This window comes from Mytilus californianus, unplaced genomic scaffold (assembly GCF_021869535.1).
Source record: "Mytilus californianus isolate M0D057914Y unplaced genomic scaffold, xbMytCali1.0.p SCAF_7, whole genome shotgun sequence".
Lineage (NCBI taxonomy): Eukaryota > Metazoa > Mollusca > Bivalvia > Mytilida > Mytilidae > Mytilus > Mytilus californianus.
This window is the reverse complement of record NW_026262723.1, coordinates 34,015,751-34,072,361: the sequence shown is the minus strand read 5'-3', so window position 1 is coordinate 34,072,361 and position 56,611 is coordinate 34,015,751. Positions and strand designations below refer to the sequence as shown.

At 32.6% G+C, this 56,611-nt stretch overlaps 1 protein-coding gene across 4 annotated transcripts; it reads left to right on the top strand.

Moving 5' to 3' along the window:
* The first annotated feature begins 28,018 nt into the window (after nt 1-28,018).
* On the top strand, nt 28,019-35,192 carry LOC127708561 (uncharacterized). 4 transcript variants are annotated; one of them, XM_052213466.1, is made up of 5 exons: nt 28,019-28,863; nt 31,637-31,816; nt 32,047-32,226; nt 32,455-32,634; nt 34,190-35,186. In XM_052213466.1, exons 1-5 carry the CDS (start codon nt 28,077-28,079, stop codon nt 34,828-34,830), a joined length of 1,968 nt encoding a protein of 655 aa, XP_052069426.1. In that variant the 5' UTR covers nt 28,019-28,076; the 3' UTR covers nt 34,831-35,186. The 4 variants fall into 4 exon arrangements, with proteins under 4 accessions (XP_052069426.1, XP_052069428.1, XP_052069427.1 ...); XM_052213468.1 differs by lacking the exon at nt 32,455-32,634 and having other exon boundaries at nt 34,190-35,190; XM_052213467.1 differs by lacking the exon at nt 32,047-32,226 and having other exon boundaries at nt 34,190-35,189.
* Nucleotides 35,193-56,611: the final 21,419 nt, after the last annotated feature.

Below are 56,611 nucleotides of genomic sequence, written 5' to 3'. Positions count from 1 at the left end.
CATTGGAGTATATGTTGAGTTCAACCTCAAGTTCTAAATCGTCATGCGTCTAAAATGTTGTGGAAAATTTAAAAGAAACTATTAAGATCTGCTACTAACACAAGATTCGGAAAATAAATATAGTATAGAATTATTCTGACAAAATTTTAAGATTTTGATAGTAATTTTCTAGAGGTTTCAGATATATATTACTATAAAAACTGGTAGAAACGGTCTAGATCTTTAAAAAGAATTTTCAAAAGGTGGTTGGTCATGCAGATTGTTACACTAACATTTCTGTAAAAGTGAGGGATATGAGGGCTTGACTGGTCAAAATTTTAAGTAATAAGACAATCATGTAATAAACGAACGGTCTGTAAAAACCTGTCAAAGAATATCACTGATATGTTTCTTACATGAGAAGGGAATAAACTATTTTATATTTACTATTGCAGTTTTCATGATTATCTGCGTATACGAATAAGAAAGGAAAGAAAAGAAACCAAGTTATCAAATCAATACATACAAAATAAAGACTGAGCAACACGAAACCTATAAAGAATTGCAGGTCTGAGGAGATTAGTGTAACAAACGAAATGTCTGTAAAAACCTTTCAAAGTATATCACTGATATGTTTCTTACATGGCCTGAATGCGTTGTAACTTTCATTTTCGATTTCCACATTTCCACAATTTTTACATTTGTCTAATACATTAATGTAATGCATAAAATAATCATAGGCATTTACAAAATTTAGGTCAGTATACTTGACCACACGAACCAAATACAACCGACTCATCCGTTACAAAAACAATGAACAACACATGGTCACGATAACCTGAATAGTTACAGTCGCGAAATATTGGTATATATTAACAGTTTTCCACACACACACACACACACACACACACACACACACACACCAATTATTTTGCCTTTTTAAAACCATGTTTCGTTTAAGATAAAGTAGACTATAGAAACATTTACGGTACATTGATAAATTGATCCCTCGAAAATTGCACGGCGTTTCGTTTGCAAATCTTTAAAAAGTCAACAGGAAAAATGGTTTCCGATTCAGAGTTGTATGTTTTTTTTTTCTAATTTATAGTAAACATATCAGCACACTTTGCTTTTACCTGTGAGGATTTGTTTTGATTTATTTCCGCAGTTTTGGTAGTGTTGGATTCGATTTTATAAAAATATGTATTTTGCAATGGGGTATCTAAATTGACTAATCATAGATACCAGAATCAAAATCGTGTACAGCAATCTTAATAAAATACAGATCATGTATCCAAGTTACGCTTACAAGGATCTGACAACACTCTGTTTTATTTTCTGTTCTGGTAATTATAACATCAGCCAATAAGAATTCAGCCTTCAAATTTTTGTAGGTGTGTATGAATCCGATAAAACTAGAGAATCCCGAAAGGTCTTTAAAACAGAGAGTAGAACGGAGCGTTTTCAGATCATTGCAAGCATAGATTGGTCACAGGATCTTTATTTTAATCAGATTGCGTGTACAGACGCGTGTTTCGTCTACAAAAGACTCACCAGTGACGCTCGTATCAAAACAGTTTAAAAGGCCAAATAAAGTACGAAGTTGAAGAGCATTGAGGACTCAAAATTCCGAAAGGTTTTGCCAAATAAAGCTGAATCAGAAGTAATATAATCCTGGGGATAGAAAATAATGAATAAGGTCATAACTGATTCAAAATTCAAACTTTGAACTTCATCACTACTTTTACCTAAAGACAATTGGTTGCATTAGTTTGAACCCATATTTAACTCTTCCAAAAAAAGGTGTAATTTTATTATGATGTTATGGCGCAATGTTTTATCCTATAATCATGATAATATAAAAAACAAATAGGCAAACTTTGCTATCGTATTTCGACAATGATAAGATACGCTAATGCCAATAAATATTAAAATTTGAGAGCATAAAATTCGGCAAATACAGAAGCCACTTGCTGAACGTTTACCCTAGATAACTGACATTCCATCAGCAGTGTTTTCAATCCATATGACTGGGGGGAAATATGATAGCATGCTTTTGTGCTCACAACAAGCATTTCTTGAATGGCCTTTTTCGAGTACTCTTGTGTCGTTTTAAATTGATTTATATTTAAGGAACACTGGAAACATAAATATAAACCATCTGACCAATTAATATATGTTATATGGTTCGCTACTGACCTCCTACGGATCCATAGAGGGTTAGTAAAATCCATAGGGTGTGAGGCCGAAGGCCGAATCTCCTATGTATTTTACTCACCCTCTATGGTCCGTAGGGGGTCAGTAATGAACCGTATAACGAATTTATTGCACGCGGGACTTTTCCTGCCGAGTTTTGTAGAAAAATAAACAATGAAATACAACAACATCAATAGATGACGTCACCATTAACAGTAGACGTGACGTCATGAATCCCCTATGAAATTTACTACCCCCTACGGATTCATAGGGGGTCACCACGTGACGGCGTTAAACCAATCACAACGTCATAATTTACCCGTGGTGCGATAATTTTTCTTGGAGGTATGTATATAATATATTTTCATCTAGTGATCAAACAATGTGCGGCTATCGTTTTAAAGTTTCTTTTACTTAAATAGAAATATAGAAATTAAAATCGCATGGTAAGGTTTTAAAAGAGGGACGAAAGATACCAGAGGGACAGTCAAACTCATAGATCGAAAACAAACTGACAACGCCATGGCAAAAAATAAAAAGACAAACAGACAAATAATAGTACAGATGACACAACATAGAAAACTAAAGACTAAGCAACACGAACCCCACCAAAAACTGGGGGTGATCTCAGGTGCTCCGGAAGGGTAAGCAGATCCTGCTCCACATGTTTTAAGTCCTTTAATAACTGACCTGGCTCTATTCATCCACGTGTGAAGATCCTGCACTGCTGATCATATTTGTTCTAAATTGGTTCCCTCTATTTAGTAAAGTTTATGCATGAAGCACAAATATGGGTAAACGTATTCATTTTAGAAATCGACTGACAAATTAAACCATGTAAACTTTGTTGCAGGTAACGTTTTGCTGAATATATTTTCTTTAACTGTTTTGTCTTTCTTCTACTATAGTTTCTTCAAAGTTAGGTAAAACTTGTCATTCATAAGCCTTTTAAGTTTACTACTTGAAGGAGCTGTCGGAGTTCGACTTTTGGTTTAAAAAAACGGAAGGTAGATATTGCCATTTGAAAAGGTTATATTCCTTCAGATTTTATCTATTTAAAAAGGTTTACAAGATTTCTAAAAACAACGCTAGTATCAACCTTCCTTGTGTTCTATTTTAGTTTTATTACAATGTTGGTTGACAGGCGGGATCATTGGACATGTTTTCAACGGTTAAGTGTTGTCTATCAACAAGCCTTGTTTCATCTACAACTTCAGAAATATTAAAAGTTACTGTAGTAAAACTTACACGCGTGCTGTTATCCTTAAGTCTAAAGAAAGTGTTGTAAGCAAATGCATATTTCATAATATATTTCTTAATTCATAGCCAGTTGCATATACTTTATTACACAATGATAACCCATAAACAAGTGTGGTTAACCCTTTCTTGATTTCTGTTGCATTGACACATTTATTCATTTCCCTTTTCTGTATATAAATGAACATTCCAACAATAGAAATGTTGCTATTTTATTAATTAATTAACATTATATGTGCGCAATAACAAGTTGGTAATGTTCAATTTTCAAAGTTTAACGTGATGGAAGTTCAAATACAATATTGTACCACGGATCGATAATAGTAACCTAGGGAGCAACCATTCAACTTCAAGGGGGGGGGGGGGGGGGGGGTATGGTTTTTTGTCTGAGTCAGAACATTTTTTTTTTTTTCGACTCTATCAATCAAATTATTTTTTTTTCATAATTTAACACTATAAAGTATGGGGAAATTCTGGATTCATATTATTTTGTTTTGTCATCTGCTTGACCACAATATTTTTTTGTTAAAATGGGGATCAGAATATTTTTTTAGGCATAACACCCCCACCCCCTTGAAGTTAAATGGTCGTTCCCTTACGGTTTGCTATACATCTATGAAATAAACTTCACGGATATCTTAATAATGGTCATCGAACATAAAAGGGGGGCATCCGCTATACCATCTATTATAACAATTAACAAACAGCAACATCTATGAAATGAACTTCACGGATATCTTAATAATGGTCATCGATCATAAAAAAGGGGGGGGGGCATCCGCTCGATTACCGTGGGCAGTTTTGTGGACTGATTATGCATTTCCGTCTTTTGATACTTCGGCTTACTCGCATGGAGATTTTTGCCAATATCTACCAGGCGAAAAAAATATATTTCAAATCCCACCGATTTCAATTCTACTGGATAGTATAATTTAAAGCAGTATTTTTTTTAACTCCGCTTATCAATGAAAGCGTACAACTTTCAAATGTGATGTCAATGTTATGTAAATGTGATGTAAATTAAATTAGTTTAAAGCGACACAACTCAAAGTGTCTCATCTGTTATAAATAAGACCGACACACGAAAGAATATGTTGTATTCAATATAAACATGATAAAGGAAGTTTACTATCGAAATCCCTGGAAATCTAAAACAACATAGGCCCATGTACATAAAAAAGATACATTAAAAAATCATGAACTAATTACATTACTACTTTTGGTCAAAATCATTTATAACAAAAGCACAGTCAAGTTATATGGAGTACCGTCTCAAGTTCTCTTTTATAAAAATTGCACATAACTTTAATAAGCTGTAAAACTGTATTTAGTTAATGATTTTTTTACATATTTTTTCTGATAAATCAAATAAATGCGTACAGGGTATGAAAAAGATGTGCAGAAAACACGTCAAAATTAGTCTTTTAGACACAGTTGTCTGAATTTGAAAGTCATATGGCGTTTTGATTTTCATATTGATCAAACTTTTTTTTTTTTTACTTACTAATAAAATGTAGGTGTATTTAACAGTTTAAGCAGACCTTAACTTTCAATAAAAAATCAATGGTTTCGTTTACTTTTATCTTTATTTATAATTTTTCATGCAAAAATTAACTGGGATTTCCCGCATTATACTAGTCATACATGTAACAGGTTCTTCTAATGATGGCATCTTTGTCACAGTAATTGCTTCCTTTTGGTTCATTATCTGTTAACCCAAAACCATATACATTTAATTGAAGATAGGTCATTTTGTAAATTAGAGAAATAATAGACCACTTTATAGTTCGTTGCATTTCCGGCAAAAACTTTGGTTTAAATGAACATCATTCGTGCGTTTAGGGGCATCGTCACTTCCTTCCCATGTTGAGCGAGCGGTTGAAAAAAATATAATGCTTTATTGCACGAATTATTCTGCAGATTAAATTCTTATAATTGATAATCAGCACTGCTGTCATTAGGGCATTGTGATTAAATACCTACAGAACAAACTTTATTTCTAGTTTATCCTGCATAATGACGATCATGCACGAAGACGTTTGATGAACATTAATAGTGCAGGGATACAGACGGTCCCCTCTATTGGTAAATGACATTGTACGGGCGCGCATAATTGACGAACTTTTCCAGTGAAGGACATAACTCGAAAGTCGTCTAATATATCGAAGAGTTATTTGTTAAACCGTTCTGCATTAAAAAAAAAACATGTGTTCTACATGTAGCAAGACGATTACATAGGTGCATGTAGTGTAAATTGTCCTTACATCTACCTGTTTACAGTCTTACGTGCAATACAATATTATTAAATCTTAAGAAAAGTGATCTTAACTGAATTTTGGTAACATTTATGTACTGAGAATTTGAACAAGAGTGCACACGCTGAAATATTTGACCTGATTTACTGATCATGATTGATTTATGTTAAAAGTCTTAACGAAAAAGGTTTTACAAGTATATCATAAAATTAATATTACCAATAATTCCATGTAAATATGTAAATGAGGTAAAATTCAGATAAATTACTTCAGATAGACATGTGCATGTGCGCCTTAAAATCCTTTCATACACCAAATACAGTTAACCAATTTATTTATAGTATCAGAGAAACAGTCATAACAAAGAAATCTAAACTTTGACCAATGAACCACCTAAATGAAATCAAGACCAAAAAAGTAAAAAAGCTATACGAACATGTCAGACAGCTGAAATGTACAACATACAATCATTTCAAACGCTAAATATAGTTGACCTAATGTTTATAGTATTTGAGTCGCATACTTAATCATGCAAAAAAACATTGATCAATGAAAAATGAAAATGAGGTCAAAGTCATATGAACTCTGCCTGACACCTTGCAATCATTCCTTACCGTGATTAAATAAAGTGCATTCATTGCATATGGTATTTGAGAAATATATCAAAAACGGATTTAACCTTAAAAACTCAACTTTGACCAATGAACAGCAATTATATAGTCGCCCTACTGCTTATAGTTTTTGAAATACAGAAAACCTTAATCACTTATCCATTAAATGAAGTCTGTCTGACGGACTCATAATGAGTGAGAAATTGACATGACAAAAAAAAAACCTCAACATTTATTTAGCAATCGCTGAACAATGGAAATGAGGTCAAGAGCAATGGACATATGGCGGAGAGAAACTTCGTAACATAATGCATCTGTTTAAAAGGTATGAATTAAGCCTCTATTGTGTACCAAAAGATAAACATAAAACCATTAGATGAACTTACTTAATTCGTCCATTTGATATATGAAAGCGCTAGAAGAGAGGTACAAAGCTGTACCTTTAAAATCATTTCATTAATCAATAATTACATTCATTTAATTAGATTCATACGATTTCGTAATTTTGATTGGTCGAAGCATTCTTAATGTCATAGTTTATTTTCGTATAAAATTTAATATCATTGACGGTACGTGATATCCGTGACAATAGTAAAACAATGCAACGAAAAGCAAACGAAAGACTTGATTTAATTCGTAATTTCATGGTTGTAACATAAAATTGTAATTATAAGAATTGCATGCTTCTTTTTATAATTGTTTGGAGTTGAACGTGCGCACATGTTTAATACGAAGCACTTCCTCGCGCCATACATAATGCGCTTCGATCAACGCTTTTACACTTATAAAAAATTCAAAACGAAGCATTCAATTCTTAATTGTAGCCACGCCACGTCACTGTTTCCAAAGGTAAGTTAAATTTTCAAAACCGAGAAGAAAGATTTCAGAATAAAACAAATCATTATTCATGAAAAACAATAGAAAAGAAAGCATACCAAAGCCAGTAAAGACCAATAGTTTATGAACTGCACATCCTGGCTGTTGTAAAAATCAAATACATTATTTGTTTATTTGTTTGTTTGTCAATGATCTGTTTCAGAAAGCTCGATCTCAGTTTACTAATGAAATTGATTTTGCCAACTTGTTTTTCATAAATACAACCCACAGGTTGAAACGAAGTCTCATTTCGCAATATTGATTGTTCTTACTAAAAAAAATAACGCCTGAATCTTGTAGGTGATCGAATCAACTAAAACGGAAATAATGTTTCATCAATTTTTACTGATCATTTAAAAAAAGTACAACACATAAGACGTCGATCTTCCTCGGAACCAAAATATTGTATTATCACCATTAGATACGATGTAGTACCATAACATATTTCATTTACTTTATACTAAATGTTTATCAACAAAATCATAATGAAATTATGTAATAGTGTTAAAGGGGCATTAGCTGTCAAAATCATGTTCACCGATTTGACTCAAATTCTCATATTCGACTTATAACATACTGAAACGTATATTCAAGTTATAAAAAAGTCTAAAATAAACAATTTACGATGCATATTTCGTATGTGTTTGAGTCTAGACGCCATCTAATTAACCACCGACGTGACCTCCGAAGACTGCCGACGGTCATATAACCGATATAAACATAAACATAGATATAAATAGATAGAGAACTCGTGCAATTGGATTTTTCTAGGTCTGTTAATTTGATTTCATATTAAAGGTTATACAAATATATAAATCATGCCGTTTTTACCTGTATAAGAATGAGTTTTTGTGGATCGAATAAGTCAACCAAATGGTTTACCCTTGTTTCACTTCCAATGTTGACATTCTTTTCCTTTTGATAGCTGAACACACCTAGTTCATGCGTTACCCATCTCTTGCTAAGGGGTTAAATTGAAGGTCACATGAATACGGATTCAATGAGGTCGAATTATTCACTTGCAAGTGAATAATTCATCAGAGATGTTTCATCGCTTATTTTGACAACATTGAACCAAACTGGCTGCTAAAAGCGAATTACTATTTCACATTTTACTTTCATTAATGATTGAGCAAAAAAATCATATTTTTATATTTTTTATATCTCGTAGCTAATGCCCCTTTAAGATCATTGATATTTATTATTTTATTTTGAAAAGGGGGGGGGGGGGTACCTGGGTGGATGACATTGGCGAATGCCATATCTGTTCATTTGTTCGTATATAATAAATGTATAGGAAAGCACTGAAAGATAATGGTAATTGGAATGGTCAGGATGAACAGCATTTTGTCGTCATGACATATTAACTTATGAGAAATGTCACCTGTCCATAGGTTTTCGCTAGCGTGAGTGTGTTGCCATAAACATATGTATGGCGCGGAATTAGGGTCATAATTATCGCTTTTAGCATATGCTAAATCCATTTAAGCTTATGCTGAAATGATTTTAGCATAAGCTAAATTCATTTTAGCATAAGCGAAAATCAATTTAGCATATGCTGTAATGTTCAGCTTATACAGAAATGTTGGCGCGGAATCAAGGTCATAAATATTAAACTTCGCATATATGATCAATGAATTTAGCTTATGCTAAAATGAATTTAGCTTATGCTAAAATGATTTTAGCTTATGCTAAAATGATTTTAGCTTATGCTAAAATGATTATTTTATCTTATGCTTAAATGAATTTAGCTTATGCTAAAATGATTTTAGCTTATGCTAAAATGAATTCAGCTTATGCTTAATTAATTGTGTTATCCAATGAAAATCTCGCTTTCTTAACTACTTTTATGCTTTACTCTGGCATAAATAAATAACCACTTTTCTCAAATCAATAAAGTTCTATTTTTCACAACACATGTACATCTATGGTAACAATAAATCAAGAGAACAAATCAAACTAATATACAATTCAATTACGGACTGCAATCCGCATATACACATAACCCAATAATTGGTAAAGGAGAGATAACTCTCTTAAAAGTATGCCAACTTGACCAAACGTCTTGACCATACCAAACTGACATATAAAATTCCCCTGAACAAATAAACACACCCCGCTTGTTTTCAATGGTCAAGGCGTTTAGGTCATTTAAAATAAATCAAAAATTCAATAATGTCATAAACAAATATGCCTTTTTACGTCTTCAATCTATTATTCAATCAATATCAAATCTTTGTATACTATACTAAAAAATCACTATCTACTGCATATTCCACTATAAAATTGGTTATACAGAGGAAACTTTAATAAATGATGACACCAGCAGAGACCTTGGCACTTATTAAATGGAATTATATTGAAGCAACACACTAGCCATATACGCTGCCTCAACAAATACAACCATTAAAATAGGTTATTTCTGGTATTCTACACACAGTCCGTCATTACAAATGACAACACTTTAAATGCAGTATTTTTTCTCTTAATTGCCTAAATGCAATATTTGCTATTTATCAAACTTTAAAAAATGAAAGCAATCTCTAATGTTAATATATGATTTCATATTCAACAAAATGAATTACTAAAATTTAAAACTTTTACTACTAAATTAACTTCTCTTCACTCAAATCGTAAGCCTGAAAAAAATATACATTGAAGAATAAAACTTCAATAAAAATTCAAGAACAGTAAATTTGAAATAAAAATCTTTTGAAAACTGCTATCATAGCAATACTGAAGCAAATATTCTCTCGATATTTTAATAATAAAACAAATCTATTCAAAACACCTTTCCATTAACTGACACCCATTACATTGTCAATTACTTCCTTTTTCTCACAAAATTATCACTTTCTATTTATACACATATTATTACTTTTAGACAAATTTTATAAAACCAGACACATTGTTCTTATAAAGAATTCAGTACTTCAAATATGTCTTGTCACAAAATAACATCTGCGTATTACGATAAACAAATCAACATTGTCATAAAACGTCACAAAACATAATTCAATAATGTTCATAATAAAATACACTACTAGTCTGCACAGGGCGGTTGTTTTGTTTGTACTATCTTTTGTGTGTGTGAATTAATCTGTTCGAATGGTATCCATAATGCATTCTGTGTCGGTTCGCCTTTAAATTGCACACGGTATTCTGTTTTTCCATTTCTTTTCCGTTGAGATAAAATTCGCTTCACTTTATAATAAGTGTCTGATTGGGTCGTAAACTCATCGGAAGAATTTGTATTGTATCCAAAGATAAAATTTGAAAATGAACAGGATGTTTGCGAGATCGTGTTGAACGACGCACAACCACCATGACTGCCTTATGTTGATCATCATTATATGCTGTGGTCACAACATTATTATGCAGTGGTCACAACATTACATGCAGTAATCACAACATTATATGCAGTCGTGCCAACATTATATGCAGTTGTCGGAACAGTATATGCAGTGGTCACAACATTTAGTATATGCAGTCGTGATAGCATTATATGCAGTTGTCGGAACATTATATGCAGTGGTCACAACATTATATGCAGTTGTCACAACATTATACGTGTTTTGTTGATGAAGGTGATGGTCAGTGATGGTGATGATGATAATTGATGTATGTGATGGTAAACTTCGGACAAATTTTATCGGAAATTACCGAATCCTGTCACAATAAATAATGCCCCGCAAACAAATTGAAAAATTATTGAAATCATGTTATCATTTAGGCAATTCGATTGAAACTTTATCAGAAAAAAATAACGCCTGCTATTGTCTGCAAATTGGACAGACATCATTTTATAAATATAGGGGAGGTTCATTCTGACTGAGGAAATGATAAAACTAAGAGTTGAATGGATTAACCATAGTTTCTGTTCGTCCTAAGAAATACGCATGGCTTAATTGATGTAAAATAATAATGAAATATCGTTATTAAGTATCTTAACGGAGAACTATTGTTTTACTATGAACTCTTCTCGTTGTTGTTATTTGTGTTCTAATTCTTTTCACAAACAAGCGTGTCTATAGTCTGGATATTTCTGTTATTTTTTATAACAAAATGTTTTCCATATCCCATGTTAGGATCATGTCAGAGGTTGAAAATTTCATATCTGAATATTTTTCGTTATCTGGAAATTTACTTTTTATGGTGGTTCTGTGTTCTTGTTTCTGTGGGGCTTCTTTCTCTTAGATGAGAAAATTATCTAAATACCATGAATTTGCATCTGTAGTACTTTGACCACCCACTTTACTACATGTTAACCAGTTAATAGGTCGAACGATGGTCCAAGTAACCTGGTAGGCAAACATTTAAGGAAATTTAGCAAAGACTTTAAACAAAACAAAGTGGCTGCTCGTGTCTAGTTCCATCCATTGATTTGTTTGGTATCAAAGATAGGGAAGGCTATCAACATTTTTTTCGTTTTTCTGGTTTTACGGGAATTGATAATCATTACAAAAATGTAAATATTTCAGGGCCTTTTATAGCTGAATATTCGGTATGGGCTTTGCTCATTGTTGAAGGCCGTACGATGACCTATAGTTGTTAATTTCTGTGTCATTTGGTCTCTTGTGGAGAGTTGTCTTATTGGCAATCATGCCACATCTCTTTTTTATATATATATAGAATGAACATTAAAATTTAATAAATTACATGAAATTCTATACAACATATATACATATCTTAATATTATTAAACTAGAGGATCATGTGATCTTAAGCATTTATCGTTCACTTGATCTAAATATGATCATTGTTGGTTTTAAGGAGCACATAATTGAAGCTTTTTCTATTGAAGCGTATTTTATACTTTGGACCTATAGTGCTTGGTCCCCAAGGGCATGAATTTCTTCAAACTAAAATCTTCACGGCCACCCTACTGAAGCTTCTTGGGAAAATCTAACATCTTACATAGATTACATTACCAACCAGGTCATGTACTTAACTTGACTTTCAACCGTACAGTAGTGGCTTCGATACACTACAAACTGCTCAGAGTCTAAAAAGACCAGTTTTTGTGCTCGACCAGTAAAGTCGAGCACAGATTTTACTCGACTAGACTCGACATTGTCTCGACAGTACTTAACTGTACTTAACTGTACTCGACTTTGGTCTCGACTTTACTTAATAAGTCTGATTCAGTAATTTATGATCTTGGTGTAGTCTGAAATGGTCTCGACCAAGGCTCGACCAGTCTTGACCAGTCTCGACCTGTCTCGACAGGTCTGAATCAGCCCATATAATTAGATTAAATTATGTACAAAATTCCAGGTTATTTGGTAGTTGGTTCGTTGCTGGGAAATTAAAGAAGTAAATTAATAGGTAAAAAAAAGCAAGAATTTTCAGTTTTGATTAAATTCAGATAGTCATCTTTAATTATTTCTGTAACTTTTTCAAATCAACTTGGATTTTTAGAAAACTATTATACAGCTATGTCAATTATACATTGATCTTACTGAATCCCAGGTCGTTATGTAGTTTGGTGCATTGCTGTCAAATTTAAGGATTTAATTAATAGGTAAAAAAAGCTAGAATTTTCAGTGGGACTGAATTCAGCTAGTCAACTTTAAATTTGTTTATTATTTTTTCAAATTAACTTGGATTTTCATAAAAACTATACAGCTTTCTCAGTTGTATATTGATCTTACTGAATCCCAGGTTGTTATGTTGTTTGGCATATTGCTGTCATATTTAAAGATTTAATTAATCAAGGTAAAAAAAACTAGAATTTTCAGTTTGGACTAAATTCAGATAGTCATCTTTAAATTTTTTTTATAACTGGTTCAAAGCAACTTGGATTTTCATCTAAATCTACAGCTATCTCCATTATATATTTGTCTTACAAAATACCAGGTTATCTGTTAATTTGGTTTATTGCTGTCAAATTAAAATATTTCAGCCTTTTCACCCTTTACCTAAGTCATTAAATTTGACAGCAACACACCAACATACAAAACAATCTGGCATTTTGTAAGATAAATATATAATTTAGATTTGAAAAAAGTTTTAAAATTTTAAAAATGCCACCTTTGTTTTGTTAAAACAAGAATTTAATATAATCATGATACTAGAACTTTCACAGGAATCCTTGATAACCTTTTAAAATAATTTTTGTCAAAATAAAAGACATGGCATACAAGAAGCACTTTAATAAGGTTTAATTACATCAGTATATGTGTGTTTTACAGGTAAAAAGAAAGCCCTATTTTTCTTAAACTCGTGTATTACTTATCTAGTGAATGCAAAAGGCCTTGCGATTTAAGTTAAACAGGATGTTGCAATTTTGAATGAATGTTATTTAGAATTTAATACTCTCTGACCAGGTTGTGATCTTTTTAATGAGTTTGTCCCAAACAGGAGGTATTACTTTATACTTCACCACTAATCAGAAGAACAATTTTATTAATTTCTTTAATTTTTTATCCGCTTTTGATATATGTTATATATACTATATCCCCAAATTATAATAATAGATATATTTCTAATATAAGGTTACGGGTGCAGGATTTTCTCGCTGTGTTGAAGACCCTTTGGTGGCCTTCATTTGTTGTTTGCTCTTTGGTCAGGTTGCTGTTTCTTTGATACATATTCCCCATTTCCATTCTCAACTTTATTAAACAATCTCATTGATTTTGTTGGCTGTTGTTACCTCATTAAAAAGATAATTAATTATATAACTATTGTGTATAATCATGAAACCTATGTAGTTTAATTTATTTGACAGTAATAAACCAAATTAACAAATAACCTGGTATTTTTTAAGATAATTAAATAATGGAGATAGCTGTAGATTTTGATGAAAACCCAATTTGCTTTGAAATAGTTATAAAAAAATTTAAAGATGACTATCTGAATTTAATCAAAACTGAAAATTCTTGCTTTTTTTTTACCTATTACTAGTAATTAAATCCTTATATTTGACAGCAATACACCAAACTACATAACGACCTGGGATTCAGTAAGATCAATGTATTAATAGTTGAGATAGCTGTATAGTTTTATGAAAATCCAAGTTGATTTGAAAAAGTGATAGAAATAATTAAAGATGACTATCTGAATTTAATCAAAACTGAAAGCTCTTGCTTTGTTTACCTATTATTAATTTCTTTAATTTCACAGCAATGAACCAACTACCAAATAACCTGGAATTTTGTAAGATCAATATTTAATTTAGTTAGATAGGCTGATTCAAACCAGTCAAGACTAAATTTGAAGGTCAAGAATAGTTGAGACAGGTCGAGACTGGTCGAGACTGAGTCAAGACTGGTCGAGACATGTCGAGACAGGGTAAGACTGGTCGAGACTGGTCGAGCCTTGGTCGAGACCATTTCAGACTACACCAAGATCACAAGTACTGAATCAGACTCATTAAGTAAAGTCGAGACCAAAGTCGAGTACAGTTAAGTACTGTCGAGACAATGTCGAGTCTAGTCGAGTAAAATCTGTGCTCGACTTTACTGGTCGAGCACAAAAACTGGTCTTTTGGTTGTAGACACCAAGGAAAAATATCACTCCCCTACGGCACAACAGTTCAGAATGCATTTAAATATAGCTAGAGGATTATGTTCTCAAATTGGTGATAGCGTATATCTTTTTGTAAAATAAGTTTGGAAAACTCTTTTAAAGCACAGAATCCAATGTAAACGAGCGATTTCCATGAAAACCTCGACATCATTACCGAAAACCTAGCACAAAGTCATTGTCACAACAATGTTTAAAAAAATTGTTCTATAAAGAACTAATCAATATTGAGTAAAACTGTGCAAAACATTTCATCTAGTCAGAAAATGTAACATGCGTCCTAATCGATAACATTTGAACGACATTCATTCGGACTTCAATCTCATTTATAGCATCAAACAAAATCAAAGTACTGAAGTACTGAACATCGGATGACCGCAAGTCCTTGTGGATGGTCCGACAAGCACTTGTCTCAGAAAAAAAAATCACATCTCTTTACCTGAAAGTGAGGTTAATGTACAGATATAATAAAAAGTAAAAACACAAAAATACTGAATTCCGAGGAAAATTCAATCGGAAAGTCCCTTATCACATGGAAAAATCAAATGACAAAACAAATCAAACGAATGGACAACAACTGTCATATTCCTGACTTGGTATAGGCATTTTCAAATGTAGAAAATGGTGGATTGAACCTGGTTTTATAGCGCTAAACCTCTCATTTGTACGACAGTCTCATCAAATTCCGTTATATTTACAACGATGCGTGAACAAAACAGACATAATAAATAAAATAGTCAAAATATGGGTACAGCAGTCATCACTGTGTTACAATATCAAAACAAACAATCATTTACAAAAAAGCACAAAAGCATCTATCAAATTAAAAACCACATTCATTGCTTCGCGTGTCTGACGTCAGAAAATGTAAACGTCACATAAGAAGAAATTTTGTCGTTCAATGTTCAATAATTTTCTGGGACAAGTTCGTGCATGAATGATAAATTAATGACAAGGAATTCAACCTCGCCGTAATTACTATTATATTGTAGTGATACAAATCAATATACCCTGGTTTATTGTTATATATTATATTAGTACTTGTATATTACAGTTACATGTTTATATAATTTTCATGCATTTGTATATCATTCTATTCTACTATATTAATAATAGTGCAGTGCAAGTGCATGGTGGACACTCTTCTGTAATAACTCGATTTTTCTAATAATATGGATTTGAGTAGGCATTCATATTTTCCCGCAAAAAATGTTTAATCATCCATGCAGAGTTATTGTTCCTTGAGATTGCAAACGTTCTTGAGATATTCTTCCGCATGCGTGTGCATAGACATTAATGATTTGTATATATATACAACAAAACATTTTAATATTATTAGTTTATCTTCTTTAAAAAGTATTTGATGAGTATTCATTGAAGAAATGAATTTGTAACAAGCGATAAGGAATGTTAGTTTGAACTTGATAATGTCTACGTTTTCATCATGTTTACAGATCGGCTAAAACCCAGAACGAATAATACGTAATGGAAATCTAGGCGATAGCAATACACTGGAATGCCCTCACGATCATCCGCTGTAAAATACGAAGTATATGAATCTCCAAAGGTCTTCCGTCACAAAACTTTATACCAACGTTTTACGTTAGTAATTCCGGAGTTGGTAATAGAAAACATTGAAAAATAATATGATTTGCATTTTTGAACGGAGAAATTAAGCCAGTATGATAAATTCCAAATATAAAAGAAAATATTCTATGCTTTTAATTTTAATCGATTAGTATCGAATATCGAAGCATTAAAAGGGTGTCTACCAAAATGTCACAATGTTAGCGTCCTCTTTTTTTCTTTGAATTATTAGGTACAAGTTGTTACAAATCATCAAAATGACTGAAAACAACATCAGTTGTTCGAAAAAAAAACACTTTTATATCAAAATTCCTTTGCAAGACGAACATTTCGATATATATATGATAAAGAGTAATGTACAAATCATCAAAATAAAGTGGTCACATGGTGGTCTACCAAAACGTCACACCATCGCTAATTTGATGTTTTTGACGTTCAATGTGTAGGTAACGTATGTTTGCGTTTTTGTGTTTTTGAACCGTACCTGTTTCGTTAAAGGAATACCAAAATATTAATTTACAATAATTGTTTTATTTGACCTCGTTGAAATGCATTCCTCTTTTCAATATAACATTATTTGTAAAAAATCCTGATTTGAGTACATTTCAATCAAACAGCAACTCAACAATAACAAAAAATACATATTTACACAAATCGTCTGAAGACCAAAGTGGAAGTTCAAATATTGCTTGCATCATACATGTATAATAATTGTTTATTTCAATTAGAATGTTGATCATTATTGACTAATGATAAATTAACCCAAACTTGGCCACCTCTGCAAGAAATCAAATTGGGAGAATTGCAATTAGTTACAGTTAAATTACAACAACAAAAAAATCGTTATAAATGATATACTCCATACGTTGCCATATTCTTTATTGAACGTTATACTTTCTTGATTGATATTAGTATAAATATAGACTTACAGTACATACACAGTAAACATCGGTAAAATGCGTTTGAAAATACTTCTGCTCATTATATAATTTTAAATCAAGACGCAATGTTTTATGAGTTAAACGAATAACAGAATTATGTGAGACAACACCAAACCTTGCCCCTAACTTGTCAGATGATTGTCTGACATATCGACCTAAAAATCTACAAAGTTGACTTAAATATTTGAAAAGAAAATATCTGACAAGTTTTCTTAAAAAGAGACAAATTGAATTTACATGAAGAAGAAAATGATACTATTTTAGAATGTGCGAGTGTATGTGTTATACTGTTTAAACACTGTTCCCGGGTAGGGAGAGGGTTTGGCGCCATCAAACATGTTTAACCTCGCCACATTCTGTATGTGCCTGTCCAAAGTCAGGAGCTTATAATGAAGCGGTTGTCTTTTCTTGCTGTGTATTCTGTTTATTGTTTCATACATAAATCAGGCCGTGATGTTCTCGTTTGAATTGTTTTTACATTTTTCATTTCGGTGCCTTTTATAGCTTACTGTGCGGTATGTGTTTTTCTCATTGCTGAGGGCCGTACGATGACCTATAATTTTTAACTTTTATGTCATTTGGTCTCAATCATACCATATCTTTTTATTTTTTTTTTATTATTTAAAGAAATGCCTAGGCCTTTTTGCCGAGTGATCTAAGAGTTTATCTGCATGCAGTAATTACTATATTATGTCAAGGTTGTGAATTAGACCCCGCTCGTAGCAAGGGCGTTCAACTACGATCCCTATTTTCTAGGATTGCCATAATCAGTTATCTACATGGCGATGATCGTTGCTTTCTCTATGTACTCCGTCTTATAGTAGGGTGCCCAATCAACAAATTTGATCGATTTGGGTTAACGGAATAACACACGGCTATATTTTATATCATTGGAAATAGGAGAACAAGCCTCATCGAAATATTGATGTCGTCGTTGTCTGCAGTGGTCACGTTTTTTTTTTATCAGGGTCAAAGGTCAAAGCAAAAATTCCAGGAAAATGCAGAGTCACATTTAGAAAGCTTGTTTCTCCTACACATATGTGTTTGGAGCAAAATAACTATATCTAATTTAAAGAAAAATATCTTTCGTTTTTACATTTAGAACTTATTTTAAATTTTTGTCGCCAAAAATGACTTTAAATTGAAATTTTCAAACATCTGTTAAATAACAGTGACCTTGACCCTTTTTAATTTCAAAATTTGGAATTTTTATATTCAATTCGTTACAAGTAAGATCTAAAAATGTTTGTTAGATCTTAACTTTAATAATTTGTCGAAAACGAAATGTGTTTTTCACGTCTTTTGATAGTAAGGAGTTCGTCAATTTCTAGATAAACATCAAATTTCTGTTGTTGAGTGTGAAAGCGTATATATTATTGGTTTATTTCGAAATTTGTGTAACATAAACGTCGAATTGGTTGAATATAAAGATCTTTGTATAGTTTTGCTTTACAGAAGTAAATATTACTGCAGACGGAGGGGGTAAAGTTATGAAAACAAAACGTCTGTTAGAAACAGGTAAAACAATCCCATTCTATATATACAGATGACTATGATGAGAATGTAAGGGTAGTTTTGCTATATAGAGAAAACATCCAAACGTATGTTTTGAGTGATGCTCTTATTACATGTTGTTTAAAGGTAGATTCACAAGGAGGAATTTTGACAAAGGAGAAATTTTTAATTATAGCCAATTTTACCCTCAATTTGTTTAGGTCACTATGATCTGTTATGAGTTCTGACTTGAGATCATACAACCTAACAACAAGATTTCGAGCTGCATCTATAGATTCATCGATGTCACAATTCGAAAGGTGAAATCTTCTTGGTTGTCCTGCAAGACTTTAAAAACAGAGCGCTTACCGATCCCAAACAGGGATGACGTTGTATAGCATCCTGTTACAGCATGTGCGGCTGGTAGAATGTTACAGATGACAGACCCGAGACTTTTACATATTTCGTGGACAGGTATATAGCGGCGCAAACCTTGTGTGCAAGTTGTAGTGCCAGTTTAAAACCATAGCTTATGCGTATGCTGTATGGAGGGGAAGTAATGAACGTATAAGATCAGTAAATTTGTATTTTGTGAATTTATTATTATCCTACCCTTGATTCCTTTCATACCGAACACTTTGTTTACATGAATAGCATGTAAAATCATGCGAGTATCTGATACCCTAAGAAACCACAAGATTTTGAAAAACGTGACCACGGAAGCTTACGACGACATTCATGATTGGAAAATATAATGCCGGATTTTCCAATAGTTTGCATATAGATATAGCCGTGTGTTATCCGTTAACTTAAACTCGTTAACTAGACGACTTTTTCGGTACTGGGCACCCTACTAATAATAATAATAATTCATAATCGGTGTTTTTGCTTATTTTGAAAAAATTAAACCATGATACTTGCTGCTAATACCGAATTATTATTATTTCACTATCTCACTTTCATTAATGATTGAACAAAAAAAATTCATAAGGGTTCCGCGGAACCCAGTGTCTCGCCTACTTTTGCTGTTAGTCGCAGGCTCAACAATAATGGGGAAAAAGTATTAAAAAATTTTCCTCTAGATACTATCTTTTGACTGTAAGGAGTTCTGTTCAAGTTTGGTAAAAATCCCAGAAGGTTTATGAATCTAATAAATGTTTTAAAAACTTTAACTGCAGACTGTACGGAATGTTAACTGGAATATAACTAAGTCCATCTATAAGTAATATACGGAAAAACAGGTAATAAATGTTTACCAAATTTCCTTCGAGAAACTAGCTTTTGATCATAAAGAAGCTTCTGTCCAAGTGTGGTACAAATCCAGGATAGTTCAAGAAAGTAATTAAATTTGAAAGCTTTAACCACAGAGTGAATGTAATGTTAACTGGCAGAAAAAATAAGACCATTTATAAGTGAAATACGGATAAACAGGATTTTTTTAAACATAATTTACTTTTGAATACTATCTTATGATCACAAACAGTATTCTGTCCAAGTGTGGTACAAATCTAGGATAGTTTAAGAAAGTTATTAAAATTTGAAAAACTTTAACCACAGAGTGAATGTAATGTTAACTGGCAGAAAAACTAAGTCCATTTATGAGTAAAATACGGAAAAACAGGATTTTTTTTTACAAAATTTTCTTCTGGATACTATCTTATGACCATTAACAAGCTTCTGTGCAAGTTTGATTGAAATGCAGGATAGTTTAAGTCTCGCTTTTGCGACAAAAGTCGCAGGCTCGACAAAAATCATAATCTAAATTTTTGTATTTATCTCGTAGCTAGTGCTCCTCTAAGCAATTATATTTTTATTACATTAGTTTGGTGCATGGAATAAAATGATACGGCCATGAAAAGATTTATCTCACCTTGACATTATGTTTATTGATCATTGAATTGTTAATTTAATGTAATGCTTGTAGTAGAAATAAATTCAATATTATAAACACAGAAACAGGGAAGACGTTTCAGTGTGTCCAGACAGTCTTGGTATAATAATTATATATACAATGTAGATATAAAAAAGATTGCCAATGAGACAGCTCTCCACAAGAGACCAAATGACACAGAAATTAACAACCATAAATCATCGTACGGCCTTCAACAATGAGCAAAGTCCATACCGCATAGTCAGCTATAAAAGGCCCCGAAATGACAAATGTAAAACAATTCAAACGAGAAAACTTACGGCCTAAATTATGTACAAAAAAGAACGAAAAACAAATATGTAACATATCAACAAACGACCACCACTGAATAACAGGCTCCTGACTTGGGACAGGCACATTCTGTACATACAGAATGTGGCGGGGTTAAACATGATTATTGTGTTAAAATACGTTAATCCGATAGCAATAATCAATACACAACTATTGGATGGAGACTGGTCTCATTGGCACGCAGACCACATCTTCTTATTTACACAAGTGCATTGGGTCATGATGATGTATCCTGTCCTCCTCCTTTTTTAGAGGCAGTATTTTGTGAAAGTTCTGATTGCAAGTCATTTTTATATAATTACATGTAACGTTTATCTTTCTATTTCCTGGCCATCTATACACATTTTTACTTATTTGTGCCGTATTACTATCTAGCTATGTTCTCTACTTTTATATCGGTAAACTATATATTAAAAGTTAAAAAAAATAGCTGGAGGGAAGGGCAGGATACATTATTATGACCAAATTGCCTTGTGCTAATGTTTAGTAACAATTTAATTAAATCTAGCAAAATCGATTCTTATGTCGAATTTATTGTACGTGCTCATGTTTTTAATCATCAACATAAAAATTTAGAAAAAAAACACTTAGTCTATTAATAACATGTCCCGATACTTTTACTTTATACATTAGTTACGTCAAAAAGTGATTATAAATATAATTATACATTTCTAGATTTAGAAAAAAAAACAGAACATGAAGAATGCAGTAATTATGTATTAAGGAACTAATTTACTATATAGATATAAGATGATGTGGTATGCACGGGTGTCATTCGGTTTATCGAGAGAAATGATCGAGAAAGAATATCAAACGGTGGTCAAGCATTGCGATTGGATCGTGAAAGATCTGGTACCGGATCGTGAATGTAATTAAATGTAAATTCTTCTTCAAAACCGTGAAAAAAATCGCTGTGTTTTCAAAACGCTGAACAAAAAATATGTCTGTCAAAATAATTCAACTTTCTAAACAATACTGTGCATTAAGATAAAGAAAATATGCAGTACTTCATGAGAAAACACAAAAGTCGCAATACATGTCTATGGGATTCATTAAAAATCCACGTTTTTTGTACCTATACATGTACTGGTCACATTCCAATATATCATGATATATTTGAAACTTAATCTTTGGTGTGTCCGATAGTACAGTAAAATAAAAGTATGCTCTTCCCATGAAATCCGTCATTTGCTTATGAAAACCTTGAATTTTGTTGATTTTTCATCAAACTTGATTGTGAAAGATCAGGCAACGCATTATTTTGATCGTGAAAGGTAAAGCGTGACAAGACTTAATAATCAGAAAAAAATTCTTTTACCAATTGGTATACTTGCAACTGACGGAAGCGTGTAACTATTTTGATAGGAACGAACATTAAAGCTTTCATTTTTACAGTTCAAGAATTATGTACCTTTATTTTCTTAAACATCAAATACTGCAAGCGTGGGTATATGCCTTCATTATATCATCTATTTCAAATACTCAATCACGCAAATGCTCATTATAATTTCGTAATCGTTCTATCGACCAATCTTCCTTATTTCTTTTCCATGTAGGTCCATATACCTTGATTTTTTTTCTTACTGCGTCTTCTTAAATCTGTATTGCTGAGATACTATATCGAGAGGTATTGAAGAAATTCGCCAAGATATAACACAGTATAGGTTGTGCTATCAGTTAAAGGTGATGAAATTCTGCTACTTTAGTTCTAATACATTAACCAAGCTTGCATCACCTGTTCTCACGAAGGCCAATATCCTGTTCTTAATATTGAAAGAACATTAAAAAGTTTATTAAGATTTCTTATTTAAAAAAATACATTTTTTGATATATTTCGATTGCAGGCTTATTACATGTCGAACTATTGGATGTCGGACTATTGGGTGTCGGACTAATGGCGTGTCGGACTGCTGGGGTGTCGGACGAATGGGGTGTCGGACTAATGGGGTTTCGAAATATCGGGGCTGCCCATCATGATTTACTTTTACAAACTGTGACTTGGATGAAAGATTTGTCTCATTAGCACTCATACCACATCTATTATATCTATTTCAACGCTATTTTTTCGGTTTGTCGGTTTATGCCTTAAAAATAATGCCGATGATTTTCACGTTTTTTGATGGTCTATGAGGTGAAGATTTCTGCTCCGCGTTGAGTGTCGTATGGTGTCATGCAGTCTCTATCACTAAAGACATTTGGTCTCTTGTAGAGAGTAGCTTCATTGGCAATCTTACCAATTATTCTTAGTTCCATATTTTTTTAATCGACCGTCACTGATGAATCCTTTGTAGGAAAACGCGAGTTTGGAGAATACAGTTATACATCTGCATGGTATCTTTCATGAATGTTTTAATTTATTATCCGATATTCAGACCTTTAATCACCAATACTTAAAATTGGCCAATAAACTATGAAACTGAGGTCAAGGTCAGATTGCCACTTCTTGTCGGATATGTAAATCATACATAAATTACATCTAGATTATGTCGAGAACTCGGACCTTTGATGAAGACAAATCATGAGTTGTTCCAACCGGGCCTTTTGGCCCATCGGACTTTTGACTATTACCTATCAAATTCACCTAGTAGGTAAAAAAGTATCGCCGTAGGGAATTTTTGACACTCTTTCAAAAATTCGGTGTAGGCATGTTAGACCCTTTAGACCCAAGTTCGGACCTATTGAAGACAAACCATGAGTTGTCCCACCTGGGACTTTTGGCCCATTGGACCTTAGACCATTACCCATAAATTGCACCTTGTGGGTAAAAAAGTATTGTCGTAGGGAAAATTTGACACATTTTCAAAAATTGGGGCTAGGCATTTTTAAAAATATCTATCTTTGGACCTATGGTTAGACAAACCATGAATTGTCCCACCTGGGTCTTTAGGCCCATTGAACCTTAGACAATTACCTATCATTTGTACCTAGTGGGTAACAATGATTTACCGTTAGGATTTTTTGTCAGACTTTTAAAAAAATAGAGGTAGGCATGTTAGACCCTGTAGACACAAGTTCGTACCTATGGTGAAGACAAACCATGAGTTGTACCACCTGGGCCTTTTGGCCCATTGGAACTGTGCTCTGTTTTTGGCATTTGATGTAATTATACAATAAGTGTTAAAACAAAGTCAATTGGTTGGAAGAAATCGCTGTGTTTGTGACTTTTTTTCTAACTGCTTTCCTAACTAAATTTTGCTTAACCAATCTGACTTAAAGCCTAGACCATTTGATTTTCAGGAATGATCTTAAACTATTCAATAATTTGTCGACTTTTGCCTTGTATATGATATGTAGATGATGGTGGCCCTTAAAGAAAATCTGCTAGTCCTAACTTTTATTTCTATTGCAAAATTTCGATGGTCAAAAACTTTCGGATCACAACTTTTCGAAAATCTGAATTGTAGAATACAAGGTCATGGCGTTTCTCAGACTGTTTATGACTTAATCTGTTGGTTGTGTAGTGATTGATACTTGAGTCTGAGAGAACAAGATTTATTTCAGTCTTAGTATAATACGCTTTGGACAAACTTTCAGTAATTGTACATACTCTTATTTCGATACTTTGTGTCTTTAGCTATTGTCTAAATGTTAGTGTGTGTGGTTTTTTTTGTGGGTCTTGTACCGATCTTTTAATCTATTTTCAACTGATTTTACAGTTTGTTCTTATGTTGTACTGTTACACCACTGACAAAGTTCAGGAATGGGTTGAACGCTCACAAACATGTTTAACTCTATTTGCATGCATATTTTGTATGTGCCTGTCCCAAATTAGGAGCCTATAGTTCAGTGGTTGTCGTTGGTTCATGTCTGTCGACTTATTTTTTATTTTTTGTAAAAAAAATATCGCCAACTATACGGTATGGGTTTTTGTCATTGTTGAAAGCCGTATGGTTGCCTATAATTCCTAACATCCTAATAGTCTAGATGAAAGCCATATAACGCCGGAAAGCTCATCAAATGGTTTGAAGTCCCTCGATGTGTGGCACTGACCCCTCCTGTAACATGTAAAAAGGGGTGGCAAAAGTTAAAAACGATCAAAAACAGAACTACTCGAAAACTTAATTTTAAAAACATCATTTGTTCCAATCTCAACTTGTCATCTATATTTTAATGTATAATTTTGTATACATTGTATTCGACCCTTTTAAACCCACACAGTAGTGACATTTTCATTCACGCGATCGGCCACAAATGTACACATTGTATATCGAAAGCACCGTTAAGGGTTAAAAGATCGAATACAATGTATACACAATTACACATAGAATTTTATTTAAACAACAAACACGTGTCAATAAATTTTCCGACATGCGAGACCTGGCTAAAATTTAATGTTTATACAAAATCGACTTATTAATAATTGGTAGCAGAGGCGTATTTAGCGGGATGACAGAGGGCCCTAGTCCCCCTTTTATATATGTATTTACATTAAGAAACAACATTAAATGTTTAGATGATAAAACGCTCTACAGTGATCGTCTTAAGGTTATTAAAGGTCTGCAGTGAAATTCAACATTTATATATATAGGGAGCTACCATTTGATTTTTATAGGAGGGGGGTCTATGATGAAATTGAAAAAAGGCAGGACCTGAATATTGGACAAAACAAAATGGTAGGTTTCAAAAGATGAGATAATAAAAAAAGCACGATATTATCTTAGAAAAACCTTCCAGAGATAGAGCGAAAACAAAGCAGAATACATATTTCGGATATAAAAATTCTTCCTGCCACCCCCTAGAAATCAAAGTGTTGCCCCTTATGAAACGGATGCACTCATTGGATGATATTTTCTTTAAATTCAGCAATTCAGTATATGCTTTATTGAATTAAGGATATGCTTAAATGAATTAAGCATATGCTGAAATGAATTTAGCATATGCTGAAATGAATTAAGCATATGCTGAAATGAATTTAGCATATGCTGAAATGCGTTAAACTTATGCTGAAATAGATTTGTAGAATAATTATGACCTTGATTCCGCGCCTACATTTCTGTATAAGCTTAATAATTCAGCATATGCTGAATTGAATTTAGCATATGCTTAAATGAATTAAGCATACCCTAAATGATTTAAGCATATGCTAAAATCATTTTAGCATATGCTAAATTATAATATAGCATATGCTTAATTATAATATAGCATATGCTAAAATGATTTAAGCATATGCTAAATTCGATATTTATGATCCTAATTCCGCGTCATACATATGATCAAAAATTATAATTTCAATTCATTTTAAACAATTCCATTTGCTCAATTCGACATTGAGAAAGACTTTGAAGGTGCCTAGAAATATATCACATGATACGTCTACAAGTTGTCAAAATTCCCGTTCGACGGAAACTATTTCGATACTCCAGTATAAATGTATCAAAAGGGACATTGTGGTTATTTAAAAAAAATACATGTATGTTAGTACAAATTAAACGATACACATTGTTTAACAGCTTTACAAGGGTGTGTGCAGTAGTTTTGATAAATGGATTGATTAATTGAGGACTATTAAATGTCCTTCGTCATCATTGCGTGCATATTAACGTTATATAATTTAAATGTATATGCATACACCATGATTTGTACCTATCCATACATCATGTTTTTGTCTGTCCTTCATGTTAAAAAAACGTTTTTATTCCAAATGTTCATACTTACTCGACAGTTTTCATTAAAAACTAAAACATCAACGAGTCTCTCTCTCTCTCAAATCTCATGTATATATTTTTAACTATTGTTAATAGCTACAGTCCCGCCAGGTTAAGTAATGTTTCCCCAGAAAAGCTTCACATACACAAGTACACCGAAATATGAAAAGCACAAGAAACATCATACACACTGGTCTTTGGAGGACATAAAAAGGTTCGTAGATGACTGCGCCTTTCATGGTCCATTCCATAATTCACAGATATTTGCATATCACGGAACACTACATGCAATAATCATGTTTTTTTCAATATTAGCTATAAAAAATAAGAAGATATGGCATGATTGCAAATGAGACAACTATTCGCCAGATATCGAATGACGTTGATGTAAGCAACAATAGGTCACCATACGACCTTCAACAATGAACAAAAACCATACCGTAGAGTAAGCAATAAAAGATCACGAAATGACTTATGTACAAAACAAAAGACGAAAAACAAATATGATAGACATCGACTATATATATATCGACAACCACTGAATAACAGGCTCCCGACTTTGGAAAGGCACATTAACAATGTATTAGGGTTAAGCATGTTAGCGAGCGTTAAACCATCCCCTTAACTTAAGACAGCGGTGTAACAGTACAGCGTAAGAACAAATTATCATATCGGTTGAAAAAGACTTGACTCATTAGATCGACACAACTACAAAAAACAACTCACAAAAATATTTAAGACCCAAAGTATCGACCGGAGTGTACTCGCAGTTACTGAAAGCTAGTTCAAAGCTTATTACAAATAATAAAATAAATCATATTTTCCAGACTTATTTTGTTTCCAATTTTAAATTATTATTGCACGGGAAAACAACTTTTAGTTGGGTCAAATAAGGCCTCTGTCTATACAAACAAATGGACCAAGCAAGGTAAAAGCAATTTTTACTTTGTTAATACATCATCTCTATAGGGTAAAAAGGGTTTGAAAACTAACTGAAAGAAAAAGTTATAAACAGCCTATGAATATTAAGATATGTGTTATCCACAAGGTAAACATTGACAGGCAATACACTCTGTCCTACCTAGGAGATGTTTTTTTTTTCTCCCTCAGAAAGATTCTAAAGCTTGAAACGAAGTCGATTTATTTTTCAATAAATGGAATATTGTCATCTAGAGTACACCACAAAGTTCACAACACTTCATTTATTGATCAGATAAGTTATATCCTTGTTAAAAACGTCAAACTAATTGACCAATGAAATTAACCCAGTTTTAAATATGTACGAGAAAAGAAACAATCGTTATTTCTTTTTAAGTAAAGATGTATCCGTAAACAACTATACACGATACAGAAATGAATTTCTTTTGTGGTTGAATAACCTAAGTATATATACATGTAGTAGATGTGCATTTAATAGACGTCCTGCGCATGTATATTTGATACAAACGGTAAAATTTAACTGAAAACAAAAACGATCAGTAGTATAAAATGGCTGTTTTAGGCTCGCCTATAAATGCATCAAATTCTATTCAGATGTATGAGAGATTGGAAGAGGAAAGTAAATCGGACTATGGCCGCAATTATGATACTTTAAAAAATGCACAGATCGTAGAAAATTCTAGGGAAAAGAGCGCACACAGCAAGATAAAGAAACATAATAAAAGGGAAACTGAAGAAAGCGTTCCTTATGAAAGACTTAATAGTAAACATAGTCAATGCCAAAACGTATATGATACATTACAAAATAAACAGAAAGGAGAGTATTTCGCACAACAAAATTCCATGAGCAAAGCTTGTGGTAAAATAGCACAAACCGACAAGAAATTTGAAGAGACTCCAGGTTATGAAACGTTAAATAGCGCACGTGATCAAAACAAGTCATATGATATCTTAAAAAAATCACAGAGTGGAGACTATTCCCGAACACAAAGCGTTGAACGGAAAGAAAGAAGACAAGCAGAACTTATTTTAGAAATAAACAGTACTTTCCATGCGTCACAAAAGTCTGAGCATTCATATTGTAGCCCTTTACATGACATGGACAACATTGATCTTGAACAAGAACGAAGTTATGCGTATGCTTCATTTCCAAGTAATTCTCAAAATAAAAAAGACAAGAATGGTAAAACTGTAAAACATCAAACAAGAAAGCATATCGCATCTTTTCTGATCGGCTTTATATTTGGTGGTGTTGTATTTGGAATAATAGTCTTCGCTGTACTCAAAATCCAAAATCAAGATGCTGATAATGGGAACTGTATATTTCCAGGCAATGGTAAAGTATATAAATATCAATGTGTATGCATCTATATATATTTATATATATTCGTCGCTAATAAATCTTTCTGATTTTAACACCAGGCCTCTTAAAAACTGAATAACAAATTATGAAGTCATATTAAGTCTTTCAGTAAAAATTCAGACTTATACACTGTGGTAAATTCAGTATTGTTCCGGAAATTCTCTAACTGACAATTGAGAAATGTATTCATTCTTTTCAGTAGTTGTAAACAGCATTTGAATTGTGGGAAAAGCTATATTGCACAATACTTCATTGACCAGTGGCAAAATGTCTGAACATTACTGAATTTACAATGTACAAGAAAATATCTGAAAAATTACTTTTTTCGGTTCTGGCTTTTCTGATGATACTATAATATGATCATTTTGACCGTTTTTAGACATAAATCAATTTACTTAGATGACCATGTTGTTATATATGTGGTACAAATATATCGGGTTAGTAGGAAATTCAAATTAAAATATATATAGACTTTGGGTTCTTTGAGTAGTCCTTCAGAAATAATAGTGAAACATTTGGAAATTCTTGTGCACGAATACCTTAAAACGGTATGTAGTAAGAATGCTATAAGTTGGGTTTGTTCCCTGTTTTTTTTTTTAATTTTAATTTTTATTTTAATGAAACAGAATAAGTATTTGCTTATAAATATACCTATTACAATGTTTGATTGGCCGACAGCGGTTGAAACATGGGTTGCTGTTATTAATTTTAAACCAAAATATATTTCAAATCATATTACTGTTGTCAAGTTACGCATATTAGATTACGTTACAAGTTACATGTTAAACCAGGTTTAACCCACCATTTCTTCAGAAAATGCATGTACCAAGTCAGGAATATGGCTGTTATTTTTTTTACCTTTTTCCTTTGATTGATAGCGTTTGATTTTGTCAGTTTTTATGGACTTAGCGTTTTTGAATCTGCCTTGGAGTTTGGTTTTTGTGTTACACTTGTTTACGTACTTTTTTTAACTTTTATTATAATAAAACAGGACAAAGTACAAATAATAAAACAAAGTATGTTTTACGACATATAATCCTAATGTTTATAAATATACAATGACTGTAAACAAATTTAATTTCGAGCATACTTTTTCGCGTTTATCCCGTTTCAATCGATTTTCCAACGATTTATTCTCGCAATTTTCTTCGTTTGGTTGTGTATACAATAACTGTTTACAAAGTACTTCGATTTAGTAAGAAATTAAACCACACCAATTAAATGGAGCCATGTATTTCGTTTGTTTGTTTGTTTGTTTGCTTGTTTATTTTTCTCTTTTTCTGATTTACTATTAGTAGTATAAATTGAATGATAACTATATCTCCAAGTATATAACACAATATTTTAGAGTACTTAACATGTAGTAAAACGATTTATAATTGGCTAAAGAATACATCTATATAATATATGTAGATGTTCTGCATTTTACTTTCTACTTTGTACAATGTTTGCAAATGTAAATCTACACCTTATTAAAACTTTTTAAAGACAGTTATAACTCTATCAAATTAGTCTGTGAACTAGAAAGATATCGGACTTCCTTAAACAATACCGGAAAGTAAGTAGAGTATTTAACCTACGGTACAACAGGAATACAACACTTGTATAAACATGATAAAAGACACGTTGTACTAATTTGTAAACAAAGTGATCAATGTGTACTGTGTATTCTGTAAATAGACAAAATGCCAAGTAAGAACTTGCATGTGGACGATGCAACTTTTCCCCAAAATTGCACCTGCAGTTATTAAATGTATCATTCGAACTTAAAAGGTAATTTTTTTGTTAAAACATATTTTTTTGGCAAACTTGGCATAACTGCAGAAAGCGGCATAACTCTTACGTTCGTTGAAAATAAAAAAAAATACATCAGTTATTTCTCCTATTGACTTGGGTGGACAGAAGGCACTTCAGTTTCAGTTTGAAAGTGGCAGGAAACTTTGGAAACTAGCTAGCCACATACATATATAAGCACATGGAAAGGGAATTTTGAATTTTTGAATAAGGGAAGATATCTAATTTATAATCTCTGTAAATCTTATTTAAGTACTGCTTCTCTAGAATCATGTCGGTTAAGATCTTGACATTTTGACACCTTTGCTTAATTCAAGGCAATATGTTGGCCTTGTCTGTATTATATTTTTCTATTTTTGGGTTGCTGCTTCATTTATAAAACATATATACCCAGATCCTTTTTTATTCATGAGCAATGAACTATAAATATTACATAATAAGATTTAGACATTATTTTCTGCATCAAAAGAGCTATATTTGTAAACAAAAAGAAAAGGTAAAAAAAAAATAGGACCCTTCTTCTTCTTCTTGGTATTATGCGTAGGCAAAAGGTAACATTGAATTAATAAATTGAATTCGATACTGTCACGATGTCATAGAAAAAGGAGAAAAAATCCCGCTAACAGGAAACAAATACTAATGCAAATTAACAGATACATATGCAACATTTTTGGTCAAAATTCAGACGAAGCATATGTTATCCTGTGGCGACAATACGTATATATGTATAAGGCGATGTTATGATTATTTAGTAAAGGAGAGGCGAAAAATATCAAAGCGATATTCAAACTCATAGTAAATTATGAAAACTATGTGATATGTTCGCGTGTTCGCTTATTATAATATAGAAAAGTGTATTCAAAATGTTTGTATTCATTGTATATAAACTTGTTTTAACGTTATTCATTTAACTACATTCCTCCTCCATACTTTATGTTTATATATATTGTAGGGACGAGTAATGAGTCATCATGTGTATGGACAGTATGGACACAATGGTCGGATTGTAGTGTTTTATGCGGAAATGGCACACAACATAGGAACAGGCAACATAATGGTGGCACAGAAGGATGTTTACCCAGAACTGAAAATCAAACTAAAAGTTGCAATCTTGGTGGCATTGGATGTCAAGGTATAATAAATGTACTCAACGTTACAATTTAAAAGTAAAAAAAAAAAAAATTTTTTTGGAAAACTAAGGGAGCACTGAAATACCAATAACTGTTATATGTTCGCGTGTTCGCTTATTATAATATGGAAAAGTGTATTCAAAATGTTTTTATTCATTGTATATAAACTTGTTTTAACGTGATTCATTTAAATACATTCCTCCTCCATACTTTATGTTTACATATATTGTAGGGACGGTTAATAAGTCATCATGTGTATTGACAGCATGGACACAATGGTCGGATTGTAGTGTTTTATGCGGAAATGGCACACAACATAGGAACAGGCAACATAATGGTGGCACAGAAGGATGTTTACCCAGAACTGAAAATCAAACTAAAAGTTGCAATCTTGGTGGCATTGAATGTCAAGGTATAATAAATGTACTCAACGTTACAATTTAAAAGTAAAACAAAAATTTTTTTTTGGAAAACTAAGGGAGCACTGAAATACCAATAACTGTTATATGTTCGAGTGTTCGCTTATTATAATATGGAAAAGTGTATTCAAAATGTTTTTATTCATTGTATATAAACTTGTTTTAACGTGATTCATTTAAATACATTCCTCCTCCATACTTTATGTTTACATATATTGTAGGGACGGGTAATAAGTCATCATGTGTATTGACAGCATGGACACAGTGGTCGGAATGTAGTGTTTCATGCGGAAATGGCACACAACATAGGAACAGGCAACATAATGGTGGCACAGAAGGATGTTTACCCAGAACTGAAAATCAAACTAAAAGTTGCAATCTTGGTGGCATTGGATGTCAAGGTATAATAAATGTACTCAACGTTACAATTTAAAAGTGAAGAAAAAAAATATTAGGAAAATTAAGGGAGCACTGACATACCAATAAGCAAAGGAGTAAGTTCGGTAAGAGGCATATTTGGTCTCGACTATTTAAGTTCAATGTTCTAAGAAAAAACGAAATAAGAACATGTGAGAAAGTTAACTAGAACCATTTTGTCAAAATCTTATTCTAAAGTGTTGATTTTTTCATCCCAAATACTAGAGTAGGTCAAAAATAGAGATGTTTGCGAAATTTGACAAAATCGTCCTCATTTCAATCTAATTAAGCCATAGGAAACACAGAGCGCAGGAGTTGACAAACTAAATATTTAAGTTAAATAATTATGTAAAATGTCATAGCAAACATTATTTTAAGAAATTTTTTGTCGACGCATGCGCTCTATGTTACCTGTCCCAAAAGTCAATGTAAACTGACCCGTTTTCATTGAATTTTCGTCCAAAATCAAAATGAGTGCTATTTGTGACGTCATAAATAGAACCCAAGTACGTATAATTTCAACAAAAATACCTATTTCCTATCTATTCATTGTATTAGCTATGATTTATTGTGATATTGGTCAATAAATCCTAATTTAAAAGGACAAGGTACGAAAAGCCCCCGTTTTGTCCCCCCCCCCCCCCCCACCCCCCCCCCCCCCCCCCCCCCCCTGTTTTCCTATTTATCTTATTTTGTTTTAGAAAGCTACTTATCATTTTAAAATATTCCCTGAGGTTTGAAGTTTGTTTAGATGAACTTCAAAATCATTAATTTCAGCAACTGGGTGAGGTGAGGGGGGTAAACTTTCCGTTATTATTCAGATATTGTAATTATTATTCACTTTGGAGGTGTTCCGTACAACGATTTTTAGTTTTTAAGTGCCTGCGCCAACGTGACCCAGGAATTTTTTTATTACAATGTCATTATCACTGTTTTTGCTGTCTAGATCGCCATAATTTTCTCCGGGTCACGTAGGCGCACGCTATCAAATTTTAAGAAACACAAGCCAAAAATCGTAATTTTTCCTACTTTTGGCGTTTTTGATGCCCTTTCATCCCCTCACCTCACCTAGTTGCTGAAATTAATGGTTTTGAAGTTCATCCAAACAATTTTCAAACCTAAGGGAATATTTCAACATAATAAGTAGCTTTCCAAAACAAAATTTGAAAATTGAGAAAATAGGGGTGCCAAAACGGGGGCTTATCGTACCTTGTCCTTTTAGCTAGAAATAAGGGGCCATTTAGGGCCTTATATCGAACCTACTCCTTTTGTGTATTTGTTAATTTCCAAACTGCATGAGTGCAGAACAAGTTTGGAAGACGTTTACTGTTCATTTTCATGTCGGTCGTAGATCTGTAATAAGTAATATTCGAAGGACATCGTGTATATACAAATATGCACATAACGTATACTTTTTAATATGATTAAAATTGAGGATGTGTATATTGCTTTAATATTCATTTTTCAGTAAACTGTATTTCACAATGAACAAAAAAAAGATAGAGCTGATACACCTGATTCATAATTTATATATTTCAGCACCAGCTATTGACATGCATTTTGACCCAGCTACTCTTAATTCTGAATGTTTTTTGTCAATCGATAACAGAATCTTGAGCAATAGACATCATTCATCACAAACACCAAAACGGTCTTCTGAAGGAGATAAGTCTTTGAAAAAGTACAGTGGTGTAATCGCAAATCGCTGCTTTGGAGTAAAGAAGAAAGTTTGGTTCAAAGTTGCCTACACATATACCATTGAAAGACTTTTATCATTCACCAATTTGATATTAGAGGTTGGACTTGCAGATCGGAATGAAATAGACAATCATTATTTCGTTGGAAATGTGCAGACAAAAGGTTGGTCTTTTGCTCTTGCCAGATGCGGAGAGGATAATGATGACGTGTGCTTACGTTCAAAACACAGGGAAAACTTGCTCGACAATATCTTTTTTAGTCGTAATATTATCGGGCTGCACAAAAATGGTACTTTTGACTTGGTTTTAGACAGACAAAATAATACGTTCCAGTTACAAGATTTGAGTGCTACGCATTCAAATATTTCTTTCGAAAATGTTGTCTCTGTAAATGAACTATGTCCTGTATTTGGAGTTTATGGTAGTAATATGCTCGACGTTCAAATCCAAATTTTAGACAGTAAAGATCTCACAAACTCATAAGTTCAGCCATGGATATATATATATGCACCTTATGGCTATTTATAAATTGAAGAAAATAAAATAAAAGAAATGTTATATAAATCAAAACAGGAAATAAGTCTAAGATATGAAAAACTATAATTTGCCTTTTTATTATTGCTAAGAACAAATTCTTTTCTAATATGACATAGTCGAATATTAACCAGCTTTTTGTAGAATAATTATAATAACAACCTATTGTAAAAGCTCCAAACTCGAACATGTTTTTGCAAGCAATTGAAAGAAAAATTGTAAATAAAGACAATGTCATACAACATGTTTATTTAGAGGCAAACCAGTAACAGTGTGGACGACACCAATACTTATGTTCTTAATAATAGCGAATCATTTCGGTGCATTATATTTGCGCGCATTACCATTACATTTGCGCACAAAAAAAAAACATTACGTTTGCGCGCAGCTTTTAATTACATTTGCGGGCATTTACAGGTAAACTCAGGTAAATACATGTAGATTATACTTATTTATTAGGTCTTTCCACTTTTCTGTGGAAAGACCTATTGTATTTGTTCTGATTATTATTATTATTAGGTCTTTCCACTTTTCTGTGGAAAGACCTATTGTATTTGTTCTGATTATTATTATTAAGGTCTTTCCTTTTCCAAAAGGGAAAGACCTTACTGTATTTCTTCTGATTATTATTCTTATTATAATTATTCTTTTTGTTCCGCCAAACTTTGATAAAATTTCCCTCCGTAACCGTAAGCCATGTCGCTTTCAGGTTCACACTTTGTATCGGTGTCACAAATACCTATCCGGAACTCACCCTGTGAGTCGTAAAATTTTGTCGGTCCGGAGTTATCCCTCCGAAACCTAAAAACCTTGTTATCATTCAAACACCGTAACCGTAATAGGTAGAAAAAAGGCAAAGGGTGAAATTTGTTCAGGACCAGACCCCGGTTCTTCGTTACATTTGGATCGAAAAGATTCAACGACTCATTGGTAGGGTTATGCCCCTTTGAAAATTAACCGGTGTCGGTTGGCCATCAAAACTCAGAAACCGTAAGTCGTACACATCTAGGATCTTCACCAATGATCATCAATTCATGTGACTTTTAAAATGCCTCAAGGTCAAATTTGTATGTTGACCTTGACCTTTGACCTTACACCTTGTTATGGGATAATCTCAGAAACCATTATACTTACAGAAGTTTTGAATAGTGGAAAATGTTTGGGTCATTAAGGCGCAACTTTGTTACATTTTGACCGAAGAGATTTGACCTTTCTGTAAGGGGCATAACCCCTGTTTTAGGTTTCTGAAAAGACAAAATCAGCTTTTACTATATGACCAAAGGTCCTAGACCCATGGGGTCTTCAGCAATGACATTGGTGACAAATTACCTTGACAAAGGTCACAAGGTCAAAGGTCAAGGTCATGTCCCAGATAGCGAATTATGTGTTTTTGACCTTATTTAAAGGATTTAAAGTGTGTTTTAAAGGTTTTTAAGGTTGACCTTGACCTTTGACCTTACAACTTTTTATTCGATATCTCAAAAACGATTATACTTACAGAAATAGTAAATAGTGAAAACTGTTTGGGACATTAAGGCGCAACTTTTTTACGTAATGACCGAAGAGATTTGACCTATCCGTAAGGGGCATAACCCCCGTTAACTATTTCTGAAAAGACAAAATCAGCTTTAACTATTGAACCAAAGGTCCTAGACCCCTAGGTCTTCAGCAATGACATGAGACCAATGACCTTGACAAAGGTCACAAGGTCAAAGGTCAAGGTCATGTCTCAGATAGCGAATTAAGTGTTTTTGACCTTATCTAAAGAATTTTTAGTGTGTTTTAAAGCTTTTTGAGGTTGACATTGACCTTTGACCTTAAAACTTATTTATTGGATATCTCAAAAACGATAATACTTACAAAAACAGTAAATAGTGAAAAATAATTGGGACATAAGGGCGCAACTTTTTTACATTTTGGCCGAAGAGATTTGACCTATCTGTAAGGGGCATAACCCCTGTTAACTGTTTTAGAAAAGACAAAATAAGCTTTAACTCATGAACCAAAGGTCCTAGACCCATGGGGTCTTTTGTTATGACATCGTGGACCAATGACCTTGACAAAGGTCATAAGGTCAAAAGTCAAGGTCATGTCCCAAATTTCGAATTATGTGTTTTTGACCATATTTTAAGGGTTTTGTGTGTGTTTTAGAGCTTTTCAATGCATTCTACGCCTATTGAAACATATATTTTATATTATGAAAAGGAAAGACCTCTCAATTGTTCAAGAACAATTGACATTTTAATTATTATTATTATTATTATTATTATTATTTTTTTCTTCTTCCGCCTAATTTTGTTCTCACGTAAAATTTTTGTTTCGCAAGATGTCGCTTAGATATTTCTTATATAATATCATACAGTTTATGCGCTTTTTATTTTCACCCATTCTAAGCCGAACAATTTTCTTTGTAGGAGTTATCTCCCCGAACACTGTTTTCTTTGTTACTGCATCTCCTCCGTAACCGTAAAAGAAAGCGACAAATTTATTTTACCAAATTGCTCGTTATATCCTCAGGATCTTTCGTCCAATTTTGACAGAGGCGATACGTAAACTCCATATGAGAGTTATTTCCCCTTCTGTATTTGACATAAGGGATATATAAATGTATAGCATGAATGGTAAGTGATAGAGACCTAAGGTATATTGATTTGAGTTCCTTGGTTCATTTAAATGAAATTGAGGCCAAGGTCAAAGGTCAAGGTCATATTCTAAATTTTGACTTTTCCTTGTTATTTGATCTCCTCTGTCACTTTTAAAGATACAAATTAAAGAACAAGTGCAAAATGTTTGCCTAATTGTGATTAAGATATGATACATTTGGTGTGAAACAATCCAATGACATCTTATAGGAGTTATTGTCCCTGAAATGATTCAATTTAAGGTTAATTGATTATTACTCCAACTTGTTAAATGATAAAGCCATAGGGTCTTTTGCAAACTGTTGGTTGACATATGACCTTGAAAAATGTCAACCGGAAGTGACCTTGAGTGAACCGGAAGTAGTATTTTTGCACTTATTTCATGGAAAAGTACCTAGAAACCATATATTTTTTGAATGACCATAGGTTAATTTATCTTTTGAGACCGGAAGTAACATTTTATAAACCGGAAGTAGCATATTATCTTCCTTATTACAGGCATAAGTATATACAAACTATATATTTTTGGAATCAGTGTGAATAAAGCTATCATACGAGACCGGAAGTGACATTTTCTAAACCGGAAGTAGCTAATTATCTCCCTTTTTACATGCAAAAGTATATATAAACCATATATTTTTGGAATCAGTATAAATAAAGCTATCATATGAGACCGGAAGTGACATTTTCTAAACCGGAAGTTGGCAATTATCTCCCTTATTTCAGGCAAAAGTATATAGAAACCATATATTAATTGAATCAGTATGAAGAAACCAAAGCTTGGACGCCAATAGTAATTTTGAGTAAACTGGATGTAGCTTCTCATCAATAATTTAGAACATTGATGTGGAAAGACCTTCAATTGTTCTCTGAACAATTGGTTTTTAATTATTATTAGGTCTTTCCACTTTTCTGTGGAAAGACCTATTGTATTTGTTCTGATTATTAGGTCTTTCCACTTTTCTGTGGAAAGACCTATTGTATTTGTTCTGATTATTAGGTCTTTCCACTTTTCTGTGGAAAGACCTATTGTTTTTGTTCTGATTATTATTATTATTTTCTTCCGCCAAATTTTATTCTCGCGTAACATTTTTGTTTCGCAATATGTCGCTAAGATATTTCTTATATAGTATCATACAGTTTATGCGCTTTTTATTTTCACCCATTCTAAGCCAAACAATTTTCTTTGTAAGAGTTATCTCCCCAAACACTGTTTTCCTTGTGACTACATCTACTCTGTAACGGCAAAAGAAAGCGACAAATTTATTATATAAAATTGCTCGTTATATCCTTCGCATGATTTGTCCTATTTTGACCGAAGCGATAAGAACACTCCATATGAGAGTTATTTCCCCTTATGCATGTGATATAAGTAATATGCATTTCTAACTGGTAAACCATAAGTGATAGAGACCCAGGGTCTTTTGATTTGAGGTCCTTGGTCCAAAAAAATAAAAATTAGGTCAAGGTAAAAGGTCAAGGTCACATTCTAAATTTTGATTTGGGCCTATTTTCACTTACTTCCAAAAACCGTACAAGATATCGACAAAATATTTTTACTAAATTGTAATTTGCGACATGTCGTAACACATGAATTTTGGTTGAAAGGGTAAGTTGACCGTAAAAGAGAGTTTTCTCCCTTTTTATATATAAAATTACATGTATGGTGGTATAACTCATTTACCAAGTATAATAAAGACCTAGGGTAATATGATTAAAGGTCCTTGGTGTATGACCTTGAAATTGAGCTCAAGGTCAAAGTTAAATTTGATGTTCTAGATTTTTACCTTTGCTTTAACTTCATATTTAAACACGATAAAGCCATGGGACTTTTTTTATTAGGTTGCAATTTACATGACCTTGAAAAGCCAACCGGAAGTGACCTTGTGTAAACCGGAAATATGTTTGTTTTGTACTTATTTGATGTAAAGTGTATTGAACAATATATTTTTGGAATCAGTATCAAGTAAACTATCAAATAAAAGGGGAAGTGACATATTTCAAACCGGAAGTAACAATTTATCTCCTTTATTTAGAGAAAAATGTATAGAAACCATATATTTTTGGAATCAGTTTACAATAAGCTATCATTTGACGCTGGATATGATATTTCAAACTGAATTTTCATAGTTCTATATCAAAATTGATCTGCATGGGTGGAAAGACCTTCAATTGTTCTCTGAACAATTGGTTTTTAATTATTATTATTATTATTATTATTTTCTTCCGCCTAATTTTGTTCTCACGTAAAATTTTTGTTTCGCAAGATGTCACTTAGATATTTCTTATATAATATCTTACAGTTTATGCGCTTTTTATTTTCACCCATTCTAAGCCGAACAATTTTCTTTGTAGGAGTTATCTCCCCGAACACTGTTTTCCTTGTGACTGCATCTCCTCTGTAACCGTAAAAGAAAGCGACAAATTTATTTTACCAAATTGCTCGTTATATCCTCAGGATGTTTTGTCCAATTTTGACCGAAGCGATACGTAAACTCCATATGAGAGTTATTTCCCCTTCTGTATTTGACATAAGGGATATATAAATGTATAGCATGAATGGTAAGTGATAGAGACCTAAGGTATATTGATTTGAGTTCCTTGGTTCATTTAAATGAAATTGAGGCCAAGGTCAAAGGTCAAGGTCATATTCTAAATTTTGACTTTTCCTTGTTATTTGATCTCCTCTGTCACTTTTAAAGATACAAATTAAAGAACAAGTGCAAAATGTTTGCCTTATTGTGATTAAGATATGATACATTTGGTGTGAAACAATCCAATGACATCTTATAGGAGTTATTGTCCCTGAAATGATTCAATTTAAGGTTAATTGATTATTACTCCAACTTGTTAAATGATAAAGCCATAGGGTCTTTTGCAAACTGTTGGTTGACATATGACCTTGAAAAATGTCAACCGGAAGTGACCTTGAGTGAACCGGAAGTAGTATTTTTGCACTTATTTCATGGAAAAGTACCTAGAAACCATATATTTTTTGAATGACCATAGGTTAATTTATCTTTTGAGACCGGAAGTAACATTTTATAAACCGGAAGTAGCATATTATCTTCCTTATTACAGGCATAAGTATATACAAACTATATATTTTTGGAATCAGTGTGAATAAAGCTATCATACGAGACCGGAAGTGACATTTTCTAAACCGGAAGTAGCTAATTATCTCCCTTTTTACATGCAAAAGTATATATAAACCATATATTTTTGGAATCAGTATAAATAAAGCTATCATATGAGACCGGAAGTGACATTTTCTAAACCGGAAGTTGGCAATTATCTCCCTTATTTCAGGCAAAAGTATATAGAAACCATATATTAATTGAATCAGTATGTAGAAACCAAAGCTTGGACGCCAATAGTAATTTTGAGTAAACTGGATGTAGCTTCTCATCAATAATTTAGAACATTGATGTGGAAAGACCTTCAATTGTTCTCTGAACAATTGGTTTTTAATTATTATTAGGTCTTTCCACTTTTCTGTGGAAAGACCTATTGTATTTGTTCTGATTATTAGGTCTTTCCACTTTTCTGTGGAAAGACCTATTGTATTTGTTCTGATTATTAGGTCTTTCCACTTTTCTGTGGAAAGACCTATTGTTTTTGTTCTGATTATTATTATTATTTTCTTCCGCCAAATTTTATTCTCGCGTAACATTTTTGTTTCGCAATATGTCGCTAAGATATTTCTTATATAGTATCATACAGTTTATGCGCTTTTTATTTTCACCCATTCTAAGCCGAACAATTTTCTTTGTAAGAGTTATCTCCCCAAACACTGTTTTCCTTGTGACTACATCTACTCTGTAACGGCAAAAGAAAGCGACAAATTTATTATATAAAATTGCTCGTTATATCCTTCGCATGATTTGTCCTATTTTGACCGAAGCGATAAGAACACTCCATATGAGAGTTATTTCCCCTTATGCATGTGATATAAGTAATATGCATTTCTAACTGGTAAACCATAAGTGATAGAGACCCAGGGTCTTTTGATTTGAGGTCCTTGGTCCAAAAAAATAAAAATTAGGTCAAGGTCAAAGGTCAAGGTCACATTCTAAATTTTGATTTGGGCCTATTTTCACTTACTTCCAAAAACCGTACAAGATATCGACAAAATATTTTTACTAAATTGTAATTTGCGACATGTCGTAACACATGAATTTTGGTTGAAAGGGTAAGTTGACCGTAAAAGAGAGTTTTCTCCCTTTTTATATATAAAATTACATGTATGGTGGTATAACTCATTTACCAAGTATAATAAAGACCTAGGGTAATATGATTAAAGGTCCTTGGTGTATGACCTTGAAATTGAGCTCAAGGTCAAAGTTAAATTTGATGTTCTAGATTTTTACCTTTGCTTTAACTTCATATTTAAACACGATAAAGCCATGGGACTTTTTTTATTAGGTTGCAATTTACATGACCTTGAAAAGCCAACCGGAAGTGACCTTGTGTAAACCGGAAATATGTTTGTTTTGTACTTATTTGATGTAAAGTGTATTGAACAATATATTTTTGGAATCAGTATCAAGTAAACTATCAAATAAAAGGGGAAGTGACATATTTCAAACCGGAAGTAACAATTTATCTCCTTTATTTAGAGAAAAATGTATAGAAACCATATATTTTTGGAATCAGTTTACAATAAGCTATCATTTGACGCTGGATATGATATTTCAAACTGAATTTTCATAGTTCTATATCAAAATTGATCTGCATGGGTGGAAAGACCTTCAATTGTTCTCTGAACAATTGGTTTTTAATTATTATTATTATTATTATTATTTTCTTCCGCCTAATTTTGTTCTCACGTAAAATTTTTGTTTCGCAAGATGTCGCTTAGATATTTCTTATATAATATCTTACAGTTTATGCGCTTTTTATTTTCACCCATTCTAAGCCGAACAATTTTCTTTGTAGGAGTTATCTCCCCGAACACTGTTTTCCTTGTGACTGCATCTCCTCTGTAACCGTAAAAGAAAGCGACAAATTTATTTTACCAAATTGCTCGTTATATCCTCAGGATGTTTTGTCCAATTTTGACCGAAGCGATACGTAAACTCCATATGAGAGTTATTTCCCCTTCTGTATTTGACATAAGGGATATATAAATGTATAGCATGAATGGTAAGTGATAGAGACCTAAGGTATATTGATTTGAGTTCCTTGGTTCATTTAAATGAAATTGAGGCCAAGGTCAAAGGTCAAGGTCATATTCTAAATTTTGACTTTTCCTTGTTATTTGATCTCCTCTGTCACTTTTAAAGATACAAATTAAAGAACAAGTGCAAAATGTTTGCCTAATTGTGATTAAGATATGATACATTTGGTGTGAAACAATCCAATGACATCTTATAGGAGTTATTGTCCCTGAAATGATTCAATTTAAGGTTAATTGATTATTACTCCAACTTGGTACATGATAAAGCCATAGGGTCTTTTGCAAACTGTGGGTTGACATATGACGTTGAAAAATGTCAACCGGAAGTGACCTTGAGTGAACTGGAAGTAGTATTTTTTGCACTTATTTCATGGAAAAGTACCTAGAAACCATATATTTTTTGAATGATCATAGGTTAACCTATTTTTTGAGACCGGAAGTGACATTTTATAAACCGGAAGTAGCATATTATCTTCCTTAATACAGGCATAAGTATATACAAACTATATATTTTTGGAATCAGTGTGAATAAAACTATCATATGAGACCGGAAGTGGCATTTTCTAAACCAGAAGTTGGCAATTATCTCCCTTATTTCAGGCAAAAGTATATAGAAACCATTTATTTATTGAATTAGTATGATGAAATCTATTCTTTGACGCTATTAATAACTTTGAGTAAACCAGAAGTAGCTTCCTATCAATTATTTAGAAAATTGATGTGGAAAGACCTTCAATTGTTCTTTGAACAATTGGTTTTTAATTATTATTATTTTCTTCCGCCAAATTTTGTTCTCGCGTAAAATTTTTGTTTCGCAAGATGTCGCTTAGATATTTCTTATATAGTATCATACAGTTTATGCGCTTTTTATTTTCACCCATTCTAAGCTGAACAATTTTCTTTGTAGGAGTTATCTCCCCGAACACTGTTTTTCTTGTGACTGCATCTCCTCCGTAACCGTAAAAGAAAGCGACAAATTTATTTTATAAAATTGCTCGTTATATCCTTCGCATGATTTGTCCTATTTTGACCGAAGCGATATGAACACTCCATATGAGAGTTATTTCCCCTTATGCGTTTGTTATTAGTGATATGCATTTCTATCTTGTAAACCATAAGTGATAGAGACCTAGGATCTTTTGATTTGAGGTCCTTGGTCCAAAAAAAAAGAAAATAAGGTCAAGGTCAGAGGTCAAGGTCTTATTTTAAATTTTGATTTTGGCTTATTTTCACTTCTTTTCAAAAACCGTATAAGATATCGACAAGATATTTTTACTAAATTGTAAGTTGCGACATGTCGTAACACATACATTTTGGTTGAAATGGTACGCTAACATTAAATTGGAGTTTTCTCCCCTCTTATGTTAAAAATTAGGCGTAAAGTGATATAACTCATTAACTATATATAATTAAGACCTATGGTCTTTTGATTTGAAGCCCTTATTTTATGACCTTGAAATTGAGCTAAAGGTCATAGGTAAATTTGACGTTCTAGATTTTGACCTTTGCTTTTTCCTCGTTAGTATTCGTGATAAAGCCATAAGACTTTTTGCATTACGTTGCAAGCCACTTGACCATGGAAAAACCAACCGGAAGTGACCTTGTGTAAACCGGAAGTAGCTATTTTTTGTACTTATTTAATGTAAAAGTATATTAAACCATATATTTTTGGAATCAGTATCAGGTAAACTATCAAATAAAACCGGAAGTGACATCTTTCAAACCGGAAGTAACAATTTATCTCCCTTATTTTGAAAAAAATGTATAGAAACCATGTATTTTTAGAATCAGTGTACAATAAACTATCATTAGACGCTGAATATGATATTTTAAACCAAATTTTAATAGTTCTATTTCAAAATAGATTTTTATGAGTGGAAAGACCTTCAATTGTTCTCTGAACAATTGGTTTTTAATTATTATTATTATTATTTTTTTTTTCTTCCGCCTAATTTTGTTCTCACGTAAAATTTTTGTTTCGCAAGATGTCGCTTAGATATTTCTTATATAATATCATACAGTTTATACGCTTTTTATTTTCACCCATTCTAAGCCGAACAATTTTCTTTGTAGGAGTTGTCTCCCCGAACACTGTTTTCCTTGTTACTGCATCTCCTCTGTAACCGTAAAAGAAAGCGACAAATTTATTTTACCAAATTGCTCGTTTTATCCTCAGGATGTTTTGTCCAATTTTGACCGAGGCGGTACGTAAACTCCATATGAGAGTTATTTCCCCTTCTGTATTTGACATAAGGGATATATAAATGTATAGCATGAATGGTAAGTGATAGAGACCTAAGGTATATTGATTTGAGTTCCTTGGTTCATTTAAATGAAATTGAGGCCAAGGTCAAAGGTCAAGGTCATATTCTAAATTTTGACTTTTCCTTGTTATTTGATCTCCTCTGTCACTTTTAAAGATACAAATTAAAGAACAAGTGCAAAATGTTTGCCTAATTGTGATTAAGATATGATACATTTGGTCTGAAACAATCCAATGACATCTTATAGGAGTTATTGTCCCTGAAATGATTCAATTTAAGGTTAATTGATTATTACTCCAACTTGTTACATGATAAAGCCATAGGGTCTTTTGCAAACTGTTGGTTGACCTATGACCTTGAAAAATGTCAACCGGAAGTGACCTTGAGTGAACCGGAAGTAGTATTTTTTGCACTTATTTCATGGAAATGTACCTAGAAACCATATATTTTTTGAATGACCATAGGTTAACCTATCTTTTGAGACCGGAAGTAACATTTTATAAACCGGAAGTAGCATATTATCTTCCTTATTACAGGCATAAGTATATACAAACTATATATTTTTGGAATCAGTGTGAATAAAGCTATCATATGAGACCGGAAGTGACATTTTCTAAACCGGAAGTAGCTAATTATCTCCCTTTTTACATGCAAAAGTATACATAAACCATATATTTTTGGAATCAGTATAAATAAAGCTATCATATGAGACCGGAAGTGACATTTTCTAAACCGGAAGTTGGCAATTATCTCCCTTATTTCAGGCAAAAGTATATAGAAACCATATATTAATTGAATCAGTATGAAGAAACCAAAGCTTGGACGCCAATAGTAATTTTGAGTAAACTGGATGTAGCTTCTCATCAATAATTTAGAACATTGATGTGGAAAGACCTTCAATTGTTCTCTGAACAATTGGTTTTTAATTTATTCAACTATTATTTTCGAGCAGTGTATACCTGTTTTATTGGCACAAGCGCTTAGTCCTGGAAATTTATACAGATAAAATGTAGAAACAAACGACATCTAAAAATCAAAAGTACTAATTTTACATTTCGTAACGTGCACAAAAATACATGGATGTGCTAAATAAAATTGCTCATTGTAGTGAGCATGAATGATTCCGGACCGTTTGTAGTAATAATTCCGGGCCGTTTGTAGTACGCCTGGATTCTTCTGACGGTAGTGATGACCAAAGACCTGGAGGAAATAGGGAATCTGGTGAAATACCTTTGCAATTATTAACTGTTCTGTCGATACGGAAAGTAAATCCTTTAAAAATCATTACCATTACATTTTGTTTGCGCGAGAAAAAAAAAATTACGTTTGCGCGCAGCTTTTGATTACATTTGCGCGCATTCTTTTACAGGTGAACTCATGTAAATAGAGGTAGATTATACTTATTTATTTATTCAACTATTATTTTCGAGCAGTGTAAACAAATAGAATGTGTTCAAAATTCATATTAACTTTAGTCATACTAGAACACACCCGCGAAATCGCGGGCATTTAGTGCGTGATGAAGTATATAAATTGTTGTAGAATAAATTTTCCAAAAAGATTTTATGACTGGAGGAAATTTAGGCAAGGTATCAAAAGCCTTAGCCTGCGGGTACCGTGGTGACAGGTCAATTTTTAGCCCTTCCCCTTTTTTCCAAAGTCCGTTATTTTTTGTTTTCTCTGTTTTTCTGTATACTATGAACATACATATACTAAAAATAAAGTGTATTTGATGTTTACTACCAATTCCAAGTTTACCTACTATCCACAGCAGTCACTGATATATTATATAGAGACACTCTATATAATATATCATTGACCGCTGTGGATAAAATTGGAATTGATTGTAAATCGCAAATACACTTTGTTCATAGTATAAGTATGACCAAAGGATACAGAAAATCGTGAAAATAATTGTCCTGTCCCCAAGTACTAAGAAAATTTTAAAACAGCCATAAACGGAAGTCTTGTCTATGACTTAAAAGTCCATCCGATGACGGAAAAAATATCCGGACGTCATTATTTTCGTTTTCCTCCCAAAATAACCCAAACTGAATAATCATAAGCAAGGATGACAAATGCGACTATGCATGGTACCTATAGGACACAGAGTCATAATGATCAATTTATTGTGGAAGTAAGAGAAGCGACACACAACATTGATGTCTTCTAATTTAATAGTATAGATTTATTATGAATTATCGTTATTTTACCTGTGTTACCTGTAAAAAGAATGCGCGCAAATGTAATCAAAAACTGCGCGGAAACGTTTTTATATTTATATGGTTTGTTCTTTATTTTATTGATTTTGACAATATATATATATATGTTGTATTTTCGTTTGTTTGATTACTCTTTCTTATTTTATTTGCATACGTCGTAGAAGTTTTAAAACTGTCTTAAATCTGTTATCCATATCTTTGTTGTTTATTTTCTTCTTTTGTTCTTTTGTTCCTGTTTTGTTTTTGTTTTTGTTTTTGTTTTTGTTTTATTTTTTTTTGGGGGGGGGGGGTATGACCCGGGGAAGGGGCAATTTCCACCCCCTTCCAATTTTCAATATTGTGGATGGAGGAGGCAAAACATATGTCTTTGTTTGGCTTTGTTTGTTTGTACGTATGTATGTTTTTTTTCTTGATGTGGAGAGGTATATAAATGCAGAGGCGTAGGAACCGGAAAATGGGACCATGACCGCATTACACACTTGCAAAGGTGAGGGGTAAAACTATAATCCCCCTTCTTTGGCAATTTATTTTGTTATTAAAATATAAAGTGGCTACGAAAGAGGACATTAACTTATTTCTAGACTATTAGACTATTATGAAAGAAAATATAGATTAAAAGTCTTTTTTTTTTGCTTGTCACTTTAAGAAGTCCCCCCCTCTTTCAATCTACTCCTACTTCACTGATATGTATCAAAGGAAAAAGCAATAATTTTACTCGCACTCAGCTGATCGACTTCCTCTCGGACTTGACCTGACTACTCGTGCAGAAAAACTATACGGCAACGGTTGTTACCAGCCTGGTTTAATTTATCTGTTATCTTTGTTCTGTAACTAATACGTATTAAGCGGGCGTCACAGACAAACGGTGACCTGATCTGACTCAGTCAATTGGAGAACTGAGCGCGCCAACGAATGGTCTCGTCAACACTGTTATGAATTTGATAATATGTATAAAATACAATAATTCAATGTTCCATACAATAAAATCTAGCATATAATATAAAAATAAGAAGATGCGGCCAATGAGATAACTATGTTTGTACAAATAATGTTGATGTAAGTAAATATTGGTCACCGTATGGCCTTCAACAATGAGAAAAACCCAAACCGTATAGTCAGCTATAAAAGGCCCCGCCATGAAAAAGGTTAAACTATTGAAACGGTCTAAATAATAACAATTCAATAAACGAATAACAAATATGACAAATATGAACATACAACAACCACTGAATTATAGGCACACGAAGAATGTGGCGGGGGTTTAACATCGTTGTGAGCGCTAAACCCTCCACATAACCTTACACAGAGGTGGAACAGTACAACATAAGAATAAACTATAAAAGAATCAGTTGCAAATGACTAAACGTATCAAATCGATACCAAGCACACACTAAAAAATAACTAACATAAAAACACTACACAGAACACCGATATAAGAGTACACCCTGCAACTGAAAGCTAGTTCAAAGCCAATTCTAACTAATACATAAATCTTGTTCTCCCAGACTAAAGTATCATCCAGTATACACCTAATAGATTTAATGTAAAAACGTCATAAACAGTCTGAGAAACGATGACTTTGTACAATACCAGATCATAAGTACACAGATACATATATTATAGTATACATTAAGTTATTCTTTAGTTTTTCAAAAGCAAAATCGATGCTGGTACCAATAGAAAAAAAAACAATATCAAAAGATTTCACTTTGTTCTATTGATAACATGTAAGAATAAATTAATTCAACGATCAATAAGTTTACATGGATCGTATCTAAATTTACAGGCTCCATAAACAGCATCACTGTAAAAATAAGGGTGAATTTCCCGTTATATTAAACATTCTACAGGTACAGTCACGCTCCCGAATCAAACCTGTGTATCTGTGAATGAATTTATTTAAAGTTTTCAATAATTTGTGGTAACGAAATCACTGAGTCAATAATTTACCAGTTATACATAAATTAGCAGGCTCTACTTACCCTTCCGAAGCACCTGAGATCATCCCCGGTTTTTGATGGGGTTCGTGTTGCTAAGTCATAGGTTTTTTTTTTAATTGTGTTTTGTGTACTGTTGTTTATCTTTCATTCGTTTTTTCGTTTTTTGCCATGGTATTGAGAGTTAATTTTTTGACTTATGAGTTTGAATATCCCTTTAGTATCCTTCGCCTGTCTTTATCGTTCGTTGAAATCTAAAACGTCACTACCGAAACGGATATAGCGAATTGTGAAATATATACACCATAAGAAGCAACAAAAGGAACATTACCGTCCAAAAAGTCAAAATAACATTAAGGAAGGAAAATTTTTGGCTTTTGTCGTATTACCCACTACGTTTTTGTATATAGGTTCCAGTGTGAAACTGTAATATCCAAATCTAGTAAAGGAAATGTATTGCTGTTTGTATTAATTTATTTAGAGTAAGCTCCCTTATGTAAATTTCCGCATTAGAATAAGAAAACTTTAGATCCTTTGTTATATATTGCGAGGCATAATTTCTTTTTAAACCAACATACTATCTTTTGTTCAGTCCAAATTTATATAAAAGACATTTAATATGAACATCAAAATTATTTATTTTGTAAAAATATTTCCTTTCTCTATTTGAACTGTACACGTATACCTAACAGCAAAATTATTTTCATTTACCTGTGTGTAAAGTAATTGCAAATGGCTGATATTTTTGTTCGAGCATATTGTTTTTCTAAAATTGTAAATGGCTGGTATTTTTGTTCGAGCATATTGTTTTTCTTAAGGTGGTACCCAACACCTTGACTAATATTAATTTGGCTCGTTTAATTTTCATAAAATTTTGACAAAATGCTTACTTTGACCCTTTGACAAAAATATAAAAATTTCAAAAAATTTGAACCAACCACTTTATCAGAAAAAAATTCATTGGTTATATAGCAGTTTGACAAACACTAATTTTGATCATTGAGAAGCTTAATATTTCCTTAACAATACAACGTGATTAAAACGTTTAGCTGATTTTTACAGAGTTATCTCCCTGTAGTGTTAGGTACCACCTTAAATTGTTTAACATTTCACAGCGGTATATAACATGTTTACAGTTACTTTTATTATTCTTCCCTTAGCTTATTTATTTTGTATTTACATTGTATCATAGATCAAACTTATTTGTTCAGTGTACTATGTTCACTGGTGTTAATATGTCCTTTGATTGAGTTAAGCCATTTCAGTTGATATTTTATAGTGTGTCTTTCTTTGTTGTGATGTTACACTATTGTTTCAGATAAGGGTAAAGGTTTGGTACCATTAAAACGTTTAAACCCGCTGCAATTGTTTGCACCTGTCCTAAGTCAAGAATCTGATGTTCAGTAGTTGTCGTTTGTTGATGTGGTTCATAAGTGTTTCTCGTTTCTCGTTTTTTTATATAGATTAGACCGTTGGTTTTCCCGTTTGAATGGTTTTACACTAGTAATTTTTGGGGCCCTTTATAGCTTGCTGTTCGGTGTGAGCCAAGGCTCCGTGTTGAAGGCCGTACTTTGACCTATAATGGTTTACCTCTATCAATTTTGACTTGGATGGAGAGTTGTCTCATTGGTACTCATACCACATCTTCTTATATCTATTTAATTAAATGTTGTATATATAATAAAACCTTGAATAGGTCGTAGGTGACCAACTGGAAGGCTCAATATATCCTCCTACATAACGTACTACCATTACTACATTCTACACTATTATCATTATCATTCTAGGTCAAACATTGAGATTTGGGCGAAATTTAATTTGACAAAATCTTCTATCTGTATTTCAATGATATTTCACGCTAAGAAATATATACTATCAAAAAAGTATTACAAAAAAGTAAAATCACAAAAATACTGAACTCCGAGGAAAATTCAAAAAGGAAAGTCCCCAATCAAATGGCAAAATCGAAAAAACAAACACATCAAACGAATGGATAACAACTGTCATATTCCTGACTTGGTACAAGCATTTTCTTATGTAGAAAATGGTGGATTGAACCTGGTTTTATAGCTAGCTAAACCTCTCACTTGTATGACAGTCGCATTAAATTCCATTATATTGACAACAATGTGTAAGCAACACCGAATGTATAAAAAAGACCAGATACTTTTGATTACAGTTATTTATCCATGCGTGAACAAAACAAACAGACACAATAAGTAAAAATGTCAAAAATAGGGGTACAGCAGTCAACATTGTGTTATCATCTTAATCACTATAAAAGCAAACAAAAATACCAAACTCCAAGGTAAGTTCAAAAACGGGGATCTCCCTAAAACTTGACAAAATAAAACGCTCAACTATATCAACCAACGCAACGAATGGAAAACAACTGTCATATTCCTGACTTAGCAGACATTTTCTGATGAAACTAGTGGGTAAAACCTGGTTTTATAGCTAGTTAAACCTCCAATTTGTATGGCAGTAAACTGGTTTTATAGCTAGTTAAACCTCCAATTTGTATGGCAGTTATTTATACATTTAGTTTTGTTATATTGACATACATTTAATTGGCAGACGAAAGACGCGGTAAGGGCCCTTTTTGTTCTTTATAAGTAAACCCATTAATTCCAGAATGATAAAAATGTTTAAAGTTGATACATATACAAGTGGAGTAAAGTTTAGCGATTTATGTTGACCTTTTCTTATAAAACTTTGACAGTTACATTCTATACTATCATTATTATCATTCTAGGTCAAACATTGAGATTTGGGCGAAATTTTATTTGACAAAATCTTTAATCTATATTTCAACGATATTTCACCTTAAGAAAAATATAGCGCAGGTTTAGACACATTAATCATTTGAAGCAAAAATTGCATTTGTTATGACAAACAAATCTTAAAAATGACACAAAGTCATTGAATCAAAAAAAAATATCAAATTCAAACTTACATGTAGGTCATAAGAGAAATACTTTAATACCGTAAACTATCTAATAAAAAGCCTTTTTTCCTATCATCTTTTTTGAAACTATGACATATTGCGAAAGTGGCTATTTAATCAAATATAATTTGATCGAACATATTCCTGTCCTAACCCGGAAGAACCTATCCTATTGCTATTTTGTCGTATTTGTTCTCGTTCTAAATATGCAAGGATTTTTTCAAAAATTGGACGTTAATCGAATATAAATTAAACAATAAATCCAGATCATCATAACACTTTCCCATCCTGTTCCAAGAATGTTCAAGTTTATTTGTTCGTTATTCGGCGTTTCAAAAGTTAAACTTTTCGATTATCATGGATAATATCGTTGTGTGTACAAACTAACTCAAAATAACGTCACGGCATTGGTTGAATACTGATTGATTGGGACCATGGTAACCAATCATAATGTTTTGGTGTTAGCGTTTTGAAATTTTACCCAGAATTCTTTAAATGGTGCAATGGTCGATTTAAAGGCAGACATCACACCTGCTAAATAAATATGATTAAATGTTTATAGCAATTCTCTGTAACCAACACCCAGTTGCGGCACGCATAGTCTCAGATTTTCTTGAAATTTTGTTAGTTGGTAACTATCGGTAAACATACAAGAAATATGTCGACAAAAAATGATTTATGTCCCCGTAATAGGTCACTTTGGATTTTGCCTCAAAAATGCATATTTGGACGTAGAAAAAAATCCCAAATTCAAGCAGTTATCATGCACACATATCAATATTGATGAATATTTTGACATTTGTTCATTAAACTATAAGACCTAATGAGTAAGATGAAAGATAAAAATTAATTCTAATAAAAAGGGGAGAAAAGGCAACACTGATTGAAATAAGGGGGTTTTCATTGTATTTAAGAAGGCAAATTATAGTCATTTTGGATGACATTATTACACATTTTTGCATCCACGCCCGTTTATATTGAGGTTATTGATGTAAACTATCACTGTTGCCTGCGAATAATTTATAACTACTGGTTTGGGATTCAGGTTGCTAGGGTGGTTGCTAGTGGAACCTAAAAGTGTCATTTTTGTTATTTTGTGAACGAATTTTGACCTTTTTGGTTTGTTATTAAAATAGTTCATAAACAGTGACATATAAAGAATGAAAATCACTTGAAAAAATGTTGCGCATTCAATGACCTTAAGTTTAACCCAAAGGTCAAAAGTTATTGATGACCTTGACCTTTGACCTTGAGTCTTTTTATTAGATTATGTCAAAAATTGTAACAAAAAGACCCATACAATAAATAGAAAAAATGTTAAGAATGAATATTGCTTTTATTTGATAATAAAGCAAAATGCCAGAGGTCAAGGTCATGTCAAAAGCTCTTAGCAACGACCCTTACTTGATATAAAAGAACCAAGCAACCATACAAATTTGAGTTCAGGTTAATATGAACTGTGGCACAGATCCTAATTGAAAGATAAGGGGTCAATATTGTCACCATAGACTTTAACATCCATTCTCATATAGTTTGAAAATGCCTAGCAACCATCAATGTTTTGGTCATAGGTTCAAAATTCCGAAATTTTTAAACTGAACTTGTAATTGTTTCTTCCAATAGGAATTTCGAACTCCTTTTCAGAACAGAATTTATGTTTCTTGACGAAAATTATTTACTGACATGATTTTACTCATGTGAATTTCAGTTAATCACCAGCCACTTTGTCTCCTGTTCTGACTTGAAATACAAATGCTTTTTTTTCCAGGCATATATATAGGTTTACAACAGTGGTCAATATCGTATCAATATTTTGTAGCCATTCTTATATTATGGAAAATGAAAAGCAACCATTAATTTTTGTGTCACCGAAGATACAAAAGGTACAAAAACAAATTTCTGTTAAAAAAATGCTCAGTGTTTGGTTTTCTATGTTTTGTTTTGTGTACTATTGTTTGTCTGTTGGGTCTTTTTCTTTTTTTAGCCATGGCATTGTCGGTTTATTTTCAACTTTGAGTTTGAATGTCCCTTTGGTATCTTTTGCCTCTATTTTCTGATCATGATTCAAAGATCTTTTATCATGTGGCTCTTAAGAGCCTTTTAAGGTTATACAAACACTGGGCGTTCGTCATTGTCATCATTTTGTACATTGTCAGTCTAAAATATTTCCCTTTGAAACTGCATAATCAAATGTTAGTGATAATGCATAGCATATATTCTGTAAACGCTCCTTATTATGTTACTACAACTGTTATTATGGCTGGTACAAATAGAATAAAACACTGAAATTTAAACGCTAGTTTTTGGCTTAAAAAACTAAAGCAGTTAGAGCAAGACAGGATTTTCTGTAAACGCCCCTTATTCTTGTATATAAGGGGCGTTTACAGATTATATATATATATAATATATAAGTCTAAATTGAAAACAACGTTCAAACCTATGATTGCGTTGGATAAAAACCGCAATTTTTATACAAATTTCTTGGTAGAGGGGTCTAAATACAGCACAAACAACATTTTCCAAAAGACCAAAAAAGTGAAAAAGTATATTTAAACAAAACGCATTTGACTAACAGGTCGAACAACGGATATTCTTAAACCCTGCTGACTGCCATTGGCGAAAAATACAAACTCAGTAATGTAGATGAATTGTGGGAAAATTTTAAGATATACCTCATAAAATCTATAGAAAAAATGTACCACACAAAATGATTACATACAAACACAGATTACCTTGGGTAACAGACAAACTGCATAAGCTTACAAACAAGAAAAACAAAGCTTATCGAAAAAGAAAGAAAGATCCAGAAAAATACAAAAAGTTGAAACAAACAGTACAAAGAGAACTACGTACAGAATATTGGAAATATATGGAAAAAATGATCTGTGATATACCAATAAACGAACCTGGTCAATATGAAACATCAAAATCAAAACCTAAAAATCTGTTCAGCTACATCAAAAGCACACGATCTGATAACACTGGTGTTGCACCTTTGAAAAAAGATGGCAAACTCATTACAGACACTGAAGAAAAAGCGAACATTTTAAATCAACAGTTCCAATCTGTATTTACAAATGAAACAGATGATAACATCCCAGACAAAGGTAGAAGCCCCCACCGACAAATGCCAAAGATAACAATCAACGAATCAGGTATTACAAAATTACTGTCGAACCTTAATCCACATAAAGCTTGCGGCCCTGACAATATCAATGGCCGTGTTCTTAAAGAACTAAAGGAACCAATCTCACCAATCCTTATACCTTAATATTTAAAAAGTCGCTTGAAACTGGAGAAACAACTAAGGACTGGAAACATGCTAATGTAGCCCCAGCCTTCAAAAAAGGGGAAAAATACAAACCCGTAAATTACAGACCAATATCTTTAACCTGCATATGTTGCAAGCTCATGGAGCATATCATTACAAGTAGTATCATGTCTCATCTAGAAAAATATCTTATATTATACGATCTTCAGCATGGCTTCAGAAAATCAAGGTCGTGTGAAACACAGTTAATAGATTTTATTCAAGAACTAGCACAAACAAATAATAGCAACACACAAACTGACTTAATCATAATGAACTTTGCTAAAGCGTTCGACAAAGTCTCACATCGTCGCCTCCTATACAAGCTCAACTACTATGGTATTGAAAATAACACACTAAATTGGATTTAGGCATTTCTACATGACAGAACACAAACAGTCGTCATCAATAGCATTTCTTCCATCTCAGTACCCGTAACACCTGGTGTACCACAAGGAACAGTATTGGGCCCAATACTGTTCCTCATCTATATAAATGACCTACCTGAATATTTACAACACAGCAAGCTAAGACTCTTTGCAGATGACAGCATAATTTACAGGGAAATAAAAACACAGGATGATTGTCATAAACTGCAACTAGATCTAGACTCAACAGCACGATGGGAGTCAGATTGGCTCATGGCATTTCACCCTGATAAATGTACCAACCTTACCATCTCACAAAAGAAAAATAACTACCGGCATAATTACATCCTCCACAACCACATTCTCGAATCAGTAACATCTGCAAAATACCTCGGCATCACCTTACAATCCAATCTTAAGTGGAATAAGCACATAGACAGTATAGTATCAAATGGGAACAGATCACTTGGTTTTTTAAAAAGAAATTTAAAAGTTACAAACACAGAAATAAAATCAAGGGCATACCAGGCACTAGTAAGACCAAAACTACAATATAGTTGTAATGTCTGGGACCCCCATATGAAAGAACAACAGATAAAATTAGAAAATGTGCAGAGACGAGCTGCTCGTTATGTACACAACAACTACGATTACACGAGCAGTGCCACAAACATGCTAAACCAGTTGAAATGGCCACCACTAGCTGAGAGACGCCTAAAACCAGACTTATTTTATTTTATAAAGTAATACACTGTCTTGTAGCCATTCCATCGCATATTCTTGAACAAACAGACAGCAGAACAAGACAAAACCATACTCATACACAGACACATCCAAACTTCCAAGGACACATACAAATGG

Excerpts from the sequence above, each read along its gene's own strand:
- LOC127708561 (XM_052213466.1), top strand. The coding sequence starts at position 28,077 with ATGGCTGTTTTAGGCTCGCCTATAAATGCATCAAATTCTATTCAGATG. Across the intron at positions 31,817-32,046 it reads TGGTGGCATTGGATGTCAAG|GGACGGTTAATAAGTCATCA; the intron begins GTATAATAAATG and ends CATATATTGTAG. Across the intron at positions 32,635-34,189 it reads TGGTGGCATTGGATGTCAAG|CACCAGCTATTGACATGCAT; the intron begins GTATAATAAATG and ends TATATATTTCAG.